At 44.5% G+C, this 68689-nt stretch overlaps 1 protein-coding gene across 1 annotated transcript; it reads right to left on the bottom strand.

Moving 5' to 3' along the window:
- Nucleotides 1–18961: 18961 nt before the first annotated feature.
- Nucleotides 18962–66202, bottom strand: LOC8053646 (Golgi pH regulator). Its single transcript, XM_029972650.3, has 16 exons — nt 66030–66202; nt 65410–65469; nt 64702–64805; nt 61956–62062; nt 59696–59800; nt 51547–51667; nt 48646–48726; nt 46130–46239; nt 44829–44917; nt 43289–43381; nt 30446–30541; nt 22111–22200; nt 21962–22027; nt 21790–21848; nt 19532–19683; nt 18962–19114 (listed from the first exon to the last, which is right to left on the bottom strand). The coding sequence occupies exons 1-15, from the start codon at nt 66069–66071 to the stop codon at nt 19533–19535; spliced, it is 1374 nt and encodes a 457-aa protein (XP_029828510.1). The 5' UTR covers nt 66072–66202; the 3' UTR covers nt 18962–19114; nt 19532.
- Nucleotides 66203–68689: the final 2487 nt, after the last annotated feature.

Genomic DNA, 68689 nt, shown 5'->3' with positions numbered 1-68689 from the left:
AAGCGGACGTCTCTCCACTAAGCTAATGATGTTTTGTTTTTTTCAAAAGTGTTTATTTACATGGGTATATACACGAGCACACTGTACACAATTTACATTATGTAAAGTGTCAAAGAAACAAAAGAATTGAACGGTTATCAACCTATACACTGATAGTGTTACTAGAAACAATAGAAAACTCGGAAATAGTTGGAAAACAAGGAATGCACAGCACACTTGTTTTTCTTTACAGGGAGTTGGCAAAGAGGGCCCTTAAGTGATAAAAGCCTGGTCTTGTGACACAGACTCATATGACGTCAGGTGAACAACTGATGCCTTCTATGGCTTGTTTCCATTCTTCATTATCTTTGCAGCATGCTAGCATGCTCTGACAAACAAATGTCGCAATATTCTTAAAGTTCACCCAAGTGTCTTCCACAGGCTATACAAACCTAGCACAACTAATGTGTCGAGAACTGTATCTAACTGGTCTCCAAAATGTAGGTAACGGAAATTACTTTCTTCGACTTCAGTCTTTTTTCACTCTCCTCCTGAAAACGTCTTAGAAAAAGACTGCATCAACACAGGGCACAAATGTGTGAGTGAATGTCTCAGTTGTTTTGAAGAGCCTGCAGTTTGTGCTCAAAAATATGTCAAAACCCCGTGACTCTCGCCTTTCTTTTACGGGGACTGTCTGCGAGTGAAAGCGAAAAAAGAATGACTTGCACTTTGGTTGAGCTACTAAAGGAACTCTTTCGTTCGTAGTAATGCAGGTGGTCGACTGTATGTCGGAAAGTTTGCTGCCAATTTCCCTCCAGTACATGCACTCCCAGCTTGAAGTCGGGCAGCACCATGCATTGGCCACATTTGCACCTAGTAAAGAAACCGTACGCGTGCGTACTCAACTCGGAGTACGCACTTCATGCTTGACGTTTGAGCGAGCTATGTTTTCAGCGACAAGAAGGGACGACGGCTCAACGACGTCTTCATGCAATCGGCTTGCTGGTAGGGCGTGTGATACGGGATGAATATCATTCTTTTGATCAGTCCGAAATTTCTCTTTCGAAAGAAGACAGTATTCGCTGGTACCATGAACGACAGTTCTGAAGTAGAGGTCCCACGCCCGTCGTCTGCTGCCACCCGCGAGTCCCACGAAACGCGAAACGACGCCATGTTGAGAATTATGCAGTGAACGCACAGGATGCTTCCGGTTGTCTATGCAAACTTTTTTTTCAGTCAACGTATTTGCAGTTTTTTGGAAGCCACAAAAAATGGGTTTCATACTTTTTATTTTTAGTATTGACTGTGATCCTTCAATGACCCACGACTTTGACTAAATTTGGTGGTCGCGTCTAAACCTTAGAAAACGGCTTGTGACCACGGAAAAGAGAGTGAGCGTGACTCAAACTGGCCAGTTCTCGATCTGCGGTTTTTGGGATAAAAGAAACCGAATTTCGAGCCGCAAATTCTGTTCTGGGTAGTTGGGCTCTCATATGTCATGTACAACTAAAAACCTCGGCGAGCATAAATACCTTGTCAGTGTCCCTTTAATGTGGAATGGGCGGATGCGCGGTATACTGCGGTATATAAAGATGGTAACTAAACAGGATAGTTCAAACTAACGATAAACTTACAGAGCAGTTTATATAATGTTTCTTGCAAGTACCCTCGCTAACTATAAAATTTGAAAAATACATCTCCAGAACATCGCAGTCTATCATAAAGTATAGCAGCAGTTTCATTCAGAAATGTTTACTGCAGAGTAGAGTTGTTATACTAGCACTAACCGAGTTCTCTCCCTTTTTCTTTTTATATACCCAGTGCCTGCGTGTTTAACATATCCCGCTTTGGCGAAGTGCTTTCCTCTTAGCACGCGGGTGCACTGTGGCGAAGCAAGATAAGCAAAATCGCTATGCTTATTTTGCAGTTGTTTCACTGCAGTCCACAAGACAGCGGTGACAAGCGCACGCAACAAAGCGAACATGACTTGATATTGCAAAAATTCCGAGTACTGCCAGTGTTTGACAGAGAAATCATATCGAATAGTACATTATTTTCAGTGATAATTGAAAGTTATAGAAGTTTGTGCAAGCCTACCATATAATCCAGATGTGTAGGGGGGCTCTACAGCTAAATATTTTCTGTGGGTATTCATAAAGTGAAATCAAATTTTGGTGCAATGTTGGCGCAGATTCTTCACATTTTGGCCAAATGTAGCAGGATAAGTTAAGCCCTTTGGCACAGTTTGGTGCAAGAGGCACAGCAATCATACCATCGAGCTTATCTTTCCATTCAGCCTAAACAATTGTACCGGTAAACACTGGAAAAGGAACTGCACCCCAAAACGTTATAGGGTTCTATCAAATGCACTCCAATTTTGAACATTGCAAAATTTAGGCATCATCCTCTTGCTTGAACAACAAATTCATGAGCTATTAAAGGGATACTACAACGAAATTTCAGCGCTTATTTTATGGTCTATATGTGTTCAAAGCAGCAGTACCACATCAAACACACCAATATCTTGTTAAAGTCACGAAAAGAAATTTTAAAACGAATTAAACGATTAACAAAGAGCACCTGGTGGATGTCACTAACGCCTTGTTTGTAATGCCCGTCTAGGAGCCTTGACAGCTAGTGACGGTGAGTGTCTCGATTCCAGCTACGACGAGAGAAGAGGGGAAGGAGGAACTCCCGTCTTCCCGAGAATCCCTTTTGTGTGTCAGAAGTAGCTATTGTCCCCCTTCATGATTATAAAAGATTAACCATTTACTCAAAATTTGTACAAATGCAGCCGCTTCAGTGGCTGGAACGACTAGGCCATCCCTTCGATGTCAGCCTCGCCGTAGCTTCACTCGTCCCGAGACGACCTACGTCACGATTGCGTCGGACGTCACGTGCTCTAAGCTGGGCCTTCTTCGAGCGCTTGCTAGAGTGGGCCGTTTATAACGAAAAATACAGCCACCAGGCTCAAAATACAAACGTGCGATTGTCATTTACGGATATTGTGGATCATATTCAACCTATTTTTGAACACGACGAATATATTTCAAATTTTGTTGAAGTATCCCTTTAATGTAAAACACTGTCCATAAGAATAATGCGAGGGTCATTGTCAGAAACTGATTGCTTCGGAACACTGACTGCTTTGCGTTCATCAATGTTGCTCGGCAGATTTACCAGGGCTGTTCTGCACGACGACCAGTCAATATTTAAACTTTTAGAGCGCAGCTCTTAGGGGCCCGTTTCCGGCTTGAGCGTCGCCGGCGTCGCCGTCGGCGTAACCTCGCGGTGCATTATGGGTAAATTTCCCCGCTAAATCTAGCGGAAAAATTTCCCCGCTAGATTTAGCGGAAAAATTTCCCCGCTAAATCTAGCGGAAAAATTTTCCCCGCTAGATTTAGCGGAGAAAATTCCCCGCTAAATGTAGCGGAAAAATTTCCCCGCTAAATCTAGCGGAAAAATTTATCCGCTAAATCTAGCGGAAAACTTTCCCCACTAGATTTAGAGGAAAAAATTCCCCGCTAAATCTAGCGGAAAAAATTTCCCGCTAAATCTAGCGGAAAACTTTTCTCCAAATTTAGCGGAAAAATTCCTCCGCTAAATCTAGCGGGAAAAATGCCACGCTAAATCTGGCGGAAAAATTAACCCGCTAAATCTAGCGGAAAAATTTCCCCGCTAGATGTAGCGGAAAAAATTCCCCGCTAAGTCTAGCGGAAAAATTTTCCCGTTAAACCTAGCGGAAAAATTTCCCCACTAAATTTAGTGGAAAAATTTTTCTGGGGGGTCACGTGACCGACCCCCCCCCCCCCCCCCCCCCCCGTCCCGAGAACAGGTAACCCTCAGTACCCTTCCCTCCTCCTCCTCAGCTGCGCTCCGATTCGGTGTTACAGGGAGTTGTAAACGGCTTTCATTTTTCTTCTGCTGAGCACATAGCTTGGTGTAAATTTAATGCTCATTTATGTAAGTTTTTTCCCTCATGTGCTTGTTTCCGAAACCAGCATGACACAGCAAGCCATACATAACACTTGCCGCATAGTTGGCTTTGATCCCTACGATAGCAGTTGGAAGGTAATTGCTATTCCCATAATGCATCACTTCAAGTTGAGTGAATACCCCCGATAGCCAGGGGACTGATGGATTACGGGAAACTCATAAGTGAACGTAAGAAAACTTCCATTACCTGCTCCTAGACCTCCGCCTAGGCGAACGTGGCCTTCTGGGGGACCTGCACGAAAAGAACAATATTGTAGGCAAGCACACAACATTCATAGTCCACAATGGAATGTCAGCGGACCTGTATGTGTCTGCATACTTAGATACCGCCCTCCCTTCACCTTGGCTATGGAAGGTGTAGTATGAAAAGTACATATGCTGCCCTAGAGCCTACCTAGAATAGCACTTTCCAAAGTTGTTTGTGTCTTCAATGCCAATTTTTTCCCCCAAATACTGCCTCAAAGTTATGTGTTATGCGTCCAATATGCAGTGATCCAGCTTTCAGAAGTGTACTTACATTGAAATTCAGAAGGTAGTTTTAAGAATTCGGTAGAGTGATATCGAACTCACTGACGGCTTCTGATGCATCACAAATTTAAGGTACACAAAAACGTTTTACACATCATCTTTATGATACATAGCTTGAACGAAGGTTTTATAATGGCTATTACAATATTCCAAAAAAAAGAGGCAGATTTATAGAATTTATCGGCATGAAGACTCTCCTGTGATATTTTATGTCTACATGAAGTAATCCAGGGTACCACTGCTCGAAGAAAGGGCATAAAAAAAAAGGCACACCAACTTTTTTCTAAACCGTCAAGGACAGCCTCAAGGGCAACTGCTGCTTGTCCAATGTTGCCATTTCCGAAAACTGCAATATTCAGTCACGAATGTCCCGTGCCCACCGACTTGATTACGGGTTCCAGAAAAACAATGCAAACGCACCGACTTCGCCTCCGACGTGGTGACCTGTTGCGGGATCTTGGAGACAAGGACCGCGCTAGAAGAATCGTAAGTAATGCAGGTCAGGCACCGTGACAACCGTGAGGGAAAAACCACCGAGATTGGGGCAGGCAACATCGGACTGACCTCTCGGCAGTCTGCGTTCTCGCTCTCTGTCCACGTCCCTGTCTCGCACGGGGTCTCGGGGAGTGTCTCGCGTGGCATCACGGATGACGTCCCTCTCTCGCTCCGGCAGCCCTGTATCACATAATGATGCTTTCGTTCAATTGTTTCACAAACTACAACCGTAGTTGTCTCTTTCCAAGAAGGAAAGTCAATGACACTGGGAGTTCAGAGAACTATGAGGCACTTACGAAAAAAAAAAAGAGGATTGTGCTTCCTTATTACGCCACACAAATAAACTATGCTCGTTTTCGCCTCAAGAACCGTAGTAAGAAAAGTGGGGGTCCTTGTGTAATATGCCCAATTGCCATCATTATGTGGAGAATTAAGATATTTTAGGTGCATTTCAAAATTCTTATCGAGACATACATCTTTCAAATCCCAAATGCACCGCTCCTTCCTACGACAACCAAATCTTGTACGAACTACTTTGCACGAAGTTGGAACAATGCACAAAACTTGCTTTTTTTCTCAAGGGGACAAGTATAAACGCCGTAAGAAACTAAGACACCACTGGAATGTCACCCTAGTATTCGGTATTAGACCCTAAAGTTTCAGACACCATATAACAAACAAAGATTGGGCAAAATTTTCAGATATTTCAGTGAGAAAATGGGGTCTGCATTGGCTGCAGATGCTGTTCGTTGCGTGCATCTATCTTCAGAACAAGTATTGGTACAGGCCAAACCTACTGCCCTCAGAATGCGCGGTGGTGGAGCCAACATTCCATTTATCACTGAGCAGCAGTTTTCATTAACAGAGGCATAGATTTGTTTCTTCGAAGCTATTTCAGCTTGAGTGGGGCGATAGCTGGTGTCTCTGCACGCAAAGACATGCATAGGCAGGAAGTCGGAGATGGCAGGCATCTGTAAGAACACATGGCAGGACCTGGTGTAGGACAAGATCTCACCCAGACACAAGCGACTCCAAGTGCAAGGACAGATGAAATGATACTATAGTTGGCAACCGGTCGAGAATGAAGTGGAAGCTCGTCCCAACTCCTTCCACCTTAGCAAATCAAACACTGGAGAGGAGGCGATCTCCACCCCAGCGTTCACTCTGCTAAAATGGAAAGAGGTAGGAAGAGATTCCACTTCATACTTTACCTCTCACCGACTGTACTCCATCTCAGAGGTTCCGAGCAGCGCAATGAAATCTGTATGCTCTTTAGCCAATCGGCAGAGCAAGCACATCACATAATGGTATCACTACGGCCTTTAGCTTTCTCTTCATCCCATCTATTTCTTCTTGTTACTTTTTATTAGAGCACAGCTCTTAGGCGCCCATTTCCGGCTTGAGCGGCGTTGCCGTCGGCGTAACCGTACGGTGCGTTATGGGTAAATTTCCCCGCTAAATTTAGCGTAAAATTTTCCCCGCCAAATTTAGCGGAAATAATTCCCCACTAAATAAAGCGGAAAAATTTTACCCGCTAATTTTAACGGAAAAATTTCCCCGCTAAATTTAGCAGAAAAATTTCCCCGCCAAACTTAGCGGAAAAATTTCCCCGCCAAATTTAGCGGAAAGTTTTCGCCACTAAATTTAGCGGAAAATATTCCCCACTCAGGGGGTCACGTGACCCCCCCCCCCCCCCAATGTCACGTGACTCCCCTTGAGGTCACGTGACCCCCTGGGGTCATGTGTCCCCTCCCCGACGTCACGTGACCTCAGGGAGTCACCTACCCCTCAGTACCCTTCCATCCTCCTACTCAAGAGCTGCGCTCTAATCCGGCGTTACAGGGAGTTTTTGTAAACGGCTTTTTTTAGCCATGACTGGTAATTAGAATCACCCCTTAATCGATTTTAATAATTGACATTGATGCTAGCAGAGGGTCCTAGTTTGTTACAGTTAATAAATCTTTGGCATGTTATTTTAGGGAACCGATTGAATACTGTGTGAACCATCATCTGCTTGCTGTTGACACTGTATTTTTAATTAAACACGCCAGGCGTGCGACCATAAAGCCCGGACCCCATTACTTATGCACCATACGAACGACAGTCTGCAAACACCATCCAAACGTTGTTCACAGCAGCACACATGCTTTGTATGCGGCGTGCCAAGCTACTCTTTGTTTGAAGTGGTTGCCATGCGGCATGAAGCCCAGATGTTGTGGTGACTCACACTCAAATCTGTCTACAGACGTTTGTACACCTCATAGTTTTCTTAACACTGCTACACTTTATTGTTTTCTTTCAAGACGTTTCTGGATTCCTGCTGTTAATGAACTGTGAAAAACCCTTTGGTTTTTTTTACAACACTTAATCGAAGTCGCAGAAAAAATTAATTCTGTCCAATGCCGGACAGAACTTCTGAGATGAAGTACGGAGGTAAATTTCTTGACACTTCAAAAGCGAACTATAAACTAGTGCACCGACTCAACAAAACATACAAAAGGTATTCGTTAGACGTTCTGCTTTTCAATGCGGGAGGCATATACTTTCAGTAGAGTAGTGCACGGCAAAAGCGAGCATATGTCTCGCATGTAAATTTGACACTAGCTGATTTATTTGTAAATGCTTTAGAAAGCTGTTTGTGAAATGGATTATTATGACAATTCAGCGTATATTTATACTGAAAATTTTCGCATCTCTCTGTTGTTTTTTGTGTAACTTATTGTGGAAATAACTCTTTCAAACCCGGGTCTGCCAGAACCTTCGAAAACTTAGTAGTATGAGTAAATAAATAAACACGGGGTTATTACTCTTATCAGAAGTGTCCGTATAAGCTTCGGGGAGGGGAGCCACGGCTTTTATTACGCACTGCTACTCTAAATGCATATTTTGATGTATTCGAGTATTTGTAGATCTGACAATGAAATCTGTCATCATTCTCACGTAGCTCTACGGCTTCTAAGCAGCGGTCTGACAGTACTTTTTAACATCCTTGGAATAAACCTAATTCATCATGTACACACTACAATATTTTTTGTTTTTTTTCTATGGTGCAGAATTGAAATTGTTGGTGTCCCTCCTGAAGTACGTCAAAGCCTACGCTTTGGAGTTGCTTGCTCAAGAACACGTTTGCATGTTGCCAAACCATGAATGTTATCTCATTGTTTCTGACGAAGACTAGCGTGCATAAACTCCACTCAAATTTTGGTAAAGCAAATAGAGAGCTTACCCCTCCTTTGGGGAGACCGAGAACGGCTCCTACCCATCAGGAAATCGCCGACTGTTTGTGCAAACGCAACAGGTGGAACAGCTAAGTTGGGTCGTAGAAAGAAAGCTCCAGCTACATGCTTCTCATGGGTTTCTTTTTAAAATCACCGATACTGTTATTAAATAGTAAATACACAGGCGATGGCAAATCCGCGATCACAGGAACGCACCGATGAACGCACCAACAACGCAAGCGAATCAGCCAAAAACAAAGCTGCCCAAGGTTGCCGGCTGCGAAACCAATTTCGGCGGTGGACAGATAAAGTAATTAAAGGTCGCAGTTTCGGTTTCGTCTCCCCCAACGTTGGTTTCGCCTAAGTTTCACAGAAAAATTGCATTTCAAATTAGCCGCATCCGAAAGATGTGAAAAACATCGGCTTAGAGCAACTAAATCGCCTTTTGTATAAAGTGCGTTAGTTATAAAAGATATGGACCGGGGATATCTATTTTGCCACAGCGGCGACGGTCACTCTGTCTGATCGATTGTCGAAATCACTTACATAATCGTCGTGCCCTGGCAATTGCATCTTTTGGTTGCTGATTGAAGCTGAGCTGCGGCATTCTGTACCCTATTTGATGAGTTGCAGCGTTGGGCACGAATTCGAGCACGAGCACTGGCACGAGGCGCTTTGCTTGCGCGAGCTCTCGGATCATACGAACAGTATGCTATGACTCTGCACACAAAAATAAAAAATATTATTATTTCTTTTTTCTTTCTTTTGCACGCGCTGTTTCTTTTTTTTTTTTTTTTTTCTTTTTTGATGCGCGTAAAAAGCGTTTTTAGTTTCGGTTTTAGGTTTTGACTAGGGATGTCGCGAATCGCCCCAGGTTCGATTCCGAAAGGTTTCAATGGTTTCAATATTTGCGAAGCGAACTAAGGTCGATTTCGAAAAGTTTCGATATTTTCGTACCGACCGAGGTTCGAATTCGAAAAATTCGCAACTTTCGATCACAGTGGAGTTTCGGATTCGAAAAGTTCGAAGCTTTCAGTTTCTAAAATTTCCGATTCGAATATTTCGAATATTTTTTTTTACTTCAAGTTTGATAAATTTAAATATTTCGAAATTTTTCGAAAATAAAATTCGAAAACTTTGAACGCTTCGAATTTTTATAGACATGAAGTTCGAACAATTCAAAGATTTCGATTTTCTTTCTGCATAAAGTTCGAAAAGTTCGAAGGTTTCGACTCTCTTTCAACGCTAAATTCGAAAAAAAAAAAAAAAGAACTTCTAAGATTTTGAATTCCTTTCTAGTCCAAGTTTTCAAAGTTGGAAGTCCAGTTTTCAAGTTCCTCCACAGTTTGTTTCAAATAACGTTTTCACGATTCACTGGTTTTCACAAAATCAAGTTTAGAAAAGTTAGGGTATGATATCTGGATTTTGTGAAGTTGGACAGGCAATTAAATGAGACGACGAGTGTCCCGGATGTGCTGGAATATTTGCCAGTGTAGAGTGACGTGTGACCATAGATCAGTAATTGTGACGAAGGGGGGATCTTTAACCTGCATCACGCAGTAGTGATCACACGAACACACTGTTTTACGAGACTCATCCAGTTCGAAACGGCAAGGGACGAGCAGGAGGTTGAGGCTCAGAAATGCCTGAAGCGACCTGGCAAACTACCTCGCCACCCCTTGCACGCTGGTAGTAATCTGATCGAACGCTGCCCGAGTGACGCTGAGATTTAGTAAGTTAAGTTTGTAATTGTCCTGGAGGTTTATTTTCTGGGACGGAGGAATCGCCTCGCAAAAAGCCGACATAACTCGAGGTCGAGGAGCGTTCTACCATACAAGTGGCGTCGGAAGAGGAAAAACGGGGGGAAAGAGGGTAGCGGGGGGGGGGGGGGGGCGGCTTCAGTTCCCTTCCTTCCCTTCCAGATATTTCAGACTGTTAAAGAAAACAATACGGGGAAAAAGAGCGTGGTCGAGCTTATTTTTATCTGAAATTATTTATGCATGTGTATAGCTACTGTCGTTCTTCACTGCATAAAAGATTGCGTAGATGGTCATTGTTAGAAACTCATTGTCAGAAGGCACTACTCGTCCCATGCCTAGTGGTTCGGAAGTTCAAAGCTACGTCTTTTCAACCTAAATACCTGTGCCAATAGTAAAAAAAAACAAAAAAACATGCGGGGATAAAAGGCTGGAGAAAAAAAAAACTATCAAGAATTCGTTGGAAGTGTTGTATTCTTGCATATTTAGAGGTTCAGAACTTCGAAACAAGTTTCTTTTACCAAAATGTGAACAGGCTAAAAGAAACACGTCCCAGGAACGTGAAGCGAAAAAAAAAGTTTTCTTTTAATGACGTGCTGAACTTGAACACTATTAGAAATCTTCTCCCATGAGTTAATTTATTCCTTAACATGAAAAAAACAATAAATACATTATTTTGTATTCTGCAGATGGCAATGATATGTACTGTCTGTGGTGTTAATTTAAATGCGATACCTCAAACAACTTAGACGAAAATAAATATCAAGTTCAGGGCATAATTGCATGTAGATACATGTTTGGACATGTTTTCGAAACTCACGTTGAATAACAATAATCACATCTTAAGACGGCACTTACCTAGGGTATACATAGATCATTCTTAAGAAGTTTAACATCTCTACCATAAATAGCTTCGGCTACAGCACGCTTCAAATCTGGCACAAACGATAATAGTCAAAAACCCGTCATCCTTCCTCGCCCCTTCGGGAATTTATTTCCTTAAAACTAAACATGCCAGAACATTGAAACAAACGGCATTGTCTTTCGTAAGGAACGCAGCACCGCGTGTAAAAGATCGAGAAAAAAAAAATTACGAATGTACCTCACTACTTGAATTCAAATGAAACCGTCCGCCGGTCTTTCGAAGTTCGACGGGAGTCGAACTTTTACCCTAAAAGTTTGAAGTTCGTTGAACTTCTGACTTTCAGCATTTGAAAGTTTGAAACTTTTCGAATTTTCTTGATAAATAAGTTCGAAAATTCAAAATGCATCGAATGTTTTGGTCAGTCAAGTTCGGAAGTTCGACAAGCATCGAACTTTGCAGCGCAATAAGTTTGAAAGTTAGAAAAAGATGGAATTTTTTAGCGTAATAAGTTCAACCGTTCGAAAAGCGTCGAACTTCTCAGCTTAACAAGTTCAAAAATTCGACTTCCGTCAAATTTTACGATGTAGACAATTAGAAAAATCGAAATCTTTCGAATCTTTCAAACCACTTGATTCAATCATCGAAACTTTGATTCCAAAAAAGTTTGCGGTATCCCTAGTTTTGACCCGTGCTACGACGCCATTTTGGTTCATTAATTTTGATCACATAAATGGGATCCAGACAAGATGATTCCAAACGTCACAATTTCGGAGAAAATGATCCCGTCCGAAATGGTCCCCGAAAAAAAGGTCCTGACACAAAATGGTCCCAGATGCAAATCCGAATGCCCTTCTCACGCGTCTCGCTGATTCTTTGCATCAAAACGACAAAGAAAATAGAGATTTCACAAAAGGCTCTAAAGGACTGTTCACACTCTTCGACGAGACGATACACTGGCGTCATCTATTGGGTAGCAGTGTAAACTTGGCGGTCCAGCATATTTTCTATTTCTCCCGAACTTTATCCTTTCTTTCTTGGCTCGAAAAACTTTTGTCAACGTTATAAACGAGACTTTCTCATAGGTATTATGCACATTTGACCTCGTAAATACCGCAAAACCTTCGCTCTTGTGAAATGCAGTTCCAGGGTCACCACATGGATGGTGCCAGCGTGCCAGTGTGCTCGGAGCCGTCCGAGTGTGCTCTCTCGTCCTAAGAAATTTTAAGAGGTTTTAAAGGCCCGTTCACACTCTTGCAACCGAGTACGACCGAGAGAGACGAGACTTCTTAAAACCTCTTAAAATTTCTCAGGACGAAAGAACACACTGGCACGCTGGCACCACCTATGCGGTGACCTTGGAACTGCATTTCACAAGAGCGAAGGTTTTGCAGGATTTCCGAAGTCAAATGTGCGTAATACCTATAAAAAAAGGCTCGTTTAACCCCTTAAGTGCCAAATTTTGTTTTTCCAAAAGTAAACTAAAAGTGCCAGATTTTTTTTTATTTTGAATTGTTACTTCTCTTGTATTACACATAAAATTTGAAAAGTTTATTACGCAAAAATCAACGGGGGCGAAAAAAATATTTACCAACTATTACAAGTGCTGCCATCTATGATCAGCGCTGCAAAACTACTCGGACGAGCCTAGCTCGTCCGTAGAATAGAGGGCAACAGAAAAAACCACTGGACGAGCTGAGCTCGTCCACGGCATTTTTAGCCAGAAGGTGGCCGACGAGCTCAGCTCGCCCAAGGCACTTAAGGGGTTAATACATTGACAAAATTTTTTCAAGCCAAGAAAGAAAGGATAATGCAGGAGAAAAATAGAAAATACGCCGGACCGCCAAGTTTACACTGCTACCCAATAGATGGCGCCAGTGTGTCCTCTTGTTTAAAGGACTGGATAAATTTTTACTCTCATTTAGAGAGTAAAAATAGATCAGCGCACGTCCTGTTTGCCTCTCCGTCTTCGTATTCGTCTTTATTGTGCGCTTTCACTACTTTGAACATGCATAACCAACTCGCCTGCATCGCCACATTAGTTTAGAGTTCCTGTATAGGCTCCCTATGGGAGCCAGAGTTGCGCATTCATCCCCGTAACGCCGCCTTTCCTGCACGGCAGGTTGTTCCTGCTCCTCGATCCCGTGACTGAATTCAGCGAATAGCAGCGCCGCGCGGTTGAGGCGCGCGGTGCGCTCAAAAGCAGGGGAACATACTATCGGGGTGCGTGCAAAGTCTACTTTCCTGAACAGCATTTGATCCGAATCCTCACGTGATTGGATCTCGGCAAATAGCGGCGCGTGGAAAACAGACGCGCAACTCTGGCTCCCGTAGGGAGCCTATACAGGAACTCTACTCTCGTTGTAAAACGTTTCAAGGAATCGAGTTTTAAGAGGTCGCAGGAGTGTGAACGGGCCTTAACAAGTCTTGTACTTCTCAGTCGTACTCAGTTGCAAGAGTGTGAACGGGACTTTATAGACTAAAATTATTCGAGCTAAAAGCCTAAGTCACGTCGCGTGAAGTCATCAAATGACACGGTGAGCCATTAATTGGGGCACGTTTATTGGGGCAAAATGAAGGTGTTGAAATATAAGTAAATTTTATTTCCTTTACCTGCCGCCCACTTTTCGATCATAGTAAATGCTAACATGACCCACAATGCAAAAGGGTAATCTTGAAGAAAAGAAGGCATAGCTAAATGTTTGTTTACAACAATGTTTGTTTACATCTTATCTTTGAATAAATTCTGAAAATAAGAGAACTACCTACTGCCACCTCTGTAGTAAATCTAGAATGATATGTTAAACTGATTAGTGCAGTGTCTTCAAAGGTCCAACGTGCCATCAGCTTCTCACTGTAACTAGAACGAACCTTTAACATCAGTTGACTTGTAGGGAGATTAGAGCATAAAAATTTATTTATTAAAGTATTGTGAGATCACTAGTAAAATAAAGGATTTAAGAGAAACAAAATAGTCAATTCCGTAGCAATCAGTTCGTGGAAAGGCATAATTGTTTTGTTTGTTTCATCGACACTTTAGTCATAAGAATCTTTCCATGCACGCCTCCTCGGCTGCTGGCATCCAGATGATAGCCTAGCTTGACAAACCCTTGGCGGTTCCGATGACACTGGGGCAAGCTTGGGAATGGGATCAGATTCCATCTTTCACAAGCAGAGGAGGGTGCAGTGAGGGGTGACCACGGTTTCTTCCACTGCGGGGGTAGGGGCCCAATTTAGAATAGAGGAGTCCAGCGAATTAAGGGGGTGCCTTCAGAAAAACAAAAGGGGTGTACACCCCCCCTAAGGGGTGTATAAGACACAGTCACCTCACTGGGAGGGGTGACCGTGCCATGCGTGGAAACCTAGGAGTAGGGCTCATAATATTTGCTTGTCCAGGGTGGCTTTGCTAACTTCCGGTATACTTCGAGCAAATGAAAGCACAAAATCCAATCCAATCCACTTAGTAAAAAAAAAAAAAAAAGTGTTGTCGACGGAACAACGAAATGTTTCAGGAGCATATGTGTGCATGAAAATGTCATATCAATGAAATGTGTCGACGGAATGATATGGATCTGTGAGCACTATAGTCCGTTGCAACTCAAGAAGTTAGGGCGAGGGTAAGGAAGACCGGGAAGGAGAAAGCAGATCAAACGCTGAAGAGGAGGTTTCCCCCTCTCCTCTCCAGCTCTCCGTCAGCTTCCTCCTCCCCGGCCTTCCTCTCCCTTGCCCTACATTCTTGAGTTGTGACGGACTATAGTGACTCTCGGCATTGAATTATTCTTACTCATTTATGAAGAAAAAATAACTAAATATGCATAACTTACTGGGCGTTCAGATAATCTATAGTATTAATAATGAACTTTGGGAACGGAACAGGTGTAGGACAATATGATCCCGGACAAAATGGTCCCGGACAATTTGGTCCCGAATGCAAACCTGGACAAAATGGTCCCAAGTCAATTTTTCGACTTTTGACGCTCTGTATAAAATGACGCTATATCTGCAGCGATTACTTTTAAGGTGAGTGATAGAAATAAAATACGGTCCATTCGTCACATGTTGATTCGTCATAGGGGGAATAAAAAAAAGCCATTTATCGTGCAGATACCACATGTTTCGATGCGATGCTAGAAAATAACAATGGAAATAAACATGCTTTTGAACACAAGTCTTATTATGTTCCAACAAAAGGTCTACAAAGCGGCACTTAGTGTGGAAACGTGTTAATATGGCCCACGTCCTTCAGAAAGTCATTCATGGTAAGGCTCCCTTGTATGTACTGTGTGCAGTGTTAGGAGTCGCTGTTGTATTTCTCAGTAGATTCTCTTCGTCTTCTTTGGTGGACGTCCGGCCAACCCTTGCGTCAGAACTGTGGCAACAGAAGCCTGCTAGGATTGCAGGGCATAGATCAGTCTTCAAACAGAGGGATGATAGCGACCAACCACGCTGGAAAATTTTCTATTCAATGCCTCCTCAAGGTTGCTCGTCCTGTGGCATCCAGTCACTGTTCGGGCATGCATGTTCCAGATGATGAAGGAATTTCGGTGCGCATCTCCGGAGGCCCACCGTTCCATTGCTTGTTAGTATCTGGCGGAACGTATTGCTGACATTTTGTGCTGTCAAAGTAGTCGAAAAGGTCTTCCTCTTCAGGAGGTATGATCGTCTGCAAGAAGTCCATTCCGCTTGCGACGTCATCCAAAGGTAAGAATGCAAATCCATTCATCATCCCAACAATCTGTCTAAATGAGTCACTTTCCTTATAAAGAGGCACTAGTGAGAGCTCTTGTATTTCGTGCCATCGGCTTTGGCAAAAATGAAAATAGCACCCATGGGTGGAGATGTCCTCTCCAAAAACTGCACCTGCAGAGTTCATGGCAGCTGTCTCAAAATCGATGGCTCGGGTCAGGCAAAGCTCCGTTGGCTTTTGAAGCGGCAACAACAGCGTTGAGAAGTTCCTGTATGATTCTTGTGTCTTTTTTTCCAGGAAGTTGTACACCCCTTGTTCTGCGGATTCCCAAGAGGAACGTGTAGCACATAAATCTGCAGAAACAGCTGCATTGCAAAGTTTCCGTCCATGAGGAGGGTCTCACTTCGGGAGAGCAGCCATAGGCATTCTGCTGTTGCGAAGACGATGATCCTGGAGCGAGCTTGTGGCCCTTTGTCACAGATGAGGAATTCCGCCGGAGATGATCCCCTGGTCGTCGTGTACGCCCCATCAATGACGAGATCGGTAAGACTCGCTGGTGTTGGTGGATTGAGAGAACTTCTTTGACAGCGAATATCCTTCTTGAGGATTTGTTCGGTTGAGACTCGAGCTCTTGCGGACTCCTGGAGGTTGCGAAGTGCTTCTGCGCAGACTGCACTTGGAAATCCATTCGTCTCTTGTGCAGTTTTCTTTAACACTGCTGGAAACTTCGAATACCTGTGCAAGCGCTGGATCTAGCAGGTACATGTGTCGCACAGAGACTTGTGGTTGCTAATTGTTTTCTTCTGTAATAATAGCCCCTTTGCAGCCTCGAGTTCTATCCACGCAACACCAATGAGCGCCTAAGGCGACGGCCTTGTGCTTGGTACATCGAAATCCATCGAAATGTAGCTTCTTGCCACTCTGACTGGTGCCGCTGAACTTCATACCCGAGATGTTATAAGAAATAAAATATAGATTAATTAAAATGCAAGATTGTAGCCCCTACTGCATTTAAAGTATGAAAAGTTTGACTACGTAATTAAGAAGAAGCACCGCCAAAAAACGAGAAACACTAATGACGAAGTTGTCTTGCAAAAAAATTCATTTTGTTATCCTACTTGTTAGTCATACAATTATCTCATCTCACAGAGATGTTGCACGGCTATGACAGTCTTCTACATTAAAAAAATTGACTCAATCGCCAAAAGATAGTAGCTATCGTTTGAACAACTGAACAAAGCAAAATCACTATGCCTATATAACGCTAAAAGGAATACTACAACACGCAAAAAAGACGCGCGTGAACAGCACAATCTCGAAGCCAAGTTCTTGGTCAGTGAAGTGTTATTTTCACGTGGATACTTCCCAACCACTAAAGCACTTCTTGGTCTAATTTCTGAAAGGAAATTAACAACAAAAAGAAAGTTATGCTTTCTTTCTTCGATCTTGTATACTTGCTTTGTCAACTAGTAAGTATAAATTTAAACTAGTTTTCTTATCGCGAAGCTTAGCGAAATAATCTAGAAGAACCAAACGTGCATACTCACCGTGTTGGAGCAGGCGTTGTGAGCAAACTTGGTAAAGCAACCCTTAGTTAGGTTTTGCAGTTTGCCAATGAACAGCATTATGGCATTCGCGTGTCCCTACTTATATAGCTTGGTGGTAGCACTAGCTTACGACCATAATTGTCTTGGAAATGTCTCCTGAGAAGTGTGTTATCTACCACACTGTACCCCACAACCTGATGCATACAACCATAAAAGATGATGCCCCCTCAAGGTTCTTATTAGGCTATGTTTGAAGGTCCACGTTTGAAAAAGCAGATGGGGTCAAGGGGACCACAAATGCAGGTCCGGTGGAAAGTTCGGTCTCGGCTTGTCAAGGTTTGACAAAATGCATGGTCAAGGTCAAGACGGTCATAAAGGCAGATGCTGTGCCAGGCCCCTTTCCGACTATGTTTCAAGGGCGAAGTTCAAACTCAAGTTGAATGCACGAAAAGAAGAATGAACGGTGAAAATTATGCACAAAGAATATAAACTCTAGATTGACAAACAGCTCGCAACAAAATAATTTTTCAAATCATATTTAATAACAGAAACCTGTGAAGAGCTAACAATAAAAAAGTAACTTCAGAATGACCAGCGGCTCATGTCATAAGTGTTTAGCAAAAATAAATAACGTAATCTACAAACCTGTGAAAAGAAAGAAAAAAAAAAGAAAAACGCTGCGAAAATGATTTGGGACCATACTGTTTGGGACTATAATGTCAGGGACCAAAGTCTGGGACAGTATCGTACGGGACCATATTATCCGGATTTTGAAGGTAACGCTATAGCTATTGTCCACCTGGAGGAACCTCGAATACGGCAAAGGGACTCTGCACTTGTTTCCTACAACAAAAGAAAAGCTTAAATACATCAGATTAATAGTTTTTGTGCTAATTGGCAACAGGAAAAAAGAGCACAATAAAGACACAGGACTAGAACGCAAAAGACACAAACAGAGCGCTGACTCAGCACTTCATTTTCTTTCTACAGCGGAGCTGTTAAGAGCTAGTTTCCCCAGGACCGTGTCTGTCCTCAAATGGCCGGATGATACAGAACTCTGGACAGCTACCGCCATCTATGAGCGACGGCAGTAACCCTTCGAGCCTTTCCACTCTGGCTTGTGGACTTCCGGCCGGCCATTACTTCATTCCCACCATAGTACAGCTTCGCTGGTCTTCCTTCTTCACCAGAGTGGAAAGGCTGAAAGTTTTTTATTCTTCAAGACATTAAGGCAATGAAGGCAATATCTTGAAGAAGAAAAAGAAAACGAAGTCATGAGTCACCACTGTGTGTCTTTGTGTTTTTGCCCTGCATCTTTTTTGCACTGTTTTCTCCTGTTACCAGTATGCACCGACTTGCCCAACCTCAAACTCTATATGTGTTAAATGTATCTTCAGGACAGCAATTCACAAAACATTGAAAGGTTATCCAAAGTGTCCAAAAAAATTCTCTTGGGAACATTTTGTTTTTAACAAGCATACTTTTAAACCACAAAATACTCAAAATCATTCTACTGTCAAATGCACCCCCCCCACCTTTTCCCCCCAAAAATAAAGCCGCTGACACTGTAGATAATCCTGGGAGGTGCTCTTTTTAGGCAAGCACGAGTGCAGTGGGTCTCATCCTCATGATGCATGCCAGATACATATCTAGTATCAATATAATACTGTTGAGACAAACAAAGCACATGCCTAAATAGTCTTCCAAAAGTGAACATGATAAAGAAAAGGGAGCAAGCTTTTAGTAATTCCAAAATGATGCTCCATAATATAAAAAAATTGCACATGCTGCTAGTGTTTAATGTTAAATAGCAATAAATCCATTAATAAATAAGCCAAAAACACTGCATCTGTGTTGCATCATCACTCCATAAAATGGAGACAAAAACAGAATGATGAAAAATAGCTAGCATTTATTTGATAATGTGACAGTATCACACAAACAACAATCACTTGGGGCTGAAACATTTCACACCTCTGCTGCTGGCAGCTGGTCAATAGACACACATTTTAACACAAACACACTATGGCATATTGAAACTCCATCTGTAAAAAAATGTGAAAGGAGGATCGCAATTCTCTCATTCACAACTCGTTCCTCGGTGCCCAGTTCTCCATCATGCTGTTTAACGTGTAATTTCTGGACAGCAAAGTACTATGTTGGATCACCCTTTTTGGGCAACCAAGCTACAGGAATATTTTCAATATGAAAGTAATTATGGGCATATAAACAATCAATGAAAGTATCTACACTAGTAGTAAAGCATCCTCTACTCACTCTTGTAGTCTTCATAAATAGTCTCACCAATGCATGCAACTGTATTTTGTTTGCTCTTTGGATTGTAAGTCAGCTGGTTCAACCGTGAAAGTGGTGCCAATACACCCATGCATTCTGAGAAAGCTTACAAGAACAACTAAGGCGCAAAAAGTTACACGGAAAGGAGGAAGGAACGACGGTAGTGCCTCAGGGCTGCACTGCGTCCCGTTCAGGTCCTTGTTTGTGGGCCAGGTACAGAAAGCCGATGCTGGACAAGGCACTGACGAGGAAGATGACGTCAAACCAGCGGTGGTAAAAGTTGAACTGAAGGTCTCCCAGGACCTCCGTAATGATGGACCTGCGGGTCGTAGCTACAGGTCAAACTCGGAATCTAGTTAGTCATTGTTACGCAGGTCCCCTCATTAGAAAAACTAGAAAGAATGATCTTTAATACATTCTCATGAGTGTGTGTGCGTGTGTGAGTGTGTGTGTCTTTGTGTTCCATATCTCAACTTGAAAACCTGAGCTGCATATTGATGAGGTGATACTAAAGGGTTATGTTGGTATAGAGCTTACCCGAATTATTTACTGCTATATATTGCCACGAATGAAGGTGAAGAGAGGACAAACAGTGCACTGAAAATAAGGACTTAATCGGCGAACTTGTGCCAATCAAAATAAAGAAAGGGCGTCGAGGCAGCTGAGAAGCGGGCGGCGATTTGGCGGCATAACAGCAAGCGAGAGTGAGACTGACTCGACAAGGCTGCGGGCAGCTGCTTATCTATTGTGCATCACTACCTCGAAAGCTTGACAAAGAAGGTTTGAGCGTCGCACGCTCGGGGCGAGAATGAACTGGCACTTTCGAAAACAAGCAGGACAAAAGTTACAACCAGAGCCAGAATAAACGCGGATTTTCTAGAAGTTTGTGATCGAGCGTTGCTTTCTCGGCCCTGTGGGTGGCAATAGGATGAACGGTGGCGAACAAAATCTCACCAGAGAAAAGCTCACAGGAGAAAAACTGATCCCAAAAACCATGGGATGCTGAGAAATGCTCACCTGCCTTTTGATGGATGCAGAGAAAAGCTCACCTACCTATGTATCTAAGGGTCAAGCATTCATTCCAGTGAAATAGGTTCACTCAATTGAAATATGCTGGCATGTGTTATGAGCATGCGGTCATTCTGCCCTTCACAGGAAAAATTCATTTTTAAAATAGGAAAATGTCCTGCAACACATCATTCATAACACAGCAAAAATAAAAGAAATAACTAAAAAAAGACACTAATCAAAAGATAACTGGGGGAAATATAACTATCATAAAGGGCCGCAGCTTGTGTAGTTTCTGAATAGCTACATATGGAATGACTTTCATGTAGTATACCGACACCACAATGCCAAATCTTTACAGTTCACCATTTATTTAAGGATCAGAGGATTCAATTGTTATCTCTTTTGATCAAAAAATAAGGAAGGTCGTCTTTCCTGCATACCGGCTATGTAAGATTTATATGTGGGAACAATCGTGTGAAAAGGGTTGACGTGAAAGAGGAATGAGGGCTGCAGCAGAGTGCCCCGCTTTGACATTGTCAACATAAACAAGCGTTTGGCTTTTTTTCTTTTTCAGAATTGAGAGGCTGCCGTGGAAAGTACTAGTGCAGTGAAAAGTGCTCATTCGAGGCACCAACTTATGCGATAAAAGTTTGATGGTGGTCAACACCTAGTTTAAGTAAAATGTAAAGCTGAACTCACGTTCGCGCTAACTGTGTGGCACAGTGTATATCATCTGTGTGAAGGGCACCTATAAAATTGTTGCACATTGTTTGCACTACTGTTATAAAATATTAATCACTCTACATAAAAATCAAATTCGAGGTGAGTTTTCTCCTGACCCGCATAAAAGTGGGTGAGGTTTTTTCGGTGAGCTTATGTCTGGTGAGCTTTTCTCCGAGGTTCAATAGTATGAACGGGAAGTGAGGGTACAAATGAGCTGGTGAAGATAAGACATAGCGCAACTCCAAAGCTTGCTGGTAAGTTAAAGACGACTCACATACAAAAAGTATCTTTTTGTCTGTGTCTTCTTTTGCTTACTTTGGGGTTGTGTTATGTCTGAGCTATTGGTACCTCATAGAGGGTTTTTTAGGCCTCTGTCTTTAAATCCAGCATCTAGTCATTGGTATTGTCTCATCTTGAATAAATTTCCTTCAGAAAAAGTCTTCAAAACAAAGAGGCATTGTTTTTAGAGCTAGTTTTGAATTCAGAATTTTCAATAGAATATATATCCTCTTTCACCAGCACATTACTGCACATCCAAACTACCCACCTTGTGCTCGTGACCGTGATACAAAAAAAAGGGGGAGGGAGCACAAGCACAACATACACCTCACTATATTTCTGTTAGTTGGTCTACGTCCTTAAAAGTGCAAATAAATTCCAGCCACTTAGACTGAAACTTGGGACAGCTCACCTGTATTCGGCTGGCATGTTCATACGGATGAGGAGCACAGAGGAGACAAAGTACATCCCCTGAAAGGTTGTTTCATGATTGGAGAATATCAGCACTAGCTACACAATACAACATCTGCTTAAATAGCAAACATCTCATGGTGCCGGCTGGAGGTGGGAATTAATGTACTTGCCATGATCTGGGCAAGGGCCAAAACAATGATGTTGGATGACTTGCTACTTGATATTGCATAGAAAAACTGTTGAGAGAAAGAGTTACATGTTAAAAAATAAACTTAGGAATGCAGTTTAAAAACGCTAGGTGACAGTAAGCATAACAAACCTTTGTGAGTGTTATCAGCAAACCCCGTATAGAGGTGACCACAATGATCCCAACAAGGATGAAGGAAATGTGCTGAGACCAGAACTTCACCTGCCAACATAAGAGATAAAAAATATTGTGCCCATAAATATGATGTCATGCCAATCACTGCCAAAACTTGTACCATATGATGATTGAAATGTAATGACATGCATTCACATCAGTTTTTCACATGCTCCTGAATGCAACTGCTTTTTGCATGCCCATGTGAGAATACCTGGGCTGTGGCATGGTCCTGTTCAGGTCCTCTTCATTTTCTACCTATAGTATGAAGCTGAGTTCCTCATACTGCAGGCATAACAATCAGCACTGCAATTTATATTTTAAGATCCGATTTTTTTACATTTCTAGCACACACGAAACAAGTGCTTGTTTTGTGTTTTTCCCTCTTTCATGCCAAAAGTTTCAGACTTCAGACGTTTGAAACTTTGTTTTTTGGTTGTTATTAGTTGGACATTCACCTAGATTTTTCAAATTACTATCCCTCATTCGGCAATGTTCGGCCATTCTCTACTCCTATCTTTTTAAAGCGATAGTCTTAAGGAGCATGTGTCACAAAAAAAGCCGGTGTCGCCATTGGCGTCGGCATCGGTGGGACGGGAAAATCCTGATAGGTCGATAGGGTCATGACGTCACAGCCACATGACCTTGTACGGGAAACAACCCACAACGCTCACATGAAACGTAATGTCACACGTGGAATGAAAGTGATAAAAACATAATATGTAATGCAAACGAAAGGTCGCTGAGTGTCTCAAATGATTTCACTTTATAAAGTAATTCATTTGCCTTAAAGAAAAAAATATGAAGAATTTCATGTGGAGGCGGGATTCGAACCCACGACCTTCGGTTGCGAGCCACACATGCTACCGACTAAGCCATGCAGACACGGTTGCACGACTTGGGAAGGAGCGGCGGTTTGACGTTTAGCTAATGTGTTGTGCTCTTTTTTTTTTTTTCTCACAAAAGTAAAGTTGTCCAAATGGCCTTAAAAAGAAATAATAATGAACAGTATACAGAAACACGTATGTGGCACGAGGCTGAAGTGTGAATGAAGCAGTTTGACATTTCCCCCTGGACAAGCTACCACTGAAGCGCCTGCTCCAGGTGTGTATGACTAAAAAAGTTTGAAAGAACAAAAAGTTAAATCAGACAATACAAAATAACCTGAACACAATAACCTCGATGAAACTGACATATTTACACAGGTTGTGCGCAAGCATACTCAGCACACTCATACACAGAACTGGTTTGCACCTGCGAGCATAGACATGTACGCTCGGTCAAGAGGAGAAAAAGCGCACACGAATATGGTGATGGAAAAATGAGACGTTTGTGATTCCCTGTAATGCTAAATTAGAGTGCAGCTCTTGAGGAGGGGGAGGGGAACGTTTGGAGGGGAGGGTATGTTTCCTCTCTCTCCTTTCCTCCTCCTCTTGTTTTTTCCTTTTCCTCCTCCTTTTCTTCTGCCTCTGAATTTGCCCAGGGGTGACGTGACATGAAGTCGTGACGTCATTTTCCCGCTAAATTTAGCGGAAAAACTGAACTGGTGTTGAGGTCACATGACGTCGATTTCCACCCTAAATTTAGCGGGGAAACCTAACCCACTAAATATAGCGGGAAAGTTTTCCCGCTCAATTTAGTGGGGAAATTTTTCCACTAAATTTAGCGGGAAAACTGTCGTCACATCACCTCAACACAAACTCAGTTTGCCGCTAAATTTAGCGGGGAAACTCTGACGTCCCATAATGCAACGCGCGCGGTTACGTTGACGGCGCCGTCACTCAACCCGGAAACGGGCGCCTAAGAGCTGCGCTCTAAAACATAAGAGATACTCTTACCCATGCACAGGCCATAGAGAATATATGTCCTCTCTTCTGAAAGAGTGCTAAATTCTTTCAGGACAATTAACTGCATATAGCAGTCTTAAATAGTAACGCGTTACTAGTAATGCGTTACTGTAATTTTGTTACTTTTTTTGGTAACTTGTAACTGTAGCGAGTTACTTTTTTTGGTAACTTGTAACTGTAGCGAGTTACTTTTTTAAAACGTAACTTGTAACTGTAGTTCTATTACTTTTTTCTGAGGTAACGATGAAAGTAATGCCGTTACTTTTGTCGTTACTTTCCAGTGTTTTATGAATATTATATACCTGAATGAGTACAATTTGATATTCCTTACACTTTTCAAATCGTTTATTCCAACATTTCGAGTGTCAAGTTGGGCTTGCACGAACTTGTGAATACGTTCTTTCTCACGAGTCACGACCCGAATATAGAAACGTGTAGATGTCATGAAAAAAAAAATCTAGTTATCTTTACGCACGCGCTTGTACTTTGTGACTGAACGCTTACATCTTAGTGTGAAGCACTATCTATGTTGTGGGTTTTCTTTTTTCTGTGAAAACGCTTTTTAATCAGGTGAATTAACCATGAAACAACAAAACACGCGGAGGGCACTGCGCATGTTTTGTATTTTGATTTGCGCCACTGCTCTGGCGTGGAAATTTTCAAACACTAATTTTGAAAAGCAACTTCTGCTAAGTTACAATATGAAGTAAAAAGCATACTTTGTAATGTTATGCAATAAAACTTGGTGAAGAGCGTTTTCTAATTTTTCCTAATTTTTTTTTTTTTATAGAAAAGTAACTGAAAAGTAATGTAGTTACTTCTTAAAAGTACCGTAACTGTAACTGTAACGAGTTACTCTTTTGTTGCGGTAACTAACGGTAACTTCGCTACTTTTTCCTCTGAAAGTAACTGTAACTGTAATGAATTACTTTTTAAAAGTAACTTACCCAAGACTGGTATATAGCCACATTAACCCTCCCTCCCCTAGAAAGAGCTTTGCAAGGTATTTGTGCTTCAAGGAGAATACCAGGTTGTTCCTGAATGAGGAAGGTAGCAACATCTCCCTTCCCCTCTAACGTGCAAACTTTTTTCTTATTTTTTTTACTCTCACAGTTGCAGATATCTGACTGCTATCCCGTCTACGGTACTACTATTCCAGAATAGTAGGTGGCATTTCTACACGTGGTTTAATCGTAAGTCAGAATGCAGTGCAAGCCTAAAAAACATACAAATGCGCCTACACAGACAGAGAGCTCACTGTCATTGTGCACTTTCTGGATCTGATTGGATTGGTAATGATGTGATCGGTCAGAGTAATTTTAGAGCATTTCTTCGAGCAGCTAAAAGTCAATTTTGGAGCAGCAAAAGGAACTTTCAGAGAATATGCCTACACTTCATTCTCATTCCTACCACTGCAAATATTATACACTAACCGCCAAATCCACAAACCTCACTCCAATAGAGGCGCCCTTCCACTACCTCGAGGAAGGCGCTTGGGCCGGCGCTGGTCAATCGCGACGACAGATAGGCGGCCTAGGCTGCTTATCTGTCATCGCGATTGGCTGCATGCCCTTTGTTCCTGTCCAAACCAGGTGACAAAAATTAAAATTAAAAATAATTATGACAAAATAAAGGAAAATTCAAGAATGTCACGTTTTGCAGGATACATTTCGGAATATTGTCGTTGTACGACATTCCTACTATTGTATTCTTTAAATTCTGCAGGCTCTCCACAAAGACAGAAGTAGAAAAGTTTGATAAATCAAAAAGTAACTTAGATAAGAAAGCAATATTTTGGTTGTATCACCCTACATGCATTACCAACATATATGTGCCAAACTTTATTAGAATCTATTGAAAATCATAAAAGTTTCTGTCGATCCCCACTTCATCTCTTAAGGTCTAAAAAATATGCCACAATATAGATGAACTATGTAAATAATGCCATTTTTGTTACAAAGACTGATGCAAGCAGTTAGTCAAGTGAGACAAGTGCAGCACCGCTCCCAGGACTATTTTTGGCAACCCACCAGCTTGTGATAAACCTCAAACCTACGTTGAAACCAAACTAGAGTCCTTCGGCTATCCACGTGATTGTGGAACATAATTCTCGGCACTAAAATTAATTTCTTGACGGTGCTGGGAAACCATCGATCACCGGTGATCGATGGCCTTTGGGCACGGTCAGGAAAAAGCTAAGCCTCATGAAAACAAAACGTGCTTATCTAACAACCGAAATCACAAGTTTCACAAGTTGAAAACAAAACCGTTTCAAGATGCAATAGTAGTATGGTATGAAATAAAGCTTAATACTTACTGACTACAGTTTTCATTATTAGGAAATAAAAAAAAAATATCCCGAGTCTCTGTTTAGCAAACATAAAAGTATTCCAATACTTAAATTAACACAAATCTACTCTATTTGATAAAAGTACAAACAAAAAAATATTGAAAGCTTCATGATATCATCCCCGCTCATACATACACACTTAATTGACTCTTACTAGAACAGGCATAACTGACTAGAATTTAAGAAAGCTTGTTGAGGGGTTTGATAAAAAAAAGTGATTGACAAAACTAGCAAGTAGAACCATAAAAAGGAAAGCTGTCTTTACAAAACAATTGTCTGGATGCGTTCTAGCACAACAGTTTAGAGTTTGCATCGCTCAGCAGGAGATTCACACTGTTCTCCTTGTCCTGCCAGCTTGCTGTTTGTGTGCCAGTGCATGTATTCGCCACGAACATTATTCACAAGAAAGTTTACAGATGAGGCAACCAATTATTGCTTTAATTATTACCTTTAAGACACGAATGGGGAGCGATGAAGCGGTCTCAGCAAAAGCAAATACCCTGAACATGGAAAAAAAAATTAAATATGGCAAATGTTTATTTAATTTTGTAGAGTACTTATCGCTTTTTCCAGAGATTAGATGACAGCTAGGTAAACACATGCCAGCAGGCTCTTAGGTATGTTTATATACCATAAAGTCCTGAAAGCACACCCATCCAAAATGCAAAGATAAATGATGCGTGAGTGTGGGGGGGCACTACAAGTTACATGAAATGGGAACTCTTCGACTTCAAAGTTTCCTAGTTTTTCCCTCATCAGAGCCTCGGGTTTTAAACATCATGATTAAATCTCACCAGCTCGCCTGCACACTCACCGTCTTTTCATTAATGATACCACAGATCGCAGACATCGCGAATTTGCGTTCCGCAGCGCGAGAAGTACACAGGAATTCGCTATGAACTCCCCTGTCAAGGGTACGGCAGCAGAACGCGGAAGAAGTGCATTCACACTTCACAGTGTGATATACATGCAAGAACCTGCTAAAAAACTCGGGTGTCAAGGGAACCGATATCGCATGTGCAAATCGTGATAAAAACAAACAAATGCGAGTGCAAGTTACGAATTTGCATGTCACGGGAACGGATACCGCAAATTGCAAATGCTCCAGATTCGCGTGTCGAGGTGCCCTAAGCACGAGGGAACCCGCGGCGAACGCGGTTGTCACATATATCGACACAGCAAATCGTGCGGCTCATGTGATTTAAAAAAAACGAAATGGGTGATTTCTCAGGGGGCGGGAGTCCATACTACCGGCGCGCAGCTGGCCAAGTAGGCAGCGCGGCCGTGGACTAACAGTTATCGTGCTTGCCTCCCATGCGAAGAGCCAGGGCTCGAATCCTGGGAGCGACGCATCTTTTATTTATTCTTGCAATTTAGTGTTCCGGTAAATTCGAGAATCCTGTTGCTTGTTCGAGGTCCGAATGTTCTACGCGCCGAACCTTCTATGCCGGTTGTTCCAGAAGCTAACATGTGTACATAAGGGGCTCCGCGTGGCGAGCCACGGTTAGTCTTGCCCCAGCGTTTGACTCTGCTGTTACGCCGTCTTCGACGCCTGTGATGCTCTGCTGTTATCTTCTGTTTCCTTTTTATTTTTGGGCACAAGTTCACCCCATTAAACGTTTGAGTTTGCCCAGTTATTCTTTGTTTCCTTGCCTGTTCATTCGCGACAGTACGGTATACACAATTCAATGCTTTAATGCGTGCGTTATTTTGAATACATGCAGCCATGTTCAGCACCACTGTGCAAAACAAAAAAAAAGTAAGTAGACGACGAATTGATGCCTCAGTACTTCTAACAAAGCCACCTATGTATGTCCCATTTTTGAAGATCAGACACCACACATTGTTGACACTATCACATTGGTATGGTGGTTCCAAAACATTTGTTCAGGATTATCTAAAAGAAAAGAACACGGTGAACCACTGTAGCCAGCAAAGAAGGAGGAGGAGGAAGGAAGGGAAGGAAGGAAGATAAGGTAGTTAACCATGGTATTTTGTCCCGGTTTGCTACATTGTAAAGAAGAATATCCAAATAAACATAGTATTAAAAAAATTTTTTTTTGATTTTGGCTAGTTTTGGTGCAACATTTGTGCTTGGGCGCAGCATGGCACAGTGAAAGTGAATTGGCGCAGAATAGCGCAACGCTTCCACCCCTGAACGTATGATTTTTCAGAATTCCCAGGTTTGGGAAATGTAGCAGTTTGATAGTTTAGACTCATGTTACAGATAAGAAAAAGAGGGTGCAGGAGGGCCATAAAAGCCCACTTTTCGTGTAAGGCTTGTCAAATTATGATGCGCTGGAGAGAACCAGCCTTCTGCCTTAAGTCCTTATTTCAAACTCTTTGTTTGTTTTTCGCCCATTGAAAAGCACGCGGGAAGCACCTCAGCACGTGCCTTTTATCGTAGTGCCGCAGTGCTCTTCCACAGCATAAAGGCCGTCTGCTTTCATCGCCGTCACCATGGCAACGAATGTCGAATTACCTTTTTGGACGGCGCGTGTATCACTGGGAAGCGTGTTAACCCACCCCCCGCCTGCGTTCCCACCGCTTTGCAGCAACAGTCTGTGGCTGCTCATTACAAAACTATTAAGTGGCTATAGTCCGTTGCAACTCAAGAAGGTAGGGTGAGGGTGAGACGTGTCGGGGAGGAGGTAGACGGAACGCAGAAGAAGAGAGGGGGAACCTGTTTCTCTCCTTAGCGTTCCTTCTGCTTCCTCCTCCCCGGTCCGTCTTACCCTTGCCCTACCTTCTCGAGTTGCAACGGACTACAGCAGACGGCGTTTGGAAAATCGGTGTTCATTGCCATGGTGTCGGCGATGAAAGCAGACAACCTTTAGGCTGTGGAAGAACACTGTGGCGCAGCGATATGAGGTGCGTGCTGATACTCTTCCCGCATGCTTTTCAATAGGCAGAAAGCAAACAAAAAAAGTTTGAAATAAAGACTTAATGCAGAAGGCTGGTTTTCTCCAGCGCCTCATAATTTGACAAGCCTTACACGAAAAGCATGTGTTTAGACCGGAGTTTGGAGTATGTATCTTTTACAACAACATGGGTCTAAAGTATCAAGGTGCCGGAAATGTCAACGGTGGGCGCCCAAACAAAGTGGGTGCTTCCGTGCACCCACTTCGCACCTTCACCTCCCCCCACCCCCACCCCTCACTCTGCTCCACTCTCCTTGTTCGAAAAAGCGGCGGCAATCGGGGATGCAATAACACGCAATAACGTTGTGGTGTTCAGGCCTGCTGAGTATGACAGTTCGCAGCCATAAGCGCAGGCAAAATTGCATCGTCATCCTGTGGCATGATCGAGCAGTAGGTGATCAGTCAGAGCAATGGGCGGTCAGTTGGAGCGGTGGGCGGCAAAGTAACTGCCGCCCACCGTAAGGAGAACCCTGAGCTTAACTATTACTCTCTGACCAGAGGGAAGACAGAGGAGGGAGCCTGCTAATTGACAAGGCCGAAAGGGAAATCTGGTGTTCGATTTGTTGCAAATGCATTGAACTTGCAGTCTTTCTTCGCATTGTTGTACGTAGTTCACAAAGTCGTAGTACGCAAATTTTGGGTATTACCATAAAATTGTTTTACTACAGCTTTCTTCCTATGATGATACAACGTGATAAGAGCAGTATGCCATGACGGTCTCGGTCGTTTACATGCATGCCCCAACATTTGACGGCATCATTTTACTGTCGTGCTTAAAAAATCAGATTGATGAACTGCAGCCAAAAATAATTTTTGCATTTTAATTGTTAAATGCATTTTTCTAGTTTTATTTAATTCGGCATATATTATTTTTATAATACGACTGGTCCAAGAGCCTCACTTTTATGGCAGTGATAAAAGTCTGGACATGCTTCTAAGGGTCTTCCACACTCTCAGCCTTTCTCCGGTAACATGCCTGCTAATTTGCATCCTAGTTGCAACTCGTTCATACATAGGTACTATGTATATCTAAGGTGGTGTTGGTGCCTCATGGCAGTTCCAGCGACAGTTAGTAGGTGCACAGGTTGCTCGGTGGTGTCAATCGATCTGGTTCCCGTCACCCTTCCAGGTGCTGCTTGCACTGTGCATCGGAGCATAAAGAAAGTATGACTCACGTCGACATCAAATCCCATGTAGTGGACCGCAATCTCCATTCCTCTCGTTACAGGGTCCACTCTCCCAACCCGATCAAAGACAATGTTGATGGTGCACTGAAAAGCAAATGGATATGAGAAACACACGACTTTGTGAACACCTGAACCAAGTTTCTCAGTGCGAAACTTTAAATCGGTACCAAGACTAATGACAAAGTATAGTCACAGTGCCAGGGTGTCGAACCGAACACAAACCGAAAATTGGAACAAAACCATTCTTTTTAACTGAACCGACACAAAATCGTAATCAAACATTTCATATCGAACCCGAACTGGAATGGAACCAAAACCTCACATGGCAGTTGCCATTAATCAAAAAATGATTCGGCGCAATAAAAATGTCAACCACACCTTCATGCGGGTGCCGGCGCGAAGTCAATTAAATATTCACGATAGTGGTGTCAGAGGTGCGGTTTTCACTAAGCAAGCGGCAGTGACATGGAGACAGCTCAATAATGGAACAAATAAATATATTTTGAGGTCTAGTATGTGCCGCACGACTTGGCTTTAGCTAGTCGGAGTGGAGGGTTTTACGGTCCACTTTACGATGGACCACAAAGGATGCCATGATCCTCCAGAGTCAATGCTTGGCTCGGTGAGTGTCACGTGTCCTTCCGCTTGGGCGGAGCAACACAAGGAGCGCAAAGTCACGTGACCAGCTACAAGCCATGGATTGGCTCGGCTAGCTCGTAGTGTCCATTGCGACAAATTGTAAGGCGAAACGGAGTATACCTAACAATGTCAAGAAGTTAAAGAGCTATTTGTTGCGTGTATGTGTTGCTGCTGCAATATTCCCTAAAGTGACACTGACAGGGTATTTATGCTCGCAGAGGTTTTTATTTTTGCATGACCTATAAGAGCCAAACTGCTCAGAACATAATTTGCGGCTCGAAATTTGTTTTCTTTCTGTCCAAAAACAGCTGGTCGAGAATCGGCCGGTTTCAGTCGTGCTCACTTATTTCCATGGTCACGTGGCGTTCAAACTATGTGTATCAAATATATTCAAGGTGGTGGGTCAATAGAAAAAAAAATATGAACCCCATTTTTTGTGGCCTCCAAAAAACTGCAAATATACGCTGATTGGAAAAAAAAAGAAGAAAACTGTTGCACAGATCACAGGGAGTACATGTGCGATATACTGGGGGCTGGACGACGTGATGGCGGTGCACGACTGACCAATGGTGCGATGGACGTGGGGCCGCTACTTCGAAGCTGTCGTTCGTGGTACCGGCCAATCGATCTTCAAGCACAGAACATCAAGCGGAAGGATGTAAGTATGAAAGAATCGCACAACAAAAAGTCAGGCAAGTTTGTTGCCATCGTTTTCTGCTTCAGAGGCCGGAGAAGCAGAGTAAAAAAAAAAAAAAAAATGCGGTCAGGTGTGGCCATTAAGTCATGAGCTTCCGTCATCATGCTTCGGTTTCGAGCAGTTGTGTTTTTTTGGCTTTATTAATAATATACATGACTCTGCAGCAAAATCTTGATTTTACAGTCTCCTGACACCATTCTAAATCGCCTCGCCTCGCCCCCCCCTCCCCCAACCCGACGTCATCCTCTAGGCATCATCCTAGACGTCGTAAAGATAACAGCTTCGCTGGTCCTCCATCTTCACGTGAAGTGGAAGGGCTCTACAATTCTTTGTTTTGTTTAATGCGAATGACGCTGTGTCAAACAACCTTTGTTTCTTTTCAAACAACTGGGAGCTGTGAACATTTCGCTCCATTTAATGCAGGAAATGTTCAGACAGCCACAGTAGAGTAAGAGAGAGAGAGGTATGTTTATTTACAGGAAAGCAAAGAGGTCAACCTGCTTGTGAGGGCTGGTTTGCTACTTTGCGTGAAAAGGAAGAGAGCAGAGAGACAGCAGACAGAATAGAGAAGTAAAGAAAGAGTGAGATCACATATACACTCGTATCCCCCCCCCCCACACACACACACAATAAAACACATATATACGCACTCAAAGATTGGCGAAAAATAAATAGCCACACGTAAATTAAAAAGAGTGATGTCAGTTCACAACTCTTGGTCCAGGCGGGTATCCTTTAAGAACCAGAGTAAAGCGTTGGTTGCTTTGGATTCTTTCGCTACTGAAGTCCAGGGTCCTAATATATGGCTGAGCTCAATGTCCTGATCATGTATCTTCAAGGATTGTTTTAGTGTTTTCCTTTGGGAACTATATAGTGAACAATGGCAGAGTACATGTTTAATGTCGTGTGTTATTGAGCATGCTGTACAATGCGGTGAATCTACTTGGCCGATCATATGAAGATATTTTCTAGTAAAAGCCACATTCAAGCGTATTCGATGCAGCACAGTTTCTGTTCGTCGTTTTATATTTCCCGGCATTCGAAATTTTAATTCCGGGTCAATCTGTTTCAAGTGCGCATAATAGTAGCATGGATCTGTCCATAGTATGGATGATATTTCTCTCCCAATTTTTCGGACTATATCATTTGCATCTGTCCTTGACAGAGGAATTGCACAGGTATTATCAACTTCGTGGGCGTCCCTAGCAGCTTTGTCAGCACAAATGTTGCCGGGTATGCCACTATGCCCCGGTACCCACTGTAAGACAATTTCATGTCCCTGACACCTCACATCATGGATCTTCTGCATTATGTCATAAATCAGTTGAGCATTTACGTTATTCTTTCTTTTATGCATGAGTGCGCTGAGAGCGGACTTAGAGTCTACAAATATTGTCCAGTTTTGGGGGTTTTGGGTGCTGATGTAGGCAGCAGCTGCCCGGATAGCCGCAAGTTCAGCTGCTGTCGAGGACGTAATATGGCTCAGTTTCGTTTTGATCGTCGTGCTAGTTGACGGAATATAGGCTCCAATGGATGATGATATAAAGTTAGTTGACCCGTCCGTATATATGTGTTGCGATGAGAGATAGGCATGATGTATATACTCAAGCGTTAGCTGCATCATAACAGGTGTTGGGGTTGCTGCTTTTTGCGTAACACCGGGGATGTTCAATTTAATGTCGATAGAACTGCACGTCCACGGTGCTTGCTGCGGGGTTTTAGCTAATTCAAAAGTATTTGAAATATACCCATGGAGTTGCGAGATGATCTTCGAAAAGCGGGCAGAGGGTTTAACCTCCGTAATATTCGCCAGATGATGTGCTTGGCTGCGCGCTTGGTGTCGTAGGTGGACTCGAATAGTTTCTTGGGTTCTGAGGATACCGGGCGAAATTGCTCTAGCTTCAACAAGAGTTCCAATGTTTGATGTGCATTTTGGAAGTCCTAGGCAAACTTTTAGAGCCTGTGCTTGAACACTTTCCAGGTCTTTCATTGACGACTTGGAGATACCATGCATGACTGAAATACTGTAGCGTAATAGTCCGACAAAAAGAGCGTTGTAAAGGGTCAAAAGTGCTCTTACTGAACATCCCCATCTCGTTCCACTTATCATTTTAATAATTTGTGTGAAGGACTTCAGCTTTTGCTTTATGCGCCTGATGTGTGGGGACCATGACAAAGATCGATGTAGGGTCACTCCTAAGAATGTATGTTCTTTGACGTATTCAATTGGTGTCCCCCCTATTAGAATGGGATATCTCCTTGTATCCTTTCTCGTGAAGGCGATAGCAGCAGATTTGGCTGGGGAGATTTGCATTCCATGTGAATGGAGGTATTTTACAGTTTTACATTTTACAGTCACGGGTGGTGACCAAAAGAAAACAGGAAATAAACAAGAAGAAATAAACGTTTAATGTGGCGAACTTGTGCCAAAAATAAAAGAGTACAAAAGATAATAATAGAGCGTCGCGGGCGTCGAAGTCGGCGTGGCAGCAGAGTCGAACGCTGGGGCGAGACTGACTCGACAAGGTCGCGGTCGGCCTCTTATCTAGAGTGCGTCGCTATCTCGAAGATTCGGCGAAAGCGGTTCGAGCGTCGCGTGATCGGGGCGAGAATGAACACGCACTTTCTAGAAAACAAATGCAGGGATAAATGATAGAAGTTACGTGCGGTACATGAATAAACGGGAACTTTCTGGAGGACCGTGACCGAGCGTTGCTTTCTCAGCCTTGCGCGCGGCATTACTCCCCCCTTTAAAAGTGCATCGCCCCGATGCAGTGTAAAACAAATCAAAATAAAAAAAGAACGATAAACTAAAGAGTCTTTTGGAGCACAAAAGGTCCACAGTCCTATCGAGCGTAGTACGGCTTCAGGCGCACGACGTGGACGACCTCAGGTCGTGGTGGGCGGCGTGACGATGTTCGTGTTCCGTCGGGCATCACCTCGTAGTTCAGTTCGCCGAGGCGACGAAGTACCTTGTATGGTCCAAAGTACCGTTTCAGCAGTTTCTCACTGAGGCCGCGGCGACGGATGGGCGTCCATACCCACACCCTATCTCCGGGCTGGAAGTGGACGTCCCTGCGACGAAGGTTGTAGCGGCCGGCGTCGACGCGTTGCTGGTCTTGAATCAGGAGTCGGGCGAGCTGGCGAACTTCTTCGGCGCGTTGAGCAACCGCCTGGGCGTCGTCGCTCTCGTTGTCAGATGGCTCATGGGGCAGCATGGCGTCCAGCATGGTCGTTACCTTCCGACCATGTACCAGCTGGAAAGGGGTGAATCCAGTGGTCTCTTGAACCGCCGTATTGTAAGCGAACGTGACGTAGGGCAGCACCTCGTCCCACGTCTTGTGCTCTACGTCGACGTACATAGAGATCATATCGGCGATTGTCTTGTTGAGTCGCTCCGTCAGCCCGTTGGTCTGCGGGTGGTACGCTGTGGTGCGGCGATGGCTGGTGTGGCTGAGACGAAGGACTTCTTGCGTCAGCTGGGCCATGAATGATGATCCACGGTCTGAGATCAGGACTTCGGGAGCGCCGTGCCGGAGGACGATGGATTCAATGAAAAACTTGGCAACTTCCACAGCAGTTCCGGAAGGAAGGGCTTTCGTTTCGGCATACCGCGTGAGATAATCTGTGGCGACGATGATCCAGCGATTTCCCGACGTCGACGGCGGAAAAGGGCCAAGTAGATCCATTCCGATCTGCTGGAAGGGTGCTGTTGGCGGAGGAATTGACTGCAAGAGTCCGGCCGGCCTCGTCGGAGGTTTCTTTCGTCGCTGGCATTCATGACATGATCGCGTGTACAGGTGGACGGTTTTGGGGAGCTTGGGCCAGTAATACTTTTCACGAATACGTGCCAGGGTCCGGCTGTAACCAAGGTGTCCGGACGTCGGGTCGTCGTGGCAGGCTTGAAAGATCTCCTCCCGAAGGTCGGTCGGGATTACCAGCAGCCATGGCGAGTTGTTGTTCCCGAAGTTCTCTTTGTAGAGTACACCTTGTCTAATGGCGAAGGTCGGCAGCGCTCGTGAAAAAACACGTGGCATCGCACTCCCGCGCCCTTCCAGGTGCTCTATTAGTGCGCGCAGCTCAGGATCGTCTCGTTGACGCCGGGCCATGTCGTCGATGTTCACTGCGCCCAGAAAACACTCCTCGTCATCGTCGTCGCTGCTGCCGGAAGGTGTTGCGACGGGAGCTCTGGACAGGCAGTCGGCGTCGCTGTGCTTGCGGCCTGACTTGTAGACGACGGTCATGTTGAACTCTTGTAGTCGGAGACTCCACCGCGCGAGGCGTCCTGACGGGTCCTTGAGGTTCGCAAGCCAGCAGAGCGAGTGGTGGTCCGTGACTACCCGGAACGGGCTCCCGTATAAGTACGGACGAAACTTCGTGATTGCCCAGACGACCGCAAGGCATTCTTTCTCAGTCGTGGAGTAATTTCTCTCCGCCTTGGTCAATGTCCGACTTGCGTAGGCGATGACTCGCTCGGTGCCTTCTTGTACTTGAACCAAAACCGCGCCAAGCCCTGCGTTACTTGCGTCCGTGTGAATCTCGGTTTCCGCATCCTGGTCGAAATGTCCAAGAACAGGAGGAGTCTGTAGTCGTCGCTTCAGCTCGTCAAATGCCTGCTGCTGTTCATCGGCCCATTCGAACTTCTCGGCGTCCTTCGTGAGGTGTGTGAGCGGTGCGGAAATTCTTGCGAAATCTCGAACGAAGCGCCGATAGTAGGCACATAGCCCAAGGAACCTTCGGACGGCCTTCTTGTCTCTTGGCGCTGGAAATGCTGCGACGGCACGAGTCTTCTCGGGGTCTGGGCGGACACCTTCGTTACTAACCACGTGGCCGAGGAACTTCAGTTCGTCATAAGCGAACCGACACTTTGACGGCTTCAGGGTGAGTCCGGCGGTCCGTATGGCTTGGAGAACTGCTCGGAGTCGTCGCAAGTGCTCGTCGAAGTCGCTGGAAAACACGACGACGTCGTCGAGGTAGACGAGACAGCTCTGCCACTTTAGTCCTGCCAGTACGGTGTCCATGACACGTTGGAAAGTTGCTGGCGCCGTGCACAGTCCGAAGGGCATCACTTTGAACTCGTACAGTCCATCCGGCGTGACGAAGGCTGTCTTTTCTCGGTCTCTTTCGTCGACTTCGATCTGCCAGTAGCCGCTCTTCAGGTCCATCGATGAGAAATATCGAGAGTGGCGCAGCCGGTCTAGAGTGTCGTCGATGCGGGGGAGTGGGTAGACGTCTTTCTTCGTCACCGTGTTCAGCTGCCGGTAGTCTACACAGAACCTAAGCGTCCCGTCTTTCTTCTTAACCAGTACGACTGGAGAGGCCCAAGGACTGCTTGAAGGTTGAATTATGTCGTCGTTCAGCATTTCTTGAACTTGCTCCTGGATCGCCTGCCTTTCTTTAACGGAGACTCTGTATGGCGATCGATGCACCGGGCGCGCGTCGTCCTCGGTAACGATGCGGTGCTTCGCAACGGTGGTTTGGCGCACCTTCGACGACGTGGCAAAGCAGTCGCGGTATTCGGCGAGAAGGTTAATCAACTGTCGTCGTTTCGGGCCCGGGAGTTTAGGGTCAATGTCGAGCTGCGCTGGCGACGCACTGTCTTGCTGAGGTGGCGAGAATTCGTCAGTAATGGCGGCGACAGCGGCGGAGTTTTGGAGTTCCTCGACCTGGCCCACGGCTGCACCTTTTGTGAGGTGTTGCGCTTCATTTCGGAAGTTCGTGACGAGGACCACAGTGCGGCCATCCTGAAGTTCAGCAACTCCTCTTGCGACGCCTATTCCTCTTCCCAGAAGCAACTGGAGGCTTCCTTCGAGCAGAACTTCGCCGCAGAAATCTTCGGTGATCCCGACGGGTACGAAAACACTCGACCGCGGCGGTAAGTTCACGTGGCTGGCGAGGACTCGGACCGCAGATGACGTCGCTTTGGGTTCCTCCGGTGGTGAAACAGGCTTTCGCAGCGTCAACCGGTTTGCTCCGAGGTCGATGACGGCGCCATACTCGCAGAGGAAGTCCATTCCGAGGATAACGTCCCTCGAACAGTCTTGCAGAACGACGAACATTACAGGGCACGTCTCACCGTGGATCTCGACGTGAGCGGTGCATCGCCCGACTGGTGTGATGAGGTGCCCACCGGCGGTTCGTATTTGAGGTCCATCCCACGGCGTCGTGACTTTTCGAAGGCGGCGGGAGAGCCTCCCACTCAAAACTGAGTAGTCTGCTCCGGTGTCCACGAGTGCCGATGCGTCGTGGCCGTCGATGATGACGTTTAGGTTGTTGGACACCGTTTCAGGAGCGTCGTTTCGGTCTCCGGTAGCGTTCGAGTGGGGGCCCTCCGACGTTCGTGGAGGATCTTGGCGTCGGTCGTCTTCGGCAACTCCACCTCCAGGGGTTGCCGCGCCTAGTTTCCCCGGCGTGGAGCGAGGGGTGACAGGCTTTCACGTCGGGGTCGGTGCATCGGCGAAGCTGGACGTCGTGGTGACGGCGACCGGAACTCTCGGCGTGACGCAGGCTCGGGGGACTGGGGTCGTCGCAGGTACTCGTCGATCTCCCGAGGGCGTTCACCATACCGGGGGCGCGGGTCGCTTGGATGGAATCCGCGCAGCCCGAGTCGTCGGTATGGGCATCGGCGGTACACATGGTCAGCTTCCCCGCAGTGGTAACACAGCGGGCGTCGGTCGGCCGTCCTCCAGACGTCTGTCTTCCTCGGCGCAGGTCGCTCTGGGGGAACGTGCGCCTGATCTTCCGGCCGTCGGGGGTACTGCGGCGTTGGGGCGTCTCTTCGAGGTGGTGCCGTGGCTTGGCGGGAAGCTTGCGGCGGTCGTCGGGCCATGGCGGCGTAGCTCAACGTCGGTTCCTCCGGTGCCACCCTGGTGACGGGAACCTCTGGTTGGAGCGCGCGATGCACTTCCTCTCGGACAGCCTCGGCGACGGAAATGGTTGGCGGACGGCTGGTGGTTGGCAGCAACCTTCGCAGTTCCTCCCGGACAACCTCCCGGATAATTTCGCGGATGTCCGTACCAGGCACGTTTTCACCGCTAAGCAGCGCGGTTGCAGTGACGCTTGGCTGCCGCTGGTAGTGGGAAGCGCGCGCTTGGAGGGCGCGCTCGATGTTTGTCGCCTCGCTGACGAAGGCGTCAACGGTTGCCGGCGGGTTGCGGACGAGGCCTCCGAAGATGTCGTCCTTCACGCCCCGCATCAAAATGCGCAGCTTCTTTCCCTCGGTGGCCTGAGGATCGGCGCGGGAGCTCAGGCGGAGCACGTCTTCCACAAAGCTCGTGACGCTTTCATTGGGGCCCTGGGTCCTGGTTCGCAGTAGGTCCTCGGCTCTCTCTCGGCGGTGGTGGTTGACGAACGTAGCCTTCAGGTCGGTCTTGAAGATGTCCCACGACGTCAAAGAGGACTCATGGTTCTCGTACCAGTGCTTGGCGGTTCCCTCAAGCGAGAAGTAAACGTTGTGCAGGCGTTGCTCGTCGGTCCAGCCATTGTGGCGGGCAACGCGTTCATACTGGTCAATCCAGTCTTCGACGTCTTCGTAGAGTTCACCGTGGAAGGGGGCAGCCGTCCGCGGTGCGACGGGCATGTAGACGACGGGAGAAGCGGCGGGGGCTTGCGACTGGTTGGCCATCGTCGTCTTCTGCGGCTTGGGCTTGTCCAGGAGCAAACCGTACTCAGGATCCTCTCCCTTGGTGCGGCGGCTGGTCCGAATTTCAGGTTCTGCGGTGAGTGGTCTTCTCACCGAGCCGGGAATCGGACTTGCACTGCGGTCCCTTGGAGGAGAACGCTGCACGGGCATGCGGTACCCCGCACCTCCACCAAAATGTCACGGGTGGTGACCAAAAGAAAACAGGAAATAAACAAGAAGAAATAAACGTTTAATGTGGCGAACTTGTGCCAAAAATAAAAGAGTACAAAAGATAATAATAGAGCGTCGCGGGCGTCGAAGTCGGCGTGGCAGCAGAGTCGAACGCTGGGGCGAGACTGACTCGACAAGGTCGCGGTCGGCCTCTTATCTAGAGTGCGTCGCTATCTCGAAGATTCGGCGAAAGCGGTTCGAGCGTCGCGTGATCGGGGCGAGAATGAACACGCACTTTCTAGAAAACAAATGCAGGGATAAATGATAGAAGTTACGTGCGGTACATGAATAAACGGGAACTTTCTGGAGGACCGTGACCGAGCGTTGCTTTCTCAGCCTTGCGCGCGGCAATATTGATTGCTTTTTGTATACGTGCTCTGTTTATATATAACGATCTGCTAGAGACCCAGAAGCAAATATCATCGGCGTAAAAAGATGTATGCACATTTTTCGGAAGCAGTTTGACAAGATGAATTAGAGATATGTTGAAAAGAGTGGGACTCAGGACACCTCCCTGGGGTACTCCTCTTGTAACTTCATAGAGATCGGTGTCTCCATCTTCAGTGGAAATAAAGATGTGTCTACCATTCAGGTAACCGGAGACCCACGTACATAGTCTTGTACTGAGACCGATCCTTCTCATATCTGTAAGGATGGCGTTATGATCCACAGAATCAAAGGCAGCTTTTATATCAATAAAGACGGCGGTTGTTTTCAATTTGCTCGCATTTGCTTGTTCAACGGTGGATACTAGGTCTAAAACATTGTCAACACTGTTCCTTCCTCGGTGGAATCCTGACATGCATGTAGGAAGTATCTTTCTGTTCTCGAGGTCCCATTCGAGTCGTGACAGTATCATTTTTTCCATGACTTTTTCGACACAGCTCGATAAAGCGATGGGTCAATATGAGCTAATCTCCAAAGGGGTCTTCTTAGGGGGTCCCATACTTAAGCCAGCCAAGTAGAGTAAAGAATCGGCTCAAACCAGTTCGCACTTGAGTGGAACTGGTGAAATAACCAATATTTCATATGCATCACTGAATTGGAACCGAACCAGAACAAAATGCAAAGCTACTGAACCTGGACCCGAACCAAATCGAAATAATAATCGGTTCGACAACCTGGATAGCATTATAGTTGGTGACAGTTTAAAGAGCCCAGTAGAAGCCTTGTCTCCCGCATGCCCCAGTTGTCTTCCACTGAGCTTTCCTCCAGTTGCCTTCCGCCGAGCGACTAAGCGTTACCTAATTACATTTATTTTTTCCTTCTTGAGGGCCCAATGGGGCTTTAAGGCGGGAATGTGGGCAAATATAATACAACTTTGAAACACAAAAAACTAAATAAAACAAAGGCAGAAACAATAGCAACAAAAACTGTGCTTTTTTAAATAAAGTTTTTGCTCGAGGTGGAGCATTTGCTAGGCCTTTAAGCTGTCGCGAACTATGGTGCGAAATTAGCAAAGCCAGTGTGTGCAGGGGAGAGCAGTGGATTTTTATACAACCACATTCAGTCCAGCTTTTGCACCTTTGACTAAACTATAGAGGTCTCGATTTAAAAAAGCCCACTTACTACACTGCGCACCCGGTTAGCATAGGTATGAGTCTAGCACCTTTACAGATTTTGCTCGAACAGGGTAGTGGCACATTTTACCACCTTAGTAAGTGCCCCAGATGAGCATATCCTGCTGCATTAGTCTTTCAGACTTTCAGTACTGAGAGATGAACAAGCGAAACCCCCAATCATTTATTTGTGCAAACCGTGTCACTTTCCATATATGACTGACGAGGTCAGCCTTGCTTTATGAGTGTGCAGTCAATGGATTGTTTATGCATCTTACTATAAAATAAAGAACAAGTACCCACCTCAAAATCGCAAGATAACAACAAAATGTGGGGTGGGCACTTGTTCAAGTAAAATTTATAAGTCCATGCTACTTGTCAAATAGGGTTAATGATTATGATTTCAATGATAATGCTCTAGAATCAAATGAGGGTTGCAGTTAGTTCAAAATGTGAAATCAGCAATTGTTCGCAGTTTGCTCATGCAATACAGCCTAAGCTCATTACAACGGACCCGGTTATAACAGACATTTAGATATAACTAAGGTTCGGATTTTTCAGTTTAAACCGATAAAAACCATTAAAAGTATGCCGAATGCATTTTCGGATATTCGGTTTTAATCGAAAAAGGTAAGTTTTTAGGTTCGGCATTTTCGATTCAAACCGATAAAAACCAATAAAAGTATGTCGAACACATTTTTCTAAAATTCAGATTTAACCGGAAAAGGTTACTTTGACCTTCCAGTCGCACCGCAGAACCGTGGAAAAAAAAGTGGAATGACAGTATCTATCGAAACGTGTCCGAATGTATGGGATATACGGATGCCATCACGACGTTCTGGTTTTATGTGTGCATCATCGATCGGAACGTGAAGTCCGAAATGCCCCATGATTTTGCCATGTACGAGCGTGTTTTCAAACTCCTCGTAAGGAAGACTAACTTGATGCAAGCTCTGCATGCTGTGTTGTGCTTCAAAACGTTGCACTGTGTCTTTTTTGGCGGTCACAATTGGTTGATTGGCCGATTTTGGCTCAGGCAGCACTTCATCTCCTCAGCCTGCCAGTGTCCAGTGTTAGCGTTGAGAGGGCATTCTTGAAACTCAGTGTCATATTAACAGAACAGAAAGAGTGTAGATTGACAAGGAGAACCTAGGAAAGTACATGTGTGCGTGTACTATAATATCACATAATCCTGATATACAGAAGGTGAAGTTTTCTGATTCTGGGCATAGGTTTCATACCTGACTTGTTTGTACTTCTGTATTTTTTTCTTGTTTCTTTTACAGTTGCACAGATTTGCCAAATAAAGTGTCCATTTCTTTTTCAATGTATCTGTGCCGTTATTCTTTGAGTGATCACAAATATCAGAGCTACAAGGATAATCTGATCCGGTGTCTGTTGGTGTTTATTTTATATTCACCGAAAAAAGCCGATAAACTGTTGTGTGCATAAATATACGCCGAAAATAAACGAAAATTGAATTTCAAAATAAACACCGAAAAAAATATGCCGAATTTTGAAAAAATAGAAACCGAAAACGCGGAACCCTAGATATAACATACCGATTTGCGAAGTTCGGTTGGTTTTCGTCTACGTACCATTGACTCAACTTCATATCTGCATACAACATTCTCCTTTTACAACAGACCGAAATCTTGGTCAAAATAGAGGTCTGCTGTGATGAGCTTAGACTGTATAGCCCTAACCGGCCAAGTTCGGTGCCCGAGTTTCTTCCAATTATGTGCGAGCTCTTCCACATTAATAATCACCCCTATCAGACTTTCCGGTTGTGCGGGAAAGATGCGAGAAAGAGCGATGAAATATATAGACAACCACCAGTGGCGTATCCAGGAATATTTTTTGGGGAGGGGAAGGGGGGGGGGCCTTAAGTGGCTTGGATGGATGTCTATGACTTGGGGTGCGGAGGAGGGGGGGGGGGGGGAGTCGAAATGCAGGTGTATATTATAGAGTCAACTGGGTTTTGCGGGGGACTAAAGCCCCATAAGCCTCCCCCTGGCTACGCCACAGGCCACCAGTATCGTGCAGAATGTTTACCGAAAAAGTGTGAAAAATATTGTACTTACAATAAATATTTTCCATATACAGTACAGGGAGAAGAAATATCCAATGAAGTTGAAGTATTTTCCTTTGAAAGTTTTAGACCATTCTATCCTTTCCTGCAAAGAACAGTGCAAGACACATTAAAAAAGATTGAGGTACACCTAAGCATTCCTTATGAGTTGTGAATGCGAAAGCATGCGAGCCGCTCGTCCCTTCCCTTTTTCGTCTGCTGCATACTTTTTGTCGCCGGTCAGCACGTGTGGTCCCTGGGGCACGGTGACCTTGGACGGTCCGTGCCCAGGGGAGGAAGGGAGCGCTGATGGACACGCAGCACCATAGGGTGAGCGGTCATGGAAACTGACAAGTGCAGCGGCCAATGGGAGCCCCGTCGACACGCGCCTGCCAATGGAACCGAAGGATCGGGGAAACTATGTGCCGTCTTCGCGCTTCAAACTGACGACGTCAGTTTGCTTCATGAGACAGTCAATGCTTTCGCACTAAACAAAGATCACTAAGCCCCCCAGCAAGGAGGTGGCTTCTGTCGAGCTTTCCATAGCTGATAATAGCAGATAACATTGTTTGTAAAATTGGCTTTATACCCATTTTGATATTCGGGAAGTTAAACAAATTGCAAAAAGAAACAAATGTGAGCATGTGACATGAACGGATTCATCGTATAATTTGAGAACAAAACTGAATTTCAAATATGAAATGCAGTATAATTGGGTTGTCTACCAAAGGTATGTTTTCAGGTTCCCCGACTTTTCCAGATTTTTCCCAGACCGTTTTGCCGAAATTCCCCGGCTGACTCCCAAGAGGACAAGACATGCTTGAAGTGCACATTTTATGTGTAAACACGGGTACATCTGATGACTTCCCCAGTTAGAACTTCAAGACCTTCTCATTCTAGCACAGAAATGAAATCAACTGCCAAGCTACGGAGAGCTTGTAGAAGTGGTTAATTTAGGAGTGAGGGGAACAGCTCAAAAGACCAGCTATCAAGCTGTGAAGCCAATCAGCAAACGTGTCGTGCACAGGAACGGTCTCTTTAGCAATGACGACAAAGGGGGTCGTTCGTCTTGGTGCGTGCGTTTCAAGACGAGGCGATTCGCTTTGAATCTTCGGGTTTCCCAATAACTCAGGTTCCCAAGCAGAGATTTGCATCGGAACACCGGCTGAGTCACATGCGAGGTGTGTCACGTAACATCCAAGCCTCTTGCTTTCACTTGAAGAAAGGAAATTTAATTTTCCCTGAGCGATACCAATTGGGGTAGAAATTCCTCAACTTTTCCAGACTCGCCAAAATCCTCGAGAAATTTCCGGTTTTCCCAGTGCCCCAAGTTTGTAGGAACCTTGAATAATTCACCCGGGAGAGAAGAAAGAGTCTGATGATGAAATGTTGCTCCTACCATCCTTAGAATGTTACTCTTCTAAAGGTAAAACAAAGTTTAGAGCAATCATGTCCACATCCTTTCCCTTTCGGCCATCCCTAAAATACACTAAAAATTTTCAACTTAAAAAAAAAAAATAATGGCAGCTTAGTGGGGGTGGCCTCTACTCTACCAGCATGTTGTGCAGCTCCACGGTTTCCAGGAACAGCTGTCGACTGAACTCCTCCAGTGCATCCACACTCTGCTTCAGCTGGCCAATGTCTGTGACCATAGTATCAGAGAAAGACCACACTCACACATTGGAACTTCCACAGTGCCATAGGCCACAGTGAAATGAACTTTCAACGACTCCATACCTAAAAGGCTATGCAATATTTTCTCAGAGCTGGCACTGTGTAAAATAAAACTGATAGTCTCAGCGCATTATTTTTATTTGGAGCTCACTTAAAGGGGTTATGACACGCCCAAAATAAAATATGAGATAACTATACTGCTAGGACCCATTGTGTGTTTCTATAATCCTGCTAAATTTGTTTTGAAAATGGCACGATAGTTTTGTGGATAAATCTATTTATACGCGGGTCCCTCGGATCCGCCCCATTCGAAAAGGCCGCCGTGGCTGGGAGGCTGGTGATGTAGCCAGCCTTCTGTGCGGCGTCCCCTTGCACGCACTCACAGACTTGGCTCTCTTGGCGTCTCGAGCTTCAGCTTCCTCATTTACCATCTACGTTTCGAGTACGCGGTCCATGACGATTACGTCTACAGCATCGCTCGCCTTGTCAAAGTGCTTGACATTGATCGCAGCTGCAATGAGAGTGATTACAATCATGAGACGTAGGAAGCTGTTCATTTTGACTGCGACCCGCTGGCAACCAGCTCCAGCGACGGCGAGTTCCGGACAAACTCGCTGTGGTCTCTGTCGTCCAAGAATATATCACAGGCGCATGTAGGGTGGAAGGTCAATGGGCCAGGGGCGAGAGCGAGAATAGCGTTAGGGTTTGCCGTGCTGCGTGAGCGGCTTTGATCGTACCACAATGAGGAGAGCTTAGGCGATCATGGGGGTGCCTAGAATGAGAGAGCATTCATGATCACGTGTTTATGGACACCACGGCGTGACTAACTTGGGCAGTGTCACCTGGTTGCCAGATGAAAATGATAAAAATTTGTAAATTAACTACTGCAATTACCAGAGCTCTAAACATTGCATAACTTGGTGTATATACTAAGCAGCCTATGAGCATTCCATTTCAAAAATAATCTATCCGTTTAATTTTCGTGCCATAACCCCTTTAATTCAAAGCATTTCAATGTCCCAGTGAGCTTTGAATTATTGAGAGTCATCTGTATATAGGAAGTACTGATGCACGGAGCTGACTGTAAGATTCCACTGCAACACCAATTTACGACGATCTAAACCCTTGAATTGGAGGCACAAAAAGCTGGATTCATACAAGGTGATGGTAGACAGCTGACCTTCTTTTGATCCAGAGGGCAGGGAGGTGACGCTCTGGAGCATGCCCCAGATGCCAGATGTCTGGCGGCCAGATCCAGACTGCTGTTTCTCCTTCATTGCTAGTGCTATCCTGGAGAAAGAAATGCAATGCAAACATACACTCTTGCAGCTTTTAGAAAGGAATCAAAGCTAGAGTTATTGTCACTGCTCAATAACGTGGGTCACCTGGAGGTATAGCCGGGCCACCAAGTTAAAGTACCTGAAGTGAAGTTGTCCGCACACTATGGCATTCCACATGAACAAAGTTTCAGTGGCTGTTTCCGACTTCATAATGCAACTATCTAGCATAAATTACACGTACCTTGCAAGCAAAAAAAAAAAGTGTACTAAATGAAATGTGACATACTGTCGAGACCGGTTATAACAAAGTCGGTTATATAACGAAATAGTGGCTATAGCAAAGCGATCACGATTTTCCATTCCTGTTTGCAATTTTTTTATGTATTTGTCTGTTTTTAACAGAAGAATTTAAGTGGCTCCTCAACATATAGCACATTTCGGGAATACTTAAAAAAATTAATAAAATTCGGAAAGTTTACTAATTCCCAAACCACCGCACTTTGCTGTCGCGGCTTAGCAGCCACCCAGAACGGGCAACGGACGATGCTGGAAAGGCTGCCAGTGACAGCCTCTACATCATCGTCTTTATCTGGGAAGCGGCTTTCCGCATCGCACGTGGAAAAGCCATCGTGGCATGTTGATAGGGCTTTCAAAGCGCAAGCGACAACATACCGTTGGAGATGACAAAAAGAGCATAGATTTAAGAGATGAAGCAACTCCAACCATTGAGAACTTTTGCAATTTAATAGCAGACGCCTCCTGGGCAGATTGGCGCAAATACTCCTGCATTTGGTCATTGCGTGGCCAGTATGGCGAGGAAATTGGGAGGAGAGGCGGACACGTTTGCAGAAAGTGAACGTTTTCGAGATTTGACCCCTTGCATGCTGAAGCTCGTTTTGCAAACGCAGCCCACAAACCATGTGACCCCTCCCGAGCAGTTGCCCCCTCTCTTATATCTAGGCTCTATGACGACGAAAGACGGGCTTGCGCATGAACTCGGTGCCATGTGCGCTTCTTTGTTTGCTTCGCGTTTCGTGTCGGTGCTGCTGGTACGTGTGATCGCTCTTGCACGGAAGCCTACGCTCAAACACCGATTCGGCAAATCGTCAGTACTCAATGATGGAGAGTCCCGGCACCGCTGGCACTTCGATAGAGAAGAAGAAGGCAATCTCCTTGAAACAAAGGTGTGCCATCCTTTACAAAGTGCGCATAAATTTAAAGAATGCCGTCCACCACCGGCGTTTTCCATGGCAGCCGTTGCAGCTGTTGACACGATCTGTACGTCGCTTGCAAAATCTCTTCTCGCAGTAAGCGAGAAGCGGCTCCGATCTAGCAGAGAGCAGTGAAGGGAAGCCTCAACCACTTTTTGCAGGCACGATAAACATGTGCCCGTGACGGCCCGTGTTATATTTTTTTCTCGCGTGTTACTTTTATGAGTCCATACATAACCAAGAAGCGGATATAGCTAAGGGATTTCATATCCCCGTTGACTTTGTTATAACCGGTCTTGACAGTAGTGTTACCACACCTTGCTCCCCCCTAGCATGGCTAAACAGGTTCGCTTTCTTATAATGCAGCTTTGTAAATGTTTATAAAATCTATGAGCTTGGCAAATGTAAGCCAAACAAAAATAAAATGAATATAGAGATATAAAAAACAAATATTTGCCTAAGAGCCATTGAAAGCTCAATCATACACAAAATTTGAAGACAGGAAATCTTAAAGGCTACAAATTTACAAGCAATTGGAGCTGCAACATTAATATTTTGGTTCAAATATTTCTCTTGTAAGCGTGGCATTGGGTAATTTCAGTGAAATATGTATGTTAAAAACTGAGGTCTGCTAGTCAGCTTGAGACAAACGAAAAACTTTTAAAACAATGTTGTTTTACCTCGAATGTTTGAGTTACCACAAATTATTAGCGTCACAAGGCCTGAAAAGATGACTGACCTGTTTGACTACTACGGCGAGTCCCAACTTAAACCATCTTCTGAATAATAAAACCATCTATAAGCACGAGAGTCAGGTAACTATTGTCAGAACAGTGGGCAGATCGTCACTGTACAATAACTTTGACACTTGAGCCAGCTTGCTTGAAACGTGCAGGGCTACCACTAAGAAACGTCATTTGCACACATGCTGTTCAGAAGGATGCAGATTGTTAACACGCAAACTAAGCAAATCACGAAGGTAGATGAAGTGGGTCGGGGGCAACGTTACAAGGAGTCTTCTTGGTTTACAGTGAACACTGAGGCTTCCACGAAATTCCTTTCTAAATGTGTAAAACAGTAAAAAGGATGTTCATTCAAATGGCCATTTCACATTTATTTGAGCAAACCTGCCCTGAAAAATTTGGTTTAACTCAATAATCAAGATGTGTGCTTGTCACCTTAACTATAGCGATGCTGTAGCATACCTTTTCTTTTTCATGATGATCACATCCAGGGTTTGAAGTAACTTCTTCTCCATGTTTAACACATCATTGACAGTGACCACCCTGAAAATATTGATTTTAAATTCCAACAGGTCATGATAACTTGGAACAAGGCTCCCACTTTCAACTGAAGTCATATTGTATTTTGTCTGTAAGTCTAACCTGTGTAGAGGTTGCACTTTCCTGTATGGTTGGAGCAATGAAACTGCATTGATAAGTGCGCACACATGTTTTGTCATCATGATATACGTGCAAGCGGGAGACAGTTTCAATATTCTTGCAAACGAATAAAAAGAAATAAAACCCTTGCAAAAAGTTCATTTTTTATGTGCCAGCCTTTGTTTTGCAGGAAGGAAAAAAAAACGTTGTTCCTCCTTTGTCGTAAATGTTGATACAGCACACATCTTGCACAGTTAAGGTTTGTAACTATAAAAAAAAGATGCATACAAGTTGCGCCATCGTGTAGGACACACTGACAGAAATTTGCAAAAAAGCTGCGACTTTTATGCCAGAAAATATGGTAATTATAGTCAGTTCTGATATCATTAACCATGGTCAGAAACAGACCATTCAGAATAATTAGCATCAGTGTTTTAGAGCAGTGCCTCCCAAGCAGTGGAAAATGCAACATGTCCAGACTGGACATGCAAAAGCTTTCTAAATTTATAGCCACTGACAATCTCACTTTGGAATGCCCAGCTTCCAGCAAGTGTCCACTTCCATCCATCATGCTTTGGCTGCATGTGCATGCCCGAATGTCACAAGACGCTGAAGTGTTGTTGAGGGTAGAAAAATCGATTAGAGATAGAACCAGCTGAACGTTCGAAGACAAACAGGGAAAGGTAAGGAAATGATGGACTAGCAACATGTATATTATTAAGGACCTTTTTTCTCATCCTTTACTTTGTATACCCGACACTCAAGTATAAATTTATAATACTAGGAACCTCTTCACATCCTCGAAGTGATAGTAAGAGCATTTTTTTCTTCCTCGTGAAGCACCACGTATGGGGCGTGATGCGTCGCTTCAAGCTTTGACAGACGCACCGTCAATGCGCTGGGATACATGCACAGCTGATTGCTGGTGGCAGGTGCAGTGTGCAAACCACACACTGCTGCAAAAACTGCACGGCAATGGTAGCAGGCAATGGTAGCAGGCAACGTAAGTGGCACTCGGGACAAGAACAAATCTGGACAATAAAATTCTCTCCTCAACTCTAAAACAAAACAAAACAAAAAATGTAGAGCCCTTCCACCTTATGTGAAGATGGAGGACCAGCGAAGCTGTTATCTTTACGACGTCTAGGACGATGCCTAGAAAACGACGTCTAGGACACCCTCAAGGACGACTTTTTGGATGACCTCAAGGGCGACACCTAGAGGATGACACCAAGAGGACGACGCCTAGGACGACCTCAGGGACGACGTCTAGGACGACCTCAAGGTTGACATCTAGGACGACCTCAAGGATGACCTCGAGGACAATGTCTAGTATGACCTCAAGTATGACTTATAGGATGACCTCGAAGGCGACTTCAAGGATGACTACTTTCGGACGACCTTGAGGACAACCTCTCGGACGACCTCAAGGACGACGTCTAGGACGACGTCTAGGACGACCTCAAGTATGATGTTCAGGCTGACCTCAAGGACGACTTCTAGGATGCCCAGAAGACGAGAGGAAGTCGTCCTCTAGGCATTGTCCTCCAGGACGACTTCTAGCACGACGCCTAGAGAAATTCAGGCCTTCCACTCTGGTGAAAACCAGAGTGGAAAGGCTGGAAAGGTTACCACCATCTATGAGCGACAGTGGCAACCAGACAACCGGCAAGCCGGTTGTCTGGTTGCTGTCGTCGCTTATAGATGGCAATAGCTGTCTGGAGTTTTGTGTCAACATTGTTTTGTCCGCAGACACAATACTGGGGAAACTAGCCCTTAAGGGGGGACACTGGCTACAGGTTGAACTTCTGAACTACTCAAGTGATCGTAATTAAATTTGCAGGGGAGATTAAACTTCAGATGTAGGTGTACTGTGCAAACTTTCAGCTCTCTAGGACACCTTTACATACCTGCATAAGAAGATGTGTGACTCTTTGTTAAGAAATCTATGATATGCAAATGAAGTTATTAAGCAGCATTTTACTGCTTGAGTATAAAGAGGGGGATGTGGGACTTCGGGCTATCTAGTTTTTATAACTCAAATGTAAATATTTCAGGAAGAGTGATTACCTCAAAATATGAGATGCATATCTGTCCTATGTCAATTTTTGAAAACTTTTTTCTCAATGATGACTTTAATGTAAAACAAAATAAAGTAGATAGCCCGATTCCCCAGTAAATTTCAGTTAAGAAACATCTTGATTGTGGTATAAGAATATTTTTACCTTCAAACAAAAGATTCCTTTGTATGAAATTTGCAGCCAAAAGTGGAACTGAGAAAAATGCATTCAAACATTGAACTCCTTTACACTTTGTTAGTGCCTCACAGTGTGTTGAAAATATTTTATATCAACATAACTATTTGGCACATGGTTATAAAATTTAGTGTAAGGGTGTTTCTAAAACAAAAAAACCTCAAAATTGAAAAATTAATTTTTTCAAAAAATTCTGAAACTCAGGCCCATGTCCTCCCTTAACAGCTCCACTGTAAAAAAATTGTTTGTACTTTAGTTATGAGGATCCCAAATTATTGGAAATGGTCTGAAAAAGAACAAAAGAGAGGTTGAACTTGTCGGACAAAAGAAACGACAACTAAAGGGGCTCATGTGGTGAATGCATGGTGGGGACCTTGTAATTCATCTGAATGAAGGTGTGTGGGCAAGTTTACGAGAACAAGTGCAACCTCTACGTGTGAAAGCGTACCAGATTCACTACTTCACTGACCTCATAAAGTAAGCCATTGAAGTGTAAGGGTAATTGACAGCACCAAAGCCGGATAGCAAGGCCATGAGAGTCACTCCCACAACACCAACCCGACTGATCACTTGCTCGATGGACAAGATGCCTGCAAAGAACACATCACAACACGCAACAATTCTGTGGAATGGTCTCCCAGAGCTTGTTTGTAGATGTGAGGCATGCAATGAAACACTGGTTAACAAGTCGGTAATTATTTGTATTATATTTGGGCTCAAACCTATGCGTTTGTCCTAATGTTAATCTGTGCCAGTTAGCCCACTCCACTCCTGGCACACGCTAAGATGGGAGCATGCGTGATTGTTAAATCACCGTCACTACTACCTAAAAAGGTATATTATTAATTCCTTAACATTTGACGCCACATAGAAAGTATGTGCAGACATATCTCTGTTGAGAACAAGTGAATTTTGACATTGACACATTTTTTAAGCTCGGTTCTCAAATGATTCTCTAGTAATTCTAAACATAGACACAAATATTTTAGTATTTAAATTAAAAAAAAAATACCAAAAAAAAACAAGTGGTTTACTTGCAAAAGCCAGTCAAAGCTCTAGAATGTTGCCCTGGTGCCAAGAAGAGTATTCATCCGAAATGAAGGTAAGAAAACTCCCATAACCCTAAGTTCAAATCTTGCATTACAAATGCCAAACTTAATCAAACTAAGATGGACCTTTAGCCTGCACAAGTGTAACAAAGCTATCAGTCAAGCCAGGTTGATATGGTCCAGAATGCTGAGACCAGCATTCTGGAACTGCTTTGATGAAAGAATGGTACAAGCTAGAATTTGCTAGGGACACAACCATTTGAACTCCTAGTCATCCTACTCCCACAATAACATTCTTTATAAGAATGTAACAATATTTAGAAAAAATAAAATTTTCTGCTCCAGTTCTGCAATAATTTTGAATGGGTGGAACTAGTATTCTACAATAATCTAAAAATACAGAAGCTTTTCATGTCTCTTATCTAAAGAGTGTGAAGTCACCCCACAAATTTTCTAAAATGGTAGCTTAGAGGGCAACTCTGCTCAATTTCGAAGGTTTTGGGATAATCAGCGATTTCACATGAAAAAGCACTAGTAAAAAACATTACTATCATTTGTTTCACGAAAAATGGGCTATATATCGTTATATCTAATTTTAAACATGAGCAGAAATCGGAACCGAAACTTCGGCTCCGTCTGGCAATATTGGGCTCAACTGCCAAGAACATGGCTATCACGTGGTACGAGATGTCACATGATCCTATATGCAACGACAGGCAGGACTGGGTGGGCGTGAGCCAGGCTCAAGTGTCGTCTGCACCGCACTCTTCACCACAGGACCAGAACACGCTCTCGCTGGATGTCGAGGACATGTATTACAATCTCAACCTCAAAATTCTTCTTAGCTCTGTTTCTGAGCCAATTGAGCCGCATGGAATGACGAGGTTTCAAAACGCGTCCGAAATCCTGGTCGGAGGCTTCCTCAATCTCCTCCGGCTCTACCTGGGATCCACTCTGGTCGAGCACGAGGGAAGAGTTTTCATTCAGAGGTCGGGTGTGTGTATCGGTTCCCGCCTCGCGCCGATCCTCAGCGAGAGTTTTTTTTTTTTTTTGTGGATTGCGCGATGCAGGAGTTTCTAGCTCGCAGGGGTAATGAATGTAAGATCTTCCGGTACGTTGACGACTATCTAATTCTTCATTCTGTCTCCAAATGAGGTGTTTCCATCCTTCAGGCATTCAAAACTAATGCTAGTGGCCTCACCTTCAAAAGGGAAGACCCTACACAGAAGGGCCTTCAATTCCTCTATCTTTGACTGACCCACTCATCTCACGGCCTATGCAGGTCTTTTCAACAGCGTTCCCAAAAACTTGTCGTCCCCTTCTCTAGCCACCATTCAAAAACCGTTAAGTCCAGAATTGTCCAGTCTCTCCTTCCCTCCTCTTGCAAAAAGTCCTGCGATCACAAGATCAGAGGGAGCCTGTCGCTGCAGGCCTCCAGGCTCTGGAGGGCGGGCTACCTGGTGGACCTCCTAGATAACATCAACAAGAAACTCATCTTGCAGTCTAGGAGCCGCCCAAAGGAGGCTCCTTCCGAGACCCGGTCTGCCTGCCCTGCGTGCATCCCTTACTCCCACAACACAACACACCGACTCCACGCACTTGCACATCGATTCGGCACCAGAGCTCGTTTCACATGCAAATTTAAATTGGGTGGCATGTGCAAGCGAGTCACCAAACCAGAACCCGTTCCCCCCCCCCCCCCCCCATGCACATAAAACACGCGCAGTGCTTCCGGCCCTGCACATGGGAAAAGGTGTATAGTATTGCTCTTGTGTGCGGAGCCGTGTACATCGGTCAGACGGGGTGCTGCGTGAATGACCGTCTCCAAGAGCGGGCCCAGGAAATCTCGTCTCCCTCTCCGGACTCCTTCCATCCAGTTGTGGCTCACGTCAAAAACTGCCCCTCGTGCACCCCTGAGTTCTCGAAAACCAAAATTCTCGGCGGGCACAAATCTCGATTCGGCAGGGAAATCCTTGAGTCTCTACATATCAAATCTTCAGTCTCAAACCTGTCCAGCCCATCCCTTTCTCTTTCCGATCGAGAGATTCGCTTCCTGCGGAGCGAGAGGGTTCCTCCAAAGACATAAAAAGTATAAATTCTCGTATCTTCTTCTCTTCTCCGTGCCTTTTCCCCCCTCTTCTTTTCCTTCTCCAAGAGGGCATCCCTGGCACATCTTCTCCTCCACCTCCTCAGCGTGCCTTTCCCCCCTCCTCCCTTCTTTCCCCAAGAGAACACCGCCCGCACTCGGGGATGCGTGTAATGGCGACGTGTCGATTGACACACAGCAAACCCCCCCTTCCGCCATGCATGCTTAGCTGCGAGCAGGGCCACATGGCTCGCGCTTCTCTCACCCACTATCCTCCCTCTCTACCTCCCCGACGCCCCCCGCCGAGCTTCAGGAGGCGAAGTTGAGCCAGTAAACGTTTTGTTGAAAGTCGAAAGCCTGTCATGTCTGTTTGTCTTAAATGTCCCGCTTTCCTTATCGTAAAAAGAGAGAAATGCTAGGGAAACCAATGTTTTCTTAGTACCAACCTACCAGTGCTCTGCTTTGACTTTTAACTGCACCAACCTCAAGTGTACTTAATGAACTCTTTGCTGTTTTGTGCAAATTTTGTGGACTGTGATGTGAAACATCCGTGTAAGTATTGATCCAAAACCCTAAAGCCACTGAATCCCCCCCACTAATTGTTGCTGACATGGCAATCTTCAGTAGTTTTCATTATTGCAAAGAGATCAGCAAGACATTGCAATGCTAAGCTACTCGTACACTGCGTCTGTCAGAGGCAAGTGCATATGTTAAATTAACATTGAGGCTCGATGATAAATGACGTTCGATGACGGGATCATAAAGACAGATTGGCTATGATTATGGAAAGACAAGTAGTCAATTCAGTGACTTCATTAGGACTCCAGCCCAAATGCAACATCAACCAACTCCAGGAATAAAAGTTAAAAAAAATATAGCTCCAATCAAATCGTGAATGGAAACTCGATGTTCCAAAACCAGCTCGGCCTCTTCTTCATGGGTGACTAACAACACAAGGAGCAGCAGCAGCTCCTAACCTCATTGCCTCAAAAAAAAATATAGGAAAAAATTTTTTTCTATGGGGATGGTCACTTTCTCAGTTTTCTCGTCGAGTCAAGAAAGCCATGCGCGTTCACAAAGGGCAAGGCACCCAGGGAGCTGTTTAGGTTTCCTGGCGTGTGCTGGATTTGCCATGACTAAGGAAAAGCCTTCTTCGGATATTTGACTCTGTGTCAATCACGTACATGTTCGCCAAGTCAATGCGATGATCTAGGGTGGCCAGGCTGACCCAGCCAAAGAGCCGGAAAGAGAAGTATGAAACTTCCAAGAGCTGCAGGGGGGGGGGGGGGGGGGGGGGGGGGTGCAAACGTTTATCCAGAGCAATAAATGAAACTCAAACTACTTTCAATCTATCCAAGTCAAAAGAACTGCACGTAAGGTAGAGGTAGCACAAGACTACCAAACCGCAACCTGTCTTTCGATTTAAAACGCGTTCCAGTCTCTTTTGGGGGAAGTGCTCGTGTGACTAATAGGGAGGCGGGGGAGAGGAGAGGAGGGCTGGGGAGGGAGCTGCGAGCTGCACTTTAACACGCGAAGAGCCGCAGTATGGCCACCCCTGGTCCAGGGTATCGCAATATTCGGTGATGGCACTGCGCTTACTGTTGAACTTCCACACATCGTTCTCGTGTTGGTTGGATTTGCTCGGGAAAGTTTTTTGTTTCACCGACGTAGGTGGCGGGGCACTCTGCACATAAAATTGTGTAAGCAATGCCCTGTGTTCTTTCCTTTGGTAGACAATCTTTGGGTCTTGGCATGAACCTTGCTAGTGTGGACACGGGCTTGTAGGCCTTCGAAATTCCTTCTTTCCTCAGTACTCGCATCAGCGCTTTGCCAATCTTCTTTACATAGGGGATGCCGATGCAAATGACTCGATTGGGCTGCCTTTCTTCTAGTGGCTTTTAGTTTTGCCTGGCAAGACCTTGGCAATGGGCGACACGTTCAATGATTCAATTTAACGTGACTATGACACGGCCGCTTCTGCCAAAGATGGTAACGGCTGTGGAGGACGGTATCGCGTGCCTAGATCCTAGGGTTCGGGACGGAGTGCGTCTTAGAGCGGCCTGAATCCCATCGAAACTCCCACAATGGCAGCGACATAACTTGTCAGCAGAAGAAGTTGCAGCCTTTTGAAACTTTGCAAGGATACGGAAATTGCACTTCTGCCGACAAAGGGAAATTGACCTTCGTCCCGGACCGGAAGGTGTATGAGGCAAAGGCAAAGAGGAAGGTGTATGAGGATCTTATTGGCAGCCAAGCTTATGAAAAACTCAAGAAAAACTTAATGCTGCAGGTTCAGAGGAACTTGAACAAGTTGCTGGCAGAGATTTTCAAACACTACCCCAAGTCAGAGAGCCTGCGACTCCTCTGCAGGATGGGCTCCGCTCCAGGATTTTATGTGCCTCCAAAGATCCACAAACCTACTGTCCCTGTACGACCTATTGTGGACTGGACAACCTTGCTGCACCCGGCGCCATCCAGTTAGTACCCCCACTGGAGTTTGGCTCCCCTCGTTGAAAACATGTCGATTCGTGTAGAAAATGCTGACCACTTTGTCGACGATGACACCATGGTGTCTTTCGACATGGTGTACCTCTTTCACAGGTGTCCCGGTTCCCCTTGCAGTTGCTGCAGCCCGTGAAGCCCTCAAAAAGACAGCAACATGAGCACAAGAACAAACCTCGGTGTGGATGAGCTGTGCCGTCTGCTCAAGTTCTGTCTCGGCAGCACACGCTTTACCTTCAAAGAGGAGATTTTCGGGCAGGTCGGTGGCACTGCAATAGCTGCGGCTATCTCGATCACGATGGGGAACCTCGCTATGGAAACAATTGAACAGAAAGCACTGCGGTCTTTCCCCAACAGCCCCAAGGTGTTTCTGCGCTATGTGGATGATTGTTTCTGCATTCCCAAGTAATCAGATATGAATAATTTTCTGGCACACCTCGACTCCATCGAGCCGGCCATTCGTCTGGCATTGCACGGTGAACCGTGCAATGCCAGACGGACCGCACCTTGCCGTTCCTTGACGTGCTGGTGAACGGGCGAGGGAAAGGTCTGAAGTTTATGGTGTACAGAAAACCAACACGCACCAGATGCTACCTCGATTTTGACTCCAACCACCCGACGAGTCGCAAGGCGTCAGTGGTTTCGACAATCCTGCACAGAGCAACGACTACTGCTCGTCGGAAACCGACGAAAGGAAGGAGACTGCCATTGGAGACCTGAAGAAAAATGGCTACTCCTAGCAGCTTCGCTGAATGCATCGCTCAATGCCAAGGTCTTGCCAGACAAAACCAGAAGCCACCAGAAGAAAGGCAGCCCTATAGAGTCGTGCGCATCAGCATCCCCTAAGTAAAGGGGAACAGCGAATCACCAGCACGAGTAGTGGAGAAAGAAAGGATTCTGTTGGCCCACAAGCTCGTGTCCATACTGGGAAGGTTCATGCCAAGACCCAAAGATTGTCTGCTAAAGGAAAGAGCACAAGGCATGGCTTACACGATTCCATGTGTAGAGTGCCCCGCAACCTAAATCGATGAGACAAAGAAGTTTCCCGAGCGAATCCGCCAACACAAGAGCGACATGTGGAAGTTTGACAGTGAGCGCAGTGCCATCGCCGAATACTGCGATACCCTAGACCAGGAGTGGCCAAGCTGACCCGGCCCAGGAGCCGCAAACAAAACCACAAAACTTTCAAGAGTCGCGGGGGGGGGGGGGGGGGGGGGGCAAACTTGTTTAGAGCAGTAAACGAAGCTCAAACTACCTTCAATCCATCAGAGTCAAAAGCAGTCCAACCGTACGTAATGTAGCAGTAGCACAAGACTACCAAACCGCAACCTGTCTCTCGATTTAAAATACTTCCCATTTTTCTTTCTGGGGAAGTGCTCGTATGACCAAGAAAGAGACGTGGGATTTGGGGGGGCGGAGGGGAGGGAGTTGCGAGCCGCACTTTAGCACTTGAAGGGCCGCATGCGGCTCGGGAGCCGCAGCTTCGCCGCCCCTGCCCTAGACCATCACATCGACTTCGCAAACATGCATGAGACTGACACAGAGCCAAATATCCGAAGAAGGCTTTTCTTGGAGTCATGTCAAATCCAGCACATGCCAGAAAACCTAAACAGGTTTCTGGGTGCCTTGCCCTCTATGTATTCCCAGGGCCTCAATTACTTGACAAGAAAACCAAAAATATAACCGTCTTCATTAAAAAAAAAAAAAAAAAAAAAAAATATGTATATATATATATATATATATATATATATATATATATATATATATATATATATATATATATATTTTAAAGATGACAAGGTTAGGAGCTGTTGCTGCTCCACGTCTTGTAGTCACCCGAAAGAAGAAACCAAGCTGGTTTTGAAACGTCCGGTTACCTTTCAAGATTTGGTTGCAGCTATATTTTTTTACTTTATTTCTCGCCCAACCGGGCAGATTTCTGTAGAATAGGGTAGGCTCGCAATAATTCAAGTTTGGATACGTCATACTTCTGGTTAATTCAAATCAACATTTGAAATTTTGGTTGTCCTGCAATGTTTCTAATGTGTTTATAAGTCGCTTAATTCGAATGGCGTTTTCTTGAAATTCATTATTTTTGTTCTCGCAGTCCCGTTGAGTGTGCTTCTTTCCGAGCACCAGTGCACTGCAAAGAAGCAACACCTGCAAAGCTTGCTTTCGCGGGTGTTGCTTCTCCGCAGTGCACCGGTGCTCAGTGAGAAGCGCACTGAACGGGACTCAAGCAGGGCACACATGAGCAGGCACCACGCGGAAATTTCCATAGCAATGTGCGCGGACGTTGCGACATGGGGGCATGGCGTAGGTCCACCTCACTGTGTTCGCGCAAGTTGCTACAAAAACTGCCGCGCAGCGCTCGTTTTCATCGCTCATGTGTCCCCTGCATAATAGTTCACAATACACAACTTTTTGGCCTGATGAACAAAATTTTGTTTTGAGTTGTCATGTGCTGTCTAAACAGTCCACGGTACACAAAATTTTTTAGAGATAAATAAACATGTCATACATTTCACAATGTTTCATGTGTGGCATACCTGCTTATGATCAGTAGGCCTATGTAGAGGAAATCATCAAATATCTGCTTTCTATGTGTCACCATTCATATGGCAAATCCTAAGTTTATCCTGCATCATATGTAAATTAATTTCTGCTAATTCAAACAAAATTTGTGGCTTCCTCGAGTTTGAATTAATGAGAGTCTACTGTGTGTTTACTTTCAACTTAAGGAAGGCAAACAAAGAAGGTTTGAGTTGGCGTGAACTATGAGGTTGGATCCCTCTGGGGAAAACATTTTTTTTATAAAAATTCAGGAAAAAGCACCCGTTTTTTAAAGCTGCAGTTGGTCCCTTTTAGCCAAATCAAAGTTCTAACCTAGGAAGTTGTACCGCACATCTTATACTCAGAGTTCCAACTTTCACTGCAGTAAATCATGCACATTACCAAGCATAAATAAAAATAAAGCTCACCATGTTTTGGACTTAAAATTGGGAATGGATCCCCAATCTTCCAGAATAGGTACACAAACACCAGCCATGCTCCCAGGGCAAGAGGCATAAGCAACTTCTTTTTTACTGAAACGTAAATTATGGAAGAAAATAAACAGTATGAATTTGAAATGCGGAAATCTGCATCTCTTGTCTAAGGAGAATTTGGTTAAGGCAGAATACAGAAATAAACACATGCATGTTGACTGAAGCTACAATTTATTTATTAGTCACACTAACAAGAATCAAATCATACTTGTACTCCAAACACATCTTATTTTCGGAGTCTTTGTGAACAGCATGTTCTCAAAGCTTTAGAAGATTTTTTAACATTTGTTTAATTAGCGAATGGGCCATGTTTTTTTCCCCCCACAAAAGCAACATACACAAAATAATTGTAAGAAAAATGTGCTTCTTATTAACCTCTTGCTATGGCCTCCAATTCATTGGCACTGAAAAATTAACATAGTAGTGCCCTGTTGCATCAGGCGGTTGCTGGTTGGTCAAGACTGCTGTCAGAGCTGAACTGCTAAAAAATGAAGCGAGTAACCATCTCATCCCAGACGACTTTTACGGAAGTGTTTCCCAGGTTAGCTCATGGGAATGTGGAGATTGCAGCATCCTGCAGATCTGCCAGTCTTGGCAATGCTTTCCTTTAATACGTTTCAGATGAGTTTTTTTTTTTTGCAAACTTTTATTGAGAACAAGTTGGTCTGACACGTCTCTTATAGTGAGCCTAGTGAAAAGGTACAAATAAGAAGGAACCATTCGTAACAATGGCGCATTCAGGGACAAAAAAAAATTTGCCATTTTCTTGCACTATTGTGGCACAGGCACGAGAAACACAGAATGCATTGTGTTTAGCCTTGCGGAAATGTTGCACAGACAAACCTGGTGCACATTTTGTGCCTCGACGACGGAAATGTTGTCGTGCGTAGTGTCTCCAAAAGCAAATGCTGCCAAAGCTAGCACTCCAGGAAGAGTAGAATGCAAAGTTTGCACCTCTTGCGGTCGCACATCCCAGTTTTGACCTTGCTATTTCGCACCCCATTTCTATCCTCCGAAGCATATGCTTGTTCTCTTGCCTCGTGCACATTTTCCCACCTTATGTGCGAGCAAGCAAACTCAACTCCAAGATGACAAGCCTGTAACGCCAGATTTTACAGCGGAGCTGTTAAGGGCTAGTTTCCCCAATATCCTGTCTGTGGGCAAACAAATCTCTACACAAAACTCTGAACAGCTACCACCATCTATTAGTGATGGCGGCAACCTTTCGAGCTTTTTCACTCTGGCTTGCCGACTTGTGGCCGGTCATTACTTTATTCCCACCATAGGACAGCTTCGCTAGTCTTCCTTCTTCACCAGAGTGGAAATGCTGAAAGTCTTTTCATGCTACCTACTGCAGGCCAGCAGTGGACACTGATTAGACATGAGTCCTGCATGAGTGTTCATCTGGACTCATGTTCCATCAATGACGACGCGAGTTTCAGTTGAGCGCTGATGCAGCACTTGCGTGATGTGCTTCCATTGTAGGAGAGCATTAGCAAAAACTGTTAGGAGCTAGTCATATAACACATTCTGTGCTAAGGAAAATAAAAATAAAAGTACTTGTTTGATTAGTCACAGTTTTATTGATAAAAAATCAGCTGTATAAGTTTGAATGAAGAAAACATCTACTACCACTTAAATATATAGAATACAACAGATAATAAAGTGATCAACTTTTAAGGTGCCACAAATGCCAACTCCTTTCATTACCCAACTTTATGCTCTGAAGAAAAAAAAAAGGGGGCCAGTTAGTTTGTGCTACATTAAAAATCACTTGGTTTCATTTATTCTGGTTCTGAAAGGGAAGCATAAAAGTAAATGCTGGCACTTAGTATTGTAACACTGTTGATATATCTAATGAGTTACATAAGTCATAGCCTCCACTTTTATAATATGCAGTTCCCAAGAACATGAGCATATTTTAGTGCTACTCTTGAATAATTATTTAGTGATATTGATTGATAAAAGCATTTCATTTGGTACTGCACCACTAAATAAAATGACTTAATGTATTCCTTTCTGAACAACTGTATATGTAAAAACCTATGGTTGATTAAATATGGGCAAGTGTGCAGCACAGAAATATACAACAAAATTAATGCTTATATCTCAAATACAACTGTTAAAGATTAAGAAAGAAATGTTAGAAAACATAGCACAAATTATTGTTTAAGTTCTAAGACACCATATTTACCAAATGGGATGTTGCTGATGATGAGGTATCCAATGTAAAATGGGAGGAATACTATTAGCATAAACAGGATAGCGTAGAGTCCCAGTTTCCAGTGCAGGTATCGAGAGCTGGGGACAAAAAACAATGTATATGTCAATATACGGTCCAGCGTGCACAGAGTTTAGTTACACACTGTAGCGATATGTTGCAATCAGAATGAAATACCACGATTCTGAAAAAAGTTCCTACAGTCATGCTCCATCTCAAAAGCTCTGAGCAGCATTGCATGGCTTCAGAAGATGCTTTCCTTCAGCAGGTGGCTGTGCAAACAAAGAATTGTGCAGGGCTAGGCCAACACCACCTAGAATAATCAAAGCCTCCAAACAGCCTCCTCCATCTTCCCGTAATGTCATCACACTCGGATAATGTCCTCATCACACTTAGACACCGAGCGTCAACGTGTCTGTGCTCGATTCCGGAGGGATGACGTCAAAATGCCAGGGCATGGACTTTGATTGACTTAGGTGAAGTGATCTAGGCGTATCTGTGAGGGCTAGGCCCTCACATATAGGCCTAGATCACCTGCACAGCTTGTGAGGTGGAGTGTAGCTTCCTGAGCATGCAAGGGTTGCATTAAGAAAATCACTTGGTGATGGAAGTGGCAATCAACTTTTTGTAGCTGGTTTTGTAGCAGGCAAAATATTTGTTTGAAGCAGCCACTGGCGCTCTAGGACTAGATGCCAACATCGGTATGCAGTGTGTGCAACAATTGAAAATGAGAAACTGAATTTATCCCAAAATGAGTTCGACTTTGATAATGAAGGGTTCCTTTTTTTTATACGGATACATATTACTCCTGACCTTTTGTAACAAAAATAGATAGGACGCGAAAAGAACACACAGCCCTTTTTTTAGAAATAAGGCTAAGGTCAGAGTAGGTTCCATTTAGAATGTGTATTAAAAATATGGTTGAAAAATGAATTGTAGTGCAACACTTCATTAGAGATAAATTCCTTCTCTATTTCCCCCTTTTACACCTGGTAGTGCCTGTATATATACACTTTCTCTAAAACGCCGATAAAAACCAGCATATCGGCAAGAATGTCTAACAATAAAAATATGTTCCCCCCAGCTTTATTAATCTTTTAAACTGAAGATTCTAATATTATAAACTGCAAAAACCAGCACTTGCAATTGTTATGAAAATCTGCAGTTGCACTTTATAAGTGAGACTGCACATTAGTGATGTTGGAACCAGAGCTGAGTCAAAGTTTGCTGCCCTTTAGATCAACTGCTGCATGAAAACTAATTTGACTACAGTGTTTATTCAAATCTAGGCCCACAATTTTTCCCCCCTTGCCTCACACAGCTTCTTTTTTTTTATATGAGAAGTTTACTTACAATTAAGATCAAAGAAGGTCAACCTGTAATAGTAGTGAGCATAATTTCCAGGCAATCGCACTAACCCAGGCGCTGCTGTGAAGTTCGACACACGCGTGCTGGTGCGAGGAGGTGAAGATGGGCGCGAGCGGCGCAAGTACGGTACACTGTAGCCAGGGATTGGAGGCATGTGGCAGACATGATAATCAAGTGACCTCAACAGGAGTAAAAAGCTGGTTCTGTCTTATCCCATATATAGCCGCCATCCTACCATTTTACAAATTAATATTGCGACTTCTAGCTCCTGACATGGACGCCAATATCTGGAAATTCCAACAATGACTGGGCCACTGCGGTTGACGGGCAATCTCTATACATCGTTCGAACGAGCCAATTGGACCAATCAAACAGTGTAAAAAGCACGACATGTTGGTATGAATCATCGTTCTGTATACACGCATACTTGCAATTTTACTACTATTAATATGTGGGTTCATGGTTATGTGCTCGAGCCTTCGACTGTACTCCAATTCAATGTGAAAAAAAAAAAAACTATATGATGAGTGAAGGTGCTATGAAATACATATTTGTATAATTTTGTTTTCCTTCTACTTCTCTGAATATTAGAGCACAGCACTTAGGCACAGCGCTTAGGCGCCCGTTTCCGGCTTGAGCGGCGTTGGCGTCGCTGTCGTAACCGTAATGCGTTGGCGTAACCGCAGAGTGCATTATAAGAAACGTCCCATAATGCACCGCGCAGGAGGGAGGAGGAGGAGAAAGGGAGGAGAAAGAGGGAGGAGGGGGAGGGGGAGAAGGGCATGGGAAGAGTAGCTAAGGAGGAAGGAGGAGAGGGTACAGATGAGAAGGAGGGGTGTACCGTCCCCTCCGTACCCTCCCGTCCTCCTCCTCCTCAAGAGCTGCGCTCTAATTCGGCATTACAGGGAGTTGTAAACATATTTCATTTTTTTTAGAATCCACGAATAACCAATTATTTTTTGCTTTGTCTAAGCCCATTTTGGCACATGTGTGGCGCAATCCTTAGCAAAAACAACATTTTGGAGCAGGATGTAAGAGGGACTCGTTCGTGGCACAGTTTGGCGCAAATGGCACAGCACTTCCGTTACTGATCACTAAATAGTTGACATAACTTTTGCTGCTGCTATATAATTCATGTAAATTGGCCTAATTTTTTCTCTCTTGCACACAAGTGAAGTACAATATCACAAGGCAGACTGATCCAATGCATTGTAAATAGACATTTCCATAAAATAACTTAGTTATTTTTTCAAGTAAAGTTATTGGGTAAGTGCTGCCCTCAAGCAGTATATATTGTGTAAGAAAGAAGTGCTCTTGCTGTGGTTACGAGAAGCAATCATAGTATAGTTACCTTGAGTCAAGAAAGCCCAGTATCTCGAATATGATCAGTTCAAACATGGTGCATGAGAGTGAGAATGTGATAGAAAACAGTAATTGTACAGAGAGGTGATGCACCTGGAAAATAACAAAACATGTGATAAAAAAAGTTACAAATTTTCATGGTAATAAAACCTGAGACACAGGTTTTATTACCAAGGGGACAACCACAACACAATGTCCCCTTCTGTGTTCACGAGTCTCGGGTTTTATTGCAATGAATTACCACCAGCTAGCTTGTTTTTTCAAGTATTGTTGCAGTTACGAATTTTCACAGGCTTTCTTACGGCTCGCCTTACATTTCCTGTAAAAAATTGATAGACCTGTATGAAGTGAAAAATGACAAAATTTATAGCATTCGGCCACTTGCACAGCATTTTCAAGAGCTCCCTGGAAAGCATGAATATGACCAAGAGTTATAAATTCGCGAGCTTGACAGCACACTAACTAGAGTAAGTTACAGCTCAACAAAGTGGGGCAATGGAAAGGAAGGCTGCGGAGGAAGAAGCAAATGGAACACTGGAGAAAAGAGGAGGAAACCTCCCCGTCTCTCTAGCGTTCCGTCTGCTTCCTCCTCCCCCGACTTCTTTTCCCTCGCCCTACCTTCTTGAGTTGCAACGGACTATAGTGAATGTATTTTTTCAATCACATAGAATCAAGCAACCCTTTTATCTCCACACACCTCATAGTCCTTGAAAAGCTTCTTCATAAAGAAGACCCATCCACCAGCAAAGAAAAACACCTGAAAATAATTGAGAAAAACACGAAATTAAATATATTATCGCTCGTAATAGGTAAAATCATAACACGGACTTACAAAAACAATATTAGAAAAACATAGTATATTTCAGTTCTTTTTTTTTATTTTTGTTACCAGCTATTCCAGGGAACACACATAGTTACACACACACAAATATAAAGTCTGCTGCATGACTACTGACTGAAAGGTGCATCTGAAGTTTTATTTCTGGGCTAAAGTGACTTCAAGCTGTTTCTTAAAACACGTCCAAAACATTTAGTAAAGAAATTAACGAGGACAAACATCACAGCGGAACAGGGCTGACGGACCAAAATAAGAAAACATGCAGCCAGCAGGACGGTCACCGCCATGTCCTTAAAAACTAAATGACAAAGGCATGCGTAAAGTTCAGATGAAGCACAACTATAAAAGTCCGTCGAGGAGAGCAATTCTACAAGCAATGTAATATTTTTGTCGTCGTGCGGCCTCAGAATAAAATTTTTAAAACAATCACATTCACGAATCACCGATGTCCCGAAATAAGTGAAGCACGATTGTGGTACCTGTGAGACAGTAACAACCAAAAAGTCAGTCAGCAGCGACATTCTCGGATATCAGGCAGACGTTCTTTGAAAATCCTAATGACTCGATCTCGCAGCAGCTTCACTAAACATAAAAAATCTTCAACTCGGCCACCTCATACTGAAAAACGTCAGCCATCGATGTTGACACCAAGGTTGGGCGACGACCGAAAATGCTTCCGCTAAAAACGGCCACCAGAGACAGTTTCGGTTTCCCCTCAGTGTCTTTCGGTTTCACAGCTTCTGCCTTCAGTCAAGACCCCAGGCCAGCGGTTTTACTGCTCTGGCTAAATTTCTCATTTACAGCTGGGAGACTCGTCACCCGTTTAGGCAAACCAAGTTCTAGGCTGTATAAACATACACACAACCCATTTTTTTTTTTCATGAGGTGACATGTGCGTGAAAATGCAGAATGAATGCCTAGAAATCTGGTCGCGCTGGCTTCCGCAGTGCTTTGGTTGCGAGCATAACTCTATGGTTGCGAGTGCCTGCGCGTTCACACTTGTGTTAGCAAGGGCAGAAAGCTAGCGCTGAAGGCGGAGCTTCTATCTCAGCCATAGAGTTATAATGTACGCAAGAGGTGCAACTGACTCTAGTGTGCTGCTGCAAATTGAAGCAGACAGCAACCAGTCGGAAATTGACTTCCGGCAAGGAGGTTATAAGTACTAAAAGGGGCACGTTGCAATATTGGTGAAGCATAGTCATAAACAGTTTAAACGGGTTTTGCGGTCGATTTAAAGAGCCTGGCCTCTCCTTGAATCACCCTGTATAGGCGCCATTGGAATGCTAGCGAACCTTGAACATACTCTAAATTCCTTTCGCTCGTTACTTTGGTTAGAATCGTCGCTCGTTTTTACATACCTGCCATGGAACAGAGGTTTGGGGCAGAAAAATCGCGAAGTTTAACATCGTTCAGTGGTAAAACAAAGGCTATAACTAAAGCAATTACACTTTCAGAATATTAATAAAGGTACCTACCATCTGGTACAACCAAAATAACAAAAGTTATTCATTTCATTTTCCGGCAAAGAGACAAAATTCACGCGAGGAGCACCTCACAAGTAGACTGGTTGCTGTCTGGAAGTCGCAAAGACACTAGCGCCAGTTGAACCTCTAGCATACATTGTAATAACTATATGGTCTTATATCAACTCTATGGTCTCAGCCTAACTGCCATACCCTCTTCCTACTGCTACCTAAACCTCCCAAGAGCAACATTCTTTAATAAAAAATGATAAAAAAAACAACTTGGCAATTATTAGGTAAACAAAAAAGCTCTGCGCAATGCTTCACCCGTGACGTCAGATCTGAGATCTTCCTGGAGATTCCTCCTCCCGAGCCTGGCCCATAAATCAGCTGCTGGAATGTAGCTCCAACATGACAAAATCATGAACAAATGCAGAAATACGCGTGTTCATGCAGAGGCCTCTGAACTATTCAGGAGATGGGGAAGAGGGGGGGGGGGGGGGGGGCGATGGCGATTTTGTATTTCCTCCTCCGTATTGTTTCTACTGAATGTCGGAACTGTCTGGGGCTGGAGAGGGGATCGGTGGCCGCTCTGCCGCCCCCCCCCCCTCCCCTCCCCTGTTCCTACGCCACTGGGTTCCATGATTTCGTCAAATACTTTACGATATAGGGGGAATACATTCCGCTCCGCTCATTTGCATCAGACAGAACGCCTACAGCGATGCACATTCGCATCAGAATGTTAGCGGGGGCAGCGGCGGTGTCGTCTCCGGATTTCTCCACCCCGCGCCGAGTCTTTCTTTTTTTTTTTTTAATGCGAAAGCATTAACTGCCCGATGGAGCCAGCTGACGTCATCAGTTTGAAGCTCGAAAACGGCACCTAGTTTCCGCGATTTCGCCTTCGGTTCCATTGGCTGGCGCGCGTCGACGGGGCTCCCATTGGCCGCTGCGCTCGTCAGTTTCCACGACCGCTCACTCCATGGCGCTGCGTGTCCATCAGCTCGCCGTTAACACGGAGCGACCAAGGTCAGCGTGCCCAGGGGTGCACGCGCGCTGACCGGCGGCGAGAAGTACGTACCAGACGAAAAAGGGAGCGGACGAGCGGCTTGCATGCTTTCGCATTCACAACTTCTAAGAAGTGCTTAGGTGTAGCTCGAGCTTCTTTTTGGTAAATAAGCTGTGATTACCATCAGTCGTAAACATTTCACGACTACGCGCTACGCTACGCCGGTGGTCGGTGCGCCAGTGCAAGCCAGTGTATCTTGGTGTCAAACAACGTCAGATGTGTTGCGTGGTGTTTTCGTTTGATACTTTTTTTGAAACGATGCACACAATATACCCCGAGTTTCAACAAACAAATTTACTTTCGTTTTCTGAATTTGGCTTTTAGAAACAAAAAGACTCCCCAATTATGTGTACTTCGCCGTTTTGCGTTCAAGAGACAATCTGTTATTTTCTGTATGTTCAGTGATGTGCGCCACTACCCAAGTAGCACCCAATGTTGTGCGAGCACTCCCCGGTTCTTCTGAATGTTGAAGGAACGTGAAAACACCATTCGGATCGAACGTTCTAGGAACATGCGAACATTCCCTACCAGGTAAGCTGCTCATCATTCTAGGGATGTTCGTTGGCGAACAATCGTATGCACAATGTTCTCGGAACGTTCCCTTTCGAAC

Source organism: Ixodes scapularis, unplaced genomic scaffold (assembly GCF_016920785.2).
Source record: "Ixodes scapularis isolate PalLabHiFi unplaced genomic scaffold, ASM1692078v2 ptg001463l_1___fragment_2___debris__unscaffolded, whole genome shotgun sequence".
NCBI classification, from domain to species: Eukaryota; Metazoa; Arthropoda; class Arachnida; order Ixodida; family Ixodidae; genus Ixodes; species Ixodes scapularis.
This window is presented reverse-complemented; position numbering and strand designations above follow the sequence as displayed.

Coding starts and splice junctions, on each gene's coding strand:
- LOC8053646 (XM_029972650.3), bottom strand. CDS start 66,071: ATGTCGCTGCTGACTGACTTTTTGGTTGTTACTGTCTCACAG. Junction 43,382..44,828: donor TGGAGCTGCACAACATGCTG/GTAGAGTAGAGG, acceptor TGTTCTTTGCAG/GAAAGGATAGAATGGTCTAA. Junction 21,849..21,961: donor TGGCCCTTGCCCAGATCATG/GCAAGTACATTA, acceptor ACAACCTTTCAG/GGGATGTACTTTGTCTCCTC.